Source organism: Nymphalis io, chromosome 9 (genome assembly GCF_905147045.1).
Source record: "Nymphalis io chromosome 9, ilAglIoxx1.1, whole genome shotgun sequence".
Classification (NCBI taxonomy): domain Eukaryota; kingdom Metazoa; phylum Arthropoda; class Insecta; order Lepidoptera; family Nymphalidae; genus Nymphalis; species Nymphalis io.
The window spans coordinates 7,937,555-8,009,643 of record NC_065896.1 but is presented as its reverse complement, the minus strand read 5'-3'; the positions used below and the strand labels follow the sequence as shown (position 1 = coordinate 8,009,643).

At 31.0% G+C, this 72,089-nt stretch overlaps 1 protein-coding gene across 2 annotated transcripts; it reads left to right on the top strand.

The window, feature by feature from the left end:
* The first annotated feature begins 37,100 nt into the window (after positions 1–37,100).
* LOC126770523 (sodium-independent sulfate anion transporter-like) lies at positions 37,101–71,248 on the top strand. Of its 2 annotated transcripts, none has more exons than XM_050489947.1 (13): positions 37,101–37,303; positions 47,604–47,817; positions 50,670–50,865; positions 53,436–53,575; positions 53,796–53,876; positions 55,785–55,948; positions 60,523–60,677; positions 61,333–61,494; positions 63,204–63,316; positions 64,395–64,568; positions 67,622–67,772; positions 69,150–69,323; positions 70,193–71,248. In XM_050489947.1, the coding sequence occupies exons 2-13, from the start codon at positions 47,617–47,619 to the stop codon at positions 70,387–70,389; spliced, it is 1,908 nt and encodes a 635-aa protein (XP_050345904.1). In that variant the 5' UTR covers positions 37,101–37,303; positions 47,604–47,616; the 3' UTR covers positions 70,390–71,248. The 2 variants fall into 2 exon arrangements, with proteins under 2 accessions (XP_050345904.1, XP_050345905.1); XM_050489948.1 differs by lacking the exon at positions 37,101–37,303 and adding an exon at positions 39,588–39,614.
* Positions 71,249–72,089: the final 841 nt, after the last annotated feature.

Genomic DNA, 72,089 nt, shown 5'->3' with positions numbered 1-72,089 from the left:
CAGATCATCTGATGATGACTCTTTTATATTCATATATATAACCAATATAAGAAATAATTTAAAATGAACTATCATTTTTTGTTTTTTTTTCGAATGATAGACGATCTAGACGCACGAGTAATGTAAATTAAATACGAATCCATAAAATTACTTTATATTGACAATTATAATGAAAAAATCAATTATAAATGCAAGAGTTAATCGTCAATTATGTTTTTATCTTATATTTAATTGAATATTCAGTAGTTTTTTTTTACTTATAAAGCTAAACTAAAACACTTCATGTACCTAGCATTACTTCTAATATATTTTCTATATGAGAACGAAAATTAGACAGAACACGTAAATTTTAACTGAATCAAATTAAATTAAAATGTAATTTATTATATTATAAATCTACAACAAGGTTCAATCTCGCATGTGAGAAAATCATCAACTGAAACGCATCACTTATTTAATTTAATTCCACAAAAATAACAATTTATCAATTCAGAGTAAGTTATCGCGAGATGAAACTCTGTCAAGCATCTCTGAGAAGTTCGATTACAAGATCTGTATTTACAATTCATCTCGTGTTTTGGGAAGACCAAACATCTTAAAGTTACCTGAGTCTATTGGATTGAATACTAAATCTATTTTCAATGAATTTAATTGATATTTACCCAATAGTGGGGTATGTATATATTTAATAAACGAGCATATATAAACATATTTCGAAGAACATGATAAGTATATAAAGATGAGTCATAACCTACGAGTATATTTAGTCTTCAGAATCACGAGTACATATTACGTAAGCAATTCCAACTTAAAAATTAGAAAATGATTATCCTAAATTATTCAGACTTCAGGATATTCCCCAAAGTTTATATGACTTTTAAAGCGGTTACCCCACTTCTCAACTTTGTGTTTGTATACGGGTGGCAAAGTTATTATAAATATCGGACGCAGTGTGTTTAACTTAAAACATATGGAACGGATTGTTGATATTAGAGTTAAAGTAGTTTAGTCAGTTTTACTTGGTTGTTGGGTGCTCTGCTACCCTGTGTGAATAATAAACCCCCACCACCTACCAGTTATTGTATCTAAGCAGAAGTATTTTGTATCGCAATTTTAAGGCTGAATGAGATAGTATAATAGTGTAATAGGATTTGTTATTAGTATTTTACATCCATGCTTTTGATTAATTATTATAACAAAAAATAAGTAGGCAAAATATTAACCCAAACAACAACTTATATCAAGTAGCTAGCTTATGTGATGCAAGTAAGTACGACATCGAGACGGTAGTCAGGACGATAACTATATTCGTAACTTTAATAAAACAAATTTATAAAAAATACAAAAGTAAGTAATAAAGTATATACCAAAAACTTATTATTACTTTAAGAACACAATAAATGAATGAAACAATAATACCGTTTTTTAATTAACTTCTAAACTCGATTAAAAGGATATTTTAAACAGAAACTAATACTAATTTAACAATATCACTTTTCAGCATTAACATTAAAATCAGTAATACAATTAAGATGCAAATTAAGCCAAAGCGATAAAATTAAATTCATTCGATATTTATACTTGAAGTACTCTTCTCAGTCTTCAAAATAATTCAATTGAAATAGCATTTACGAAAATTTAAAATGTAAGTTATTTTTATTCAAGACCAATTCTATTACGAGTGCATTGCTTTATGAACAAACTAATGATCGTTACACAAATTTGTCGTTCGCATTTCAAATTCTCTACATTATATTATGTTGATAGCAAAATGTCAAGTTTCAGCGACATCAGACAATCCAAAGCGCTGGGAATTCACGTTCAATTGATTTACAATCATTTTCACAATGAATTAATGTTGACGAATGTAAACTAGTTTCAGCCAGTTTAGTAATCAGACCATTATACGGTTTTTAACTGTGACACATGAACACGATTAAGTTCACAATGATGAATTTTTTTGAGCCAAATTAGCGGCAGTTCTCAGCAGAGTCGAATAAATGCGAGTAATTTGAGTGAACTATGCGCTCTTAGCTAAAGAAAAGGTTAGGCGACGCGACCTCAAAACTACTATCATTTAAGCTGGCATTTTAGCGATAATTATGGCAGTTATTCACATGAGGTAATTTACAATATGTATTTAATGTTTTAACCGTTCTATATTCTTTTAACTTCTTTTTTTAAATATACTACACGAGTATATTTTTATTCAAGTTTCCATCAATAGATGTATATAGTTATATTAAACTAGACACAGTAGTTTTAGTATTAAGAACAAAAAATAATCTGATTTTATGTTGTTTATAAGTTAAAGTTCGACATTTAATTTTATTGTAGAAAGACAATGGTCCCATTCGTATGAACGGGTGGAAATCACGAATCGTCGTGTCGCGACGTGACCTGTCGACCATTCAATAATTATTAACGTACGTGAAACCAGAACGCCCAACAATGATTTAAAAAAAACTAGCTTTATATTATTTCGCGTCGATGCTGTTGGTCATTGAGGACTTAATTCATCTGAAGCCAATCCTGCTTATAGAATCAGGCTGTACATACCATAAAAATATATTGTCATCGTAACCGAACCAATATATTTCAACTAACCACGTTTACCGAAATAAATTATACATGTTCAAAGTTTTCAAGTTATTGTTTTAGGGAGGTCAGATTAGCTAAAACATCCAAGATTAAAACTGTGATTGGAATGTTCATTGTTGGAATGTGTTTCATTTTCAATTTCACTGGTATATATAAACCACTATACTGATGTTGTAAGGGTAATAACTAATAACGACGCTGTCAAAAATTATAGAAACACAACTGTCTTGCAATGGAACGAATTGAGAAGTAAAAAAATTATAGCCAGTGTCACTCGGGATGATGTAATGATTCTAAGTTATGGTGGAATAAAGAAACTCACATATATGTTTACATGAGCCCTGAAAACAATACATCTTCTTTTTTTTTAGTTAGTCGTGTAAAAAAATACAGAAAACACCGACTTTGTACTATAAAACAGGAGACATCGCATAATTTAGATGTATATAAAAGTATGTGTGTTTTTAACCTACTAATAAATATAACTAATAATATGTACCATAATTTTTAATGTTTTTATTTGATTTGTAATTAATTACGTTCATTTGATTCGGTAAATATAGCGTGGGCGTCACCGTGAAATTTAATTGTAGCGAATGCAACATTGATGAGCATACAAAAACGCTAGCGTACATTTATTATCAGTATGTCAGTTATGTGATTAATATGCGATGATTTATGTCGTTTCGTTACATGACAAAATTTTTATGTACATTTTTTATAATATGGCTTACAGATGTGTTGCTGATCACTGCACGAAATTTTGGTAATAAATCATGGAGAAACTGTACGTGTTCGGTAATAATATTTATATACGCGAAAATCAATGATAAATGAGAAAAGTCATTAGAATATTTTTCAAGAGTAATTTAATGTGCAAACACGTTTGCTGTTGCGACGATTTACAAACTTGATGCCGCATAGATAGATATCAACAATAATTATTCTAGTTTTTGGTGGGGCTTTGTACAAGGCCATCTGGGCAGATATCACCCACTCATCAGATATTTTACCGCTAAACATAAATATTTACTATTATTGTGTTCCGATTGGGATCCCCAGGCACAATGGACATAATATCTTAGTCTCAAGGTTTTTAAGCGATGTATGGTTGATATTTCTTACACCATTGTCTATGGGTGGTTGTGTCTTATTTCGTATTCGTTTTTGAGGAAAGATTGCCCATTTGTCAGTCTGCCAACCAATTTTTAATTTTAAAATAGTTAACTCTGTAAATTAATAAAATATTAAGTTCCTAAAAATGTTGTTAAGAATATTTATAAGAAGATATATTTTGTTAAATTCAACTTTGTCGAATTTCGATATTGTAAAGAAACCACTTGAGACATCTTTAAAATACTTTGAATTTGTAAGGGAAACTGCCCAAAAGTTGAATTTGGAAGGACCGAAACCCTCTGGGAGTCTCGTTACGGAGATGTCAGTAAACTGAACTTTGGCTACAGTATCGGAATTCCAACTGGTATTTTATGCGTTAACTTCTAAAAGTTATTTGAGCAAGTATTTTAATTTCAACAATTTTGCTCTAAAAATTTAACTATTATATTTATGACTGTTACTTTATAAATAACTAACTATTTATAGCTACTTTATAAATAGCTAGGCTTAGCTCCATTTTCAAAAAAAAAGGCTTTTCATACAAACCCCCCCTCTTATCACTACTTACTTACTTACTACTATTAATAATTACTTTTTAATTTCATATGGTTATACATCCACCATATTCAACTAAATTATTTATATATATAAATTAAATAGAACCAGATCAATAAATAAAAGCTGTAAGAAAGACACGCATACTCGTAGTTCACAAGTATCACAAATCCTATTAAAATGAAAATTCGGACATGAAATACAGGTGTTGCGGCAGTGATTGGCGTGCCGCAGGTCAGAGGCACTGATTACTGAAATCGAACATGCCTCTCTCGCAGGGTGTACATAAATTCTACAATGACGCCTGTAAATAACAGATAATTAATTTTTCTACGAACTGACTATGAAATTCTCATTTCTTGATTATAATAATTCATCTCGTTCATATTTCGTGTAAAAATCTTTAAACTCAAAATCTTCTCCTCCAAATGAGAGCTTAGTTAAGCAGTTGAACATTCACTGACTTTACTATTTTTTTAAGTTCGTCGTATTTCGTCATAGTCATATTTCGTATTCGTTTTGACAAAATAATTTGTCTACCGAAGTCGACAGGATAAAAAAAGAATAACGAATAAAAGAAAAATAAATAAAATAATATTAAATGGAAACTATTTTTTTTATTTGTAAGTATTTTAGTATTTTTTATAAAAACTTATAATTGACATAAACATATATGAACGATGCTAAGTTAATTTTTTAATTAGGTGAGTCCATTTTCGCCAATCTCCTTTGATTTTCATTTTATTAGATACAGTGACAAGTTTTAAAGCTATCGACACATGCTCACTATTCAGCCGGTTTAAATTTTAATGAGTCTTTGCGAACGCATAACTATTACGGTCTAAAATGAAAATTAAGTCATGAAACGTTGAGTGGTGAAGAGGTGATTGCATGCCGCAGGTCAGAGACGTTAATTACTGAATTTGAAACATGTTTTGCTTGTATACCGCGTACTAATTATGAAATGAAGTTTTAACAAACTTGAATAATACAATTTGTAGTGAGTTAAATATGAAGTATGTTTTTTACTTGTGTGATAAAATGTATGTTTTTTTGTATATAATATGTCGAATTGTTACTTAAAACAAACGTTAAAAAATGTGATAATAACTGTGAATGAAGTAGATACATCTGCTAGGTTATTCCATTTTTTATTCGAAAAATTACTCAAACACTAATATATAGAGATTCTGTTTTGGTAATAACAAGACTGATTAAAAAAGTAATAAAGTAAATCTTTCACTTAAACCAAACGGTTATTTTGCCACTTAAAAGTTGTTGTATAATAAACAGTTTGAATTTACAGGAAGTAGCTCGCAAAACGATGGTAGTATTAAGCTCGTTAGTAAAATGTTTGAAACTTCCTCATAGATACATTACTGATATTATATAATTATATATTATTATAAAACGTTTGTTGGGTCTTTGATTACGTGCAACATAGAATACATATTAAAAGAAAGTTATAGAATACATATTATAATTAGAAGAGCCGCAAAGAATCTTCTGATACCTAAGCAATCAAATCTGCCACAGAGTCAGTTAACGCAAGGTCACTCAGCAATTTATTTTTGGTCAAATTCACTTACTTATATACTTTAATTTCCTTATATATATTATCAGGTAATAAAAATTGTTTGTTGAAGACAATTTCATAAATTTTAAAATAAAGAGATGACATTAATATATGACGTTGGTAATGCTTGCTTTGAAATAATGCAGTGGTTTAACGTTAATTGGTTATATAATTCGTAAGAAAATTCAGTACACGTAACGTGAACACGTCACGCAAGATGAATGATGTTAAGAAACGTAATTAAACTATTAAATGTTATACAACAGAATTCGTTGAAAATCAAAAACAATTATTATCATACTATTACTTCTCAATATAAATTTGACAATATGAAGTAAAAGATTTAAAAAGAAATAATAGCTTTCCCAGAAATAGACATAAGCGTGTAACTCTGTCACCGGATCGCAAGAGGCACTAAATCTTTAAATATGTTCAACTGTTAAACTTAAAAAAAAAGTTAAGGGTCAATTATCTGCACGAGGATATTATAAAACAATGGACGATTTGTCGATGAAATCGGGCAGTGAAATGATAACCTCAAGGCCACTTAAAAAAATCGAATCACGTTACTTTAAACAACAATTGTTTAAAAAAAATATAATTCAGTTGAATTATTACTTAGATTTTTTTTTTCGAACGGTGGTAGGTTTACAACGCGATTTATGTTTATTACAATTTTACATTTTATTGGTAAATGTTACGATTTTATTTGTTGCGAATCATAATGTCTCAGGTTCAAATCCAAATTAAGTCAGGTTGGGATCAGATGACATTACATGAGAATATTTTTTTAGCATATCCCATTATGTACAATACCACAACTAGTATATTTATATTATATAATATATTATAATTATTTATAGCAAATAAAATATATTTCCTAATACAGATACAAAATAAGATTACAAATAAAATATATATAGATAATCTGTTTCTTTCATAGTTCAAAATTTATTGACAGTACATACAAAGCGATTGCTGTTTAAAATCATTGAACGTGTGCTTTGGATGGGCAAAATCCTCTCGAGGGCCTCGTTATCGAAGTGTCAGAGGAATAAACTTCCCTCCGATATCGGAGTTCAAACTCCTGGAATATGGTAACGAAGTCCTCTGAGATCGTATCGTTTATTAGAATTTATATAATAATGGCAGGCGACTTCAGAATATTATAATTCACGTACAAATAATAATTAAAGCATACACCCACTTACATTATGTACAGTAGCACATCACACAATGAAAACTAATATTATTACACTGCAATTAAATTAATATGCCCTTACAAACAAAATATTACGAAAAAGAGAGCTTTTATATATTTTAATACAATTAAGTATAAAGACTAATGTCATATAATAATATTAGGTCCTTACATATGAAATTGGCGTTTTGTACGGGAGGAATATAATGTCAATTTTTTTTTGTAAAATATATTTAATTAATCAAAGTATGTACCATTGTTATCTATGCACTTTTGCCATCTCATAGTTAGTTCATTGATCCCTTTACTAAAAAAACCATGGGGCGAGAATCAATAAACTCTCTGAAGGCGGTTTGGACTGCCGCATCGGAGTTGAATTTCCTTGTAAGAAGTTGTCCAAATTCCGGAAAAAATGGTAATCTGTTGGAACAAGGTCCGGGGAGTACGGTGGATGTCACAGACATTCCAATTGCAGCTTCTCTAACTTAGTGGTTGTTTTTTGCGCAGTGTGTGGTCTTGCGTTGTCGTGAAGCAGCAGTGGCCTAGAGCGATTGACCAATCTCGGTTGTGTAGCAGCTTGTTCTTCCTTCATGGCTAGCAGTTGCTGACAATAGAAATTTGCCGTAACCGTTTGGTCAGATTTTATAAAGCTGTAGCGAACGACACCGGCGCTAGTCCACCAAACACTCACTTTTTCTGAATCAATTTTCGTATATATATTTCGGATTTTGCTAGATCTCCTGGGTTCAGCCATTGCGATGAGCGCTTTCGGCTATCGTACAGTATCCACTTTTCATCACAATTAATGATTCGATTCAAAATCCCTTCATTATTGTGTCGGTTGAGCAAAGAAACACAGCAGTCGACGCGTATTTGCAAGTTCGATTCACTCAATTCATAAGGTACCTATCGATCAAGTTTTATTTAATTTCCTGATTCGCTTCAAGTGGATTAATACAGTTTTATTACTTATCCTAAGTCTGCAGCTATCTCTGAAGTGCTTTGTGATGGATCCGCTTCCACTATAGCCTTTAAATCTTCATTATCCACTTTGGTCTCCGGCTGTCCACAGGGTTGGTTCTGAAGGTCGAAATTTCCAGAATGAAAATGTTGAGGCCAAAAACGTACCATGCTTTCTTTTGCGACACCAGCGCGGTACACCTCATTAATCCTTCGAGCTGTTTCTGCAGCATTGGTACCACGGTAGAACTCGTACTCGTAAATATACCGATATTTCATGTTTTCCATAGTGCGGTAATAAGCGACGCCAAAGAAAAAAATAATGAGGAAAAAACAAATGAATGGCTGTTTTAAAACTCAAATGTAGCAGCTAAATGAATTTATAAATTTGAATTTGGAATTCTTAACTAAAGAGGAGATATTTCAGATCAAAGTGGTCAGTACGACAAAACACTAATTTCATATGTCCTAATATTACCTAATATTTCAAATTTTTTACTGAACGTTTTAAATTTAACAACGATGACATAATTATATATTAAAAATATATGCGTATTATTTGCATTAGCGAATCGGTTAAGCTATTGAGCAGAAAATTTGTGGTGCTGCGCGAGTTTTATCAGATAATTGTTTATCCATCGTGCATAGGTCAACGCACTAAAAATTAATTTAAAAAATTATGATTATTTGAGGAGTTATTTTGCGTAATTTTCCACTTCAACTGATTTACTTTCATGGCTTACTCAACAAAAATTATTTTTATATTTCGTTAATCGTGATCTTTCCTATAATCTATCTTCATAGAACTCAATTACCTGCAATTTGCAAATCGAAATATTCGCGTGTTACCAAAATTGCATACAATTTAAATGCGATTTTGCTACTCGTTGCTTACATGTAATATTTGATTTTATTAAATATATAAAATATTAAATATTTATTCATATATAAACAAAAAGCGTAATGACATTTGTAGCAAATAATTCATGTTTGTACTCATATACTTTGATTAACAAAATATATAAAAGATAAAAAATTTGTTTATTTATTTAAGTAAACTAGTCCTTTTTTAGGCTTTACTATATTAAAAAAACATTAGCATTATCGTATTTACACTAAATTAATTTAAAAAAAAAAACAGTTAGCTAAAAGAAAAGTGACCTAATGCTCTTTTCGGAACAAATCTTAAACGGGCTTGATGGAGGACACTTGAAGCCGTTCGCTTGGATACCACACATTCAAGACCTCTCTACAAGAAAGAGGACGGAATTACTGACCATTAGGTAAGACTTGGAAGGATTATTTAATTTCAGGGTTATTTTTTTTTTCAAAAGGTCTCAGAATTGTCTATTTTAGTTAAGCTCGAGACTAATAAGTAAAAAGTTGTATGCCACACGAATGTCTGGCTATTACAATTCTCTGCCTTTTTACTCCTTATAGGAATTGAAGGTTGATTTTATCAAAAAAATATTATGAAGGTATACATACAAATTGTCTGTAATTGCAAAGAGAATTAATATTTCAATATACATTTTACTTGCGTATCCATTTAAGCAAATGAAAGTCGTGCAACGTCACGATTTTAATGATGCCTTCCAAATTTAAATACATAATTGTAATAATGATGACAATGAATATTTTTTTCCCTTTAATTTTTTGCCATAAAAGTATGAGCTGAGATGGCTCAGTGGCAAACTGTGGCTTCAAGCCCGGTCAAGCACCATTGAATTTTCACGTGCTGAATTTGTGTCTATAATTTTTCCCATGCTCAGTGATAGAAAAACATCTTTAAAAAATCTACGTGTTGGATGAAAATCTGCATGTATATTCCCACGTGCCCATTAATTCTCATTGGAGCCTATCTTTCTCCTTAAACGACCACTTTTACTTTAATTTAAAAAAAAACACTTAGAATAAACTTCATCAAACTCATTGATGAATAATAAAAACGGAATGGTAAAATATATCCTAAATTGACTTCAACTTAAGTCAGTCCGAGGCAATAATATTGAAGTTTAGCAGTTTGGTTTCGGATAAGATCATCCAATCCATTATTCGTCGCCGCCATATCTCCAATAGGATTAGCGCGCTCGTCCATTAGGTACTGTTTTACTGTTCTTTTGTTTTATGGTCACACTTTCCCGATAATGTATTAAAAGTGGCCACGGAATGTCGCTATTTATTCCGATAAAATGTTTTTTTTTCGATCCGGAATTATCGTGTTTTTCGATATTTAGCTATCACATATTATATGTTAGCTCGTAGTTTCTTTTTAGTTTTTGAAAAGAAAAACAAATTTGTGTTACTTTGGCGTCCTTCTGTGTACCGTATATGTTTTTTTATTCATTTTATTAAGTCAACAAAGCAAAAGCTTTCATTAGCACGTATAGTAAGCGAGTGTTTGAAAGATGAGAGAAAAAGTGTAATTAGAGGTACAAGAGACATTGACGGTAAAAAAGTGGTATATGCTTAACGAATGGTTGACGAAGTTAGTCAAACTATAACTACACTTGCTCACTCACCTTTCAAACCAGAACACATAAATACAAACTATTATTTTGCGGTGAAATAATCAGTGAGTGACCGGCACTCATACCCTGTAACTACCACCGATAGTAACGACATTCGATATAAATTTTAAATTCTACATTTCTTATATTAAAACTTTTTTATTCTTTTAACGTATTATGTAAATAAAAATTGAGATATTCACCAAATCCTTGAGACACAAAGCAATAATTTTTTTTTATTTATGGATACAACATTACACTAAACATTACAATTCATTTGTTAAATAAAAAAAGTTTCAATACATGTATGTATATTTATTTGGTTTCTTATAATTAATTACAATTTTTGTATACAACTAGTCTCCTTATCATTCAATTTATAAAATGTGATTGTATTTTAATATCAATTATTTCGTGATTTTTTTTTGAACAAACAGAAATTTAATCAAAGCTTAAGTATTTGCCGTTGCTTCGGATCGTTTGTGGACAAATGACGGAGCATTTATATTGGTTTAGAGGCCTTGAAAAACAGATTTAAGCCTAGCTTAAGGATATTTTATCCCTTTTAGACAATACGATTAATAACAAAGACACCATATTATTTATGTCTTTAGATACATAATCAAAGTATAGAATAGTTTTGCTGTTTTGAATAATTAGAATTGAATAATTTCCCTCACCAATGAGATTCCAAGATTTTATATTTTTCAATGTATATAATATACATTTTATTATTGAAATAAAAAAAAACTATATTTGTTTTTAATTTTATAGAAAAAAAACACAGAAAGCGATGCTGTCTTTCCTAAACTCAATCAAAATAATAGAAAGATATACCAAAGGCAATGTACAACCCTTTTGTAGAGATATGATAACTTTAAATAACAACTTAATATAAATATACAATATTTTATACACGTTTATATAAAATGTTGCTCTCAAATTTTCAAATAATGAAGCAATTGATTAACAAAAAATTACAAAAAAATCTTCAAATTCAAATCACGTCACAATCACTATAACCCATTTTGCAACATACATGTAACATTAAACAAAAAGAATAATTCAAGAGATGAAGAGAGGATAAAACGATACGTAAAAAGAAATAAAAATAAGATTTACACCTAATAGAGAAATTACACGTTTCTTGTATTCTTCGCCCTGAATACCTAAACGTTGAGACTCGGTCCCCAATGTCTTTCTACTTTTATTTTCAGTAGAGAATGATACGCTCAAGACAATTAGATTGCACTTCGAGATAATTCGATTCAGAATTCAATACATTTGTAATTTATCAAGCCTTTTAGTGTTCATTTTAGTTGAACATTTAATTTTAATGATATAAATAATTATATGTTCACTATTTAGTACAAAATAATAAGCTATGTTTATATATGTATCTAAAAGATTGATTTAAGAAATGAAATTTATGTTTAAGGTGCAAGCTATGTATATAAATATTATATCGAATGTTATCTACATCTTAAACTTTTGTTAGACAGCATTTCTATTCAAAATAAAGACTAAGACTAATACAAAACCGACTGAGTGTGTCAAATACATTGAAGCGGGACATTTTAAGGTTAAAAATATATAATTTACAATTGATTCGTTAAGAAATCAATAAATTTTATATATGACTACAACGTGAAAAACTTATCATTTTTCAAAGGTTAATGTGGAGATGAAAATTCGTGTGCAGTAAATATATTTCATAGCCGATCCCAAGCGAGCAAAGAATCATTTCTAGGCGTTCGTGTCTGCGCACACCCTTTTTATGGCCTGAGTGAATTATGACATAAAATATTTATCTCCTTTTGGGGATATGTAATACGCCTGTTCTTGTTAGATGATAATATAGTCAATTTCCGTTTTATAACACAAGAAAATTAATTGATTATTGTAAAACAATTCTAATATCTGAATACGATAAAAAATATTCATTAATATTCGCATATAAATAGTAATTTATAATTTTTCCGAAATTACGAATCAACTACGTAGAATATAGATGAAGCCCCAAATATTAATCTAGAAAATAAGTTTAACTCAAGTTTAGGACGGTTATTCTAATAAAGTTACTGGTAAAGATTTTTTACTATATCGATGATATCGTCCCGACAGACTTTAGTCACGGCAGCCACGGCAGCAATTACTCAGGAAATATTATAGTACACAAGTATGAACAAACAAGTTTTCTACTCCACTTTCTTAATAAGACACGACTACTGAGACCAGACCGACAGGTCAGTGACTAACGGCTTCCCAGGGAGTATAAACAGAAACATGCCATCTTCTGAAAAATTCTCGCAGAAAAACCCGATAACTTTTTACTGGCCAGGATTTGTATCCAGGACTTCGGGGTCAACATCCTAATAAGCTAGACAACGAGCCATTCACATATACAGAATTATTATATTATCCACTTACGGACGGTTCATAATCGCATTAGTTTAATTATAATATAATATAATAATGTAGAAACTGTTAATTATGTTATTTATTTTTTCGGGTCTTTTGATGTCTATAATTGATATAACTAGAAAAAAAAAAAACGATTTTATGTACACTCATATGAAAGCTGCACTGCATGCATAATTCACGTGTACCTATTCCATAGATGTTAAGAATTTTAGCAACACGCTGGCAAAACAAAAGCATATTAAACCTAATTCATAATAGATACATACGTCTAGACAGAAAAGGAGACTGATTTATAAGAGGTATAAATACCATATGCGGAGAGCGATATTGTGCAAATTTTCAAGTCAATGTAACGGAGTGCAAGATTAAGTTCGAAACTTGTGAATTAAGTGCACTTGTAGTTGTTGTTATTAGTTAACGAAGTCGTTTTGTCTTTAGTCCACATCTTATCCGAAGCGTATCACTATTAAGCGAAACATATATTGATTTTTTACTATGTTAAAGTAATACTTTTTTATTGTGTTAGGTAGGACTAGCAAGTGAACCACGTGATATTAAGCTGTCACCACCGCATATAGACTTTGGCATTTTAAGAAATATTAACCATCGCCAGCAACTTTGAGAACGATGTTATGTTCCTTGTGTTTAGATATACTGGCTCACTCGCTCTCCAAATCGGAACAAAATACTAAGCATTGCTGTTTGACGGCGGCAGCGAATATATGATGAGTGGGTGGTACCTACCCAGATGGGCTTGCACAAAGCCCTACCACCAAGTAACTCGAATTTTGATTAACGCTAAACAGCAACATAGAGCTATATTTATAAATTTACTGGTGGTAGGGCTTTGTGCAAGCTCGTCTGGGTAGGTACCACCCACTCATCAGATATTCTACCGCAAAACAACAATACTTGATATTGTTGTGTTCCGGTTTGAAGGGTGAGTGAGCCAGTGTAATTACAGGCACAAGGGACATAAAATCTTAGTTCCCAAGGTTGGTGGCGCATTGGCTATAAGCGATGGTTGACATTTCTTACAATGCCAATGTCTAAGGGCGTTTGGTGACCACTTACCATCAGGTGGCCCATATGCTCCTCCACCTTCGTATTCTATAAAAAAAAAAAAAAAACGTACAGCATAATATAACAAATAAACATTTGATTGACTGCCTCGTTGGTCTAGTAGCTTGATATAAGGCCGCAGACCCGGAAGTCCTGGGTTCAATTCCCAGGTCGGGCCAATAAAAAGTTATTGGGTTTTTCTGTCAGAAAATTCTCAGTAGCAGACCGGAGTCTGGAAGTTGGAATTGTGAACACTCCCGTGCCTCGGAAAGCACGTAAATCCGTTGGTCCTGCGCCTGAACTCTTTCCGGTCGTGTCGGATTGCCGTCCCATCAGATTATGAGAGTTAAGGAATATAGAGTGCACCTGTGTTTGCGCACACACTTGTGCACTATAATATCTACTGCGTAGTTGGCTAATCTCTCTTGAGATTGGCCGCCGTAGCCGAAATCGGTCTGGAGGACATTATAAACATTTGATAACAAAATAAGTCTCACATAAGCCAACAAAGTTTCCACTTTAACATTGAAACATGGACTAAACCTAACAAGAACAAGTTATTTAGCAAGTAGTAAAGCATATAAAATAAAGTATTAACAAGTAATTTAAAAAGCATGACAAATACAGTTTTTTAAGGCTTCTATGAACTTAAATAAATTTACGTTAAAGATATCTATATTAGTGTAACGTTTATAATAATTGTCAGTTGCTCTTACCAAAAAGTGATTTTTAGCATGGTTCGGTCTACACATAGGAACATAAAAGGTATGTTTAGAATGGGCAATGGAATGTGGACACTTGATATTAATATTGTTGACAAGTAAATTGAATCGGCAAAATTATTTACAATTTTGTAAAGAAAAACCTGATCTTTGCATTCCCTGCGTTTCTCAAGGCGACAAAATATTAAGCTTATCAATAGGGCGTAAGTTTGGGTCAAATTGACCCAAACTAATAAAGTTTTTCTAATAAATTTATTCTGTACGTTTTCGATAGCCATAATATACTTTGAGTAGTGTGGATTCCAAGCCGTTGAAGCGAATTAGATCTTACATACGAGTTATACAGGTATTGATATTTTTAAAGTCTCTTCCCTGGCGAAATATGAAACCCAACATACTGTAAGCTTTTGCGATAATTTTATTCACATGCCTGTCAAATATTAAATTAGAATCTAGGAGCACTCCTAGGTCACTAACCCCTAAATGATTGAAAATTGTGTAATCAAATAAAATTGGGTTTTTTTTCTAGAAAATGTTATTATATAGTACTTATCAAAATGAAGATGTAGTCCGTTAGATGAACAATATTGCTCTAAAAAATCTAAATCATTTTGCAAATTTGAGCAGTTATCACTTTTTTTATGATTTTAAATAGTTATAAGAAATAGTATCATTAGCATATAGAAGTATGTTAGGATATATATTTTACGAATTTAGAGTCGAAATCGTCTATTAGAAGCCAATATGCATGTGTTGGATGAAATTTTGGCACATTTGTATCCAGCAACTTGCAATGATGACGCGTGATTGAATAATCTCTAAAATTTCTCCCTAAAATAGGAGTACACATTCGCTTATCTTTAGGACATTTATGAGGATGTAAAGAAAAAGCTTTATAAGATTTAATATATCATATTATGTTAGAGCATTAGTATTACAAATTTATTGAAAGCATAACTTCAGAAAGAATATTATACAAAACGGATTAATATTGAAATAATAGATCAAATTGATAAAACTTAGTGTAAACATCTTGAACAATTTCCGAGAAATATTATTAAACTTTTACCATTAATGTATACCAAGCTATCAATATAATGAATAAAAAATTCTGGCAACCATGAAAATGAAAATAATATAATTTAACTGAAAAAGCGTTTATTCAGTGATAAAGGGACGCTTAATAATAATTACATTTATTACTCGTTTTAATTGAGATTGTTATCATCACTATTGAAAAGGTTATAAAAAATTGTAATTTAATTTCAGTATTATTTCTGACTAGCTTTTGGAAGTTCATATTTTGAAATGACAAATCGAGACAGCGAATATTAACTCTATATACTTTTAGGTATTCGATGAATTTTATTATTTATATTTTTTTTATTTTCATATTTTTTTACTATGTACAGTCATTTTTATAAAATACAAAATTAAAATAAAAAGAACAAAATACACATTACAAATTTAAAGCAAAAACACGCCGTCTATAAGATTGTCCTGTGGCATTGTATAGACTCTTTGTACCGCTAGACTTGCCTTTGGGCTAAATAAGCGCCAGCTCTTGGGTCACCAGAAGTGTGGAAATGAAAAAATTTATTCATTGCCTCAAATGTAACTATTTTCATAATAATATACATTTAATTTAAACATACTTATCCTCTTAGTGATTATTACATAAAAATGAGTTTAAAGGAAGGCTTAATCTTCTCATATTTCTTATATGATAAGAAATAAAATCCCAACATTAAAAGAACGTGTGTCGCTTATACTCTAGCTTAACAATTATCCTTTTATTTTACGAATTTATTTCTTGTGTTTTATTTTGTAATAACTTTATATCTTCTGAATTACTTTGACTGAGACATTGCTCTAAGACTGTTCACTCTTACCGATTTTTATTTTAGTATATTATGTATTTGTGAGTTTAAATAAAACGAAATTGGTGCTCAGATTTCACCTCAATATTTCTGTTTAAAGGATTGTACTCATTTATGCACCATATCCTCTGCGCTGTGGGCTATTCCTTGAGATTGGTTTCCGCGACTCGGTATAACTTTAAATTGTAATACCTAATTAATTAATTAGGTTGATGGCGCATTGGCTATAAGCGATGGTTGACATTTCTTACAATGCCAATGTCTAAGAGCGTTTGGTGACCACTTACCATCAGGTGGCCCATATGCTCGTCCACCTTCCTATTCTATAAAAAAAAACCCTGAAACATAATACTAATAGAATAATATTAATTTTTATTAATTCAATTGTTTTTTCGTCAGTTTTAAATTTTAACTGTTATTACATTTTTTTATATAATGTTAATACTCTTATTATATTTAAGTGTACATAAAGATCACACAAAATCACAGATCACAGTACAAAATGGCTAGACTTTAGAAACTCTGTCCTAAGAAACAAGTAATCACATTGTTTATTTATCTGAAACAAATATATTTGATACTTTAAACGAACCAACAAATGAAACAGATGAAAATTACAAAAGAAAACTAAGCACAAAAGGCAAGCTTATCCCTCAAAGAGATTTCTTGCTACTGGGTGTGCAGAAAAAAAAAGAATTCGAAAGAGAATTAGACAATATAAGAGCTAAACACAATAAGAAAGTGAGTTTTTTATGCCATATATAAGTGGATGGGCAAATGCTACCCGTTGTGAAGTGGTCACCACAACCCATAGACATTGGCGATGCGGTTACATTACCAATGCGCCACCAACCTTGGGAACTAAGATAACTAGTTTCTCTTATCCCTGTACTTACACTAGCTTACTCACACCCTTTAAACCAGAACACAACGACACTAAATATTGCTGTTTGGCGTTAGAAAATATGATGAGTGCGTGGTACCTACTCACGCGGTTACAAAGCCCTACCACCAAGACATACACTTTTACATATACACATAACAAGCACATATAGTATTACTATATAATCTTCATAACGAAAAGTAACGACACAAATATAATACTTTTAGTTTTATTAACAAAGCTAAACTTTAAATTGTTAAAATGGACAACAACAACGACACTTAAGATACTCATACTATATTATTTACGTCCGCTGTGGGAAGTCTGGATATACTTTGTTTCGGAATCAAAATTATCCATAAGTGAAACTTAAAACACTTTCTTTAAAAAATTTAAAACGTATATAACACATAATATATGTATATATGTTATACAATTTAAAATTTTATAATACTGCCATTTATTTTCTATGCTTATTTACAAGTATTACGAAAATTATTATTTACATTTATTAATTCAAATTCATTGACAGTGTTTTTGAAAAATCTATTAGTATTTAACAGACACATTATTGATAGTGTAAATGTTTCGATGTTTGGCTAAGCTTTCTTCTCCTTTTGAGTTTGGGTTTGGAATTTATTTCACCACGCTATTCCAATGTAGGGTTAGTGGAACGCCATGGTGTCATCTAACGCATGAAGATTTCCTCACGATGGTTCACCACCGAAATTAATTAAAAAAACTAACTACACGTTTGAATACTCTATAATAATTGCCCGGGCTTACACCCAAAATCTTTACCTTTACGAGTTCTAACCACGTAACCATATCGGCTCATAAATATATTCTATTCATACATTGCGTACACAGTGATCGTTTTATTAGTTCATATAAATAAAGAATTCGAAGCTTAACTTTAGTATTTTATTAGATAATTTTAAGTCTAGTACAAATATTTTATTACACAAATGAAGGCGTGAAGTGGATACGAAAATGTTATCATATCGCCAACTTTGCCGAGTTCGAGCGCCCCAACGTTTACAACTCGTGCTCGGCTGAATGTCACTTTGACACAGTTCTATTTTCCGAGAACTGCACTATACATAACTATAAGTAAAGCCAACGTAGAAACTTTGCAAAGTAACGAGTTGATGTTTTAGCTATAGACGGTACTCGTCGGGCTTTTATTGCCTTTCCCTTATAAAGTGCGGAGAATAAATAAGATTTCATACTCCTTCGCGTACATCGAAATACAACATTTTTCCTGTTTTATTTCTATCGTCAATTTTTAGTACCGTATAAAATATTCATGTTACTTAAATTTTAAAATCGTAATGTTATTTTCATAATATTATCTGAAGTTAAAGTAATATATAAAAATCGGGTACATTTCTGTGCCAGTTACATATAATGGTATCTAAGCAATAACAATTGCGTTCAGGAATCTATTATCCCACACTGTATATAATAATGATTATCCATAATGATTAAAACATAGATTAACATAGCCCGGCGTCCGACCCAAGTCCATGTACCTACAGAACGACACAACGCTATTACACCAGGCGATAATTAGTGCACGATATTTATACTATCTTGCGAGTACATTTATTCGTTCTCAATTGACTAAGACAGGCTTAGTGTTAAACTAATTTTAATCAAAGATACGACAGTCTGAATATCGTCTGGTATAAAAGGCTTTTGTAAATAAAATGTCACAATTATTTAACTTCAAACAAAGAAAATAACCCTTACAAAAGAAATTGTACAATACTTAAAACAAACCATTCGATTCTTAATAAACTTCGTTTCTTTTTAACTTCCGAGAAGAATTCTAGAAATAAACAATGGATATTTATAAGCAATGTCATTTATCTCAACAACAAGTTGCACAAAAGCTAATATTAAAGCGATATTTTCAACTACTTATCAAGAAAAACTAATACGGATTTTTCGAACTTCAAACTCTTTGTTTGTCACCAGCATTTTCGTATGTCGAGATAAAATTGTCAAAGTATCTTTTCAAGCAGGATTTGTGGAACGATGACAATGTTAGATGAAATATATCGTTTTCTCTACTCGATTGTCATGTGATTTTCTAGACAAATACAAATCCTCTTCAATGTGTTTTTGATATAACCATGATACTTTTAGTGAGTAAATCTGAAATATCTAGCATGTACCAGAGATGGGACGGAATTTTATATTCAAAATCGAACTTATTAAATATCCAAAATACAAAATTCAATATAATAAATGAATTGAATATGAATGAATGAATGATAATGATCATGAGACCATAGTGATTTTAGAGTGGTGCATTCGCGACAAACGTTGTTTTCGAATCAAAATTATATTTTTTATGTAACGTTCCGATATAAAAAATGTCTGACGCAAAGTATCAATTTTGTCTCGCATAATGAAAGTTTTTATAATTGTAAAAGGGCTTATATTTTATTTTGAAACATAAAAATCTTTATAATATACTTAGTTACGTAAATGCCGTCGTGGGCTGTTCTGAAACCCTTATTAAGTGTTAATTAAGTACCTAGTAGTGTGTGATGCATTATTTATTATTAAGTGCTCTAAAATCATCTTTAATAATTTGTTTAGGAATCATCGAAATTTAGCTACTACTGATTTTTATAGATGAATTTATTGTACATTAGAACCTTGCGGATTTTTTTTTTAAAGATGATTTAGAATTATAATGCTTGCACCGCATTCTTCAGCTTATACCTGTAGCTTATGCTTTTACCTCAACTTTTCCAGCGTATTTTATAGACTTTTCTCAATATGAGTTCTTATGTATAATTTCAAATTGTTTTGCGTCTTTTTGTGGAATAAAGGAAAAAGCAGACATATTGGATTCATCAGAAATAAGAAAGCTTAAGCTGTGACAGCTGTTTTGTATTGATAAAAACAGTAGACTTTTTCTGATCTTTCAACATCTTCTGCCTTTGGCTTTCCAAAATATTGGTACTGTTTACATAGCCTGAAATCATGTATGATTATTACAATCATATAAAAACACTATACCTACAACTCTTTATTATTAAAACTCCGTATGCATTCATGCCATAATTTCACGCGATCTTTATTCGTACAGTATTATTTTTTAGTTGTTTTTTATTTTAGTCCCTAATGATAATTATGACAAATAACTTTCCTATAAATTAATAATATTCAGAAGAAAACATCCGTGTTCAAAACCTAAAATCAAAAAATAAAGATTGATAGATAAATTGGTAGATGTATATTTAACGGAACATTCTCGTGCCAAACTGAAACGAGGTTGATTATGCATAAAATGTCGCAAAAGAAAAACGTACTGATGCGAAATTGACCGACAAATCCTCTACACAATCCGGATTCACGACAAGAATACGTTTCAGGGACACGCGTATCCTTTACCCCTTCTCTTTGTTATGTAAATATCTGTGTCTGGCTAAACTTTTCCAACAAATATCCCCTTAGAGCCGATCCATTAGAAAATGAAAGAAGGTTTGCTTTAAGCAAAACAAGAGCTCACTACGCGCTTCCCACGCCCTTTGATATTTATTAGAAGCCACAAATTGTGTTTGTACAACAACTGTTAATATTAGACTAGGCCAAATGATTCATTATCCCCGTCTCGGATTACACCAACAATTCTAATTGCAACTTCATGCCTTTCTCTTTCCTTTTCTTTTTGATGCCGGTTTTGTTTAATTCATAAGTACTCTTAACTTTTATATATTTGCCATCATATTATAAGTGTTTTTTTTTTCGTATTAATGGCACAAAATAGGTGATATTATTCTGTTTTAATAATTTGCCGAGTTAAACAAATATATTTTTTGACAAGTAGATTATCAAATAAGTGAGAACCATTTTTTTACGTAAAATAAACTAATGACTCTAACTATAACTCTGCAAAATTAAATTATCAACGTCAAATGGGAATCGATATTGTCACTGGTCAAAACATACGGAAACGGAATACGTCCACTGCTGGTCAAAGACCTCCCCTAAAGATTTCCATGATGGCCAGTTCGCATATTTAAACTATATTTTCAAATTAACAGTGAATAAGTCAACACTGTTTTTCTTCAAGTTTTGTATTCGTCAACTGTCACGTCTGGAACGGTTGCTTAATCATGAATGACACGTTTACGTATTCAGGAGGCTCGCTAGCCGCTAACGAGAACACGAGATAAGTTTACGAACGTCGCCTCGAATTCACGAAGACGAAGCCCGGCTTTGATTATCTGGGATTTGAATTAACATAGAAACTAGATGACATTCGCGACTCCTTCAGCGTTTTGTCTTAAATATATCTAAAACACTATTTAAAAACTAATACTAAATTATTGTTATGTTTTGTATTCTATTTTACTAGTTGGTTAGGTTTTGTGGAAAACCCGACTGGGTAGGTACCACTTTCTCAATAAAAATTCTACCGCTAAACAGCCATACTTAATATTTTTGCGTTTCGGTTTGAAAGGTGTGTGAGCCAGTAACTACAAACGCAAGGGATAATATCTAGATTATGTAAGAAGTTTTTAATGGTTACATCGCCAATGCCTATAGGCGTTGGTGACTACAGGTGGTCCATTTGCCTGCGTACCTTTAAAATTAAATATGAAATTTATTCGAAATAATGAAAAAGGTTGAAAATTGTTTCGTTATTTACTGCAAAATATGACTTTAGCATAAATACTATTCAAACAGCCGATTGAGGTCTGTCGTACTCTTACGGCCTCATAAACAATGCGAATGTTTGCTGGAAGCTCTACGTAAATACAGATACTGGTGCGCGTTTAATTAAACGCATGTCTAAACACTATCTGCTTTAAAACTAGACAGTAACAAGTGATATTAACTCTTGATGTTTTAGTAATTATTCCTACCAACCAGTAATTAATTACACAAAACATTATGTTCGTTTTTGTTGTGGCTACCAAAAACTATTAACATATTACAGTTTTTTCATACAAAAATAAAACAGATAAGTTTCTTACTGTCTGATACTAACTTAGATTAAGTGAAGATACTAATATCTTGGGTATAATTAACACATTAGCGAAAATGTAACAAACAAAAACACTGAACTCGTGTTCGTAACTTATTCTCTTATCAAGTTAAGTCAAATCATTCATAAAGTCAAATGTGAGAAAATAATATGAAGCTATTTGTAACATATCGAAAATACGTGAAACAAACGTCAAATGGACATTTCATATAAACCGCCACTAAACTAAAACACAAATTAACTAACAGAAAAAAGTAAATAAAAAGAAACTATCACAAAAAATTATTACAGTAAAAATGAAATTGGTTATAAAAAATGAATTGATAAAGTTATGATATTGATATGATACGTTCTCATAGTTTGTGGATATGTCAATGTTGGCAAATAACAGCTTTTATGAGACGTCCACAAATTGAGATGAAGCGCAGAACTTTGAGAAGCGTATCATTGGCATCCCGGAGCGTGGTAAACGAGGCCGAAAATTGCTTGCAATTTATTTAGTTCAAGGGTGACCCGGAATGAAAGGGAGGCGTTTGTCACTCACTATATTATTTGTCGCGGACATTGAGCTTATTGTGTCTCCGATGCAGGGGATTTTATTGACAGTTATAAATAAATACACTATTTAAATTTATATTACTTTCAACATTTCAAAATGTCGTTATGCTATTGTTATTTATTTTAGAAGTATAAACTACAACAGTGAATAATAACTGAGATTCTATCAATATCTCATAGCTGGGCAAGCCTTTGCTTTTATGTAGATTTCGAGCTTAGTCCACCATTCTATAGAATATATTGGTGATGAAAATTGTATGGAAATGAGATTTGTAGTACCTATATATATATATACATTTTTTTTTGTGAAAAATATATTGGACCGCCTAAATAATAAGCCCGACTAGTGTGATGTAATAGCAATCGGTTCGACGCTTTTTTAAGGCACTGCCTTGGCAGAGTCATGTGCGAGCATGGCGCGTATACTATATACTTCGTTGCTTCTCCGTGTGAGTGTGTAATGTGTAATATTTTAATTAAAAAAAAAAATTATTTTTTTTTTTTCGTATTGCTCTTTTTTTATTATAAATTATTTCAATAATCAACAATTTCCATGTTTTACATCTGCCGGACTTCTTGCTTGAACCCCAGGAAACGACATAATCTACTTTTTTAACCCCCAAAACCAACATTTCCCCCTTACTAAACATGCGAAGCTGCCGGCGAACACTAGTACTCTTATAAATGTTTACAACAGAAGTTCTTTTAAGAAATGTTCATGTCCCTAGAGATCTACAAAATGCTGAAAGTCTATTATTATTCAGAGTTGGTTTTATTTAGTAATTAAGTATGTATTTAAAACTAAAATAATGTTCGCATAAAAACTACTTCTACGTATGTCATTTTAATAATGTAAGTAATGCAGGTCTCTTATTGTTACGCTTAGTATCAATGATAAATAGAATTAAATATGATAAACAGTTTTTTAGTTTCATTTAGATTACAAAACAAGAGACATAAAATCAAAACATTCATTTGAGGATTCTTATTATTTATCTTATTCGCCATAATTTTCATATATCATTAAATTAATAAATTAATATTAACAGTTACCCTGACGAAATATTCTTGGCAAAGCCGAAGTTAGCTTGTAAGCGTTATCAAGAAATTATCAGCAGGCTCGCAGAATCATCTCGTGCTGTTTTCGGCTACCTTTCTGTAGGTGCCCATTTCAGGTATCTTGTTGACAGATAACACGAAGCCAAGGCGAATATCACAGCGTAATTCAACGGCTTTGCGCAGTGCGTGCCTACAGTCGGGCCCTGATAAACCTTTGTTGTTTTCTTATCTTGTGTCGCCACTGGGCCTTGACTGTAGCACCGAAATTAAAAAACACTTCTTTTGTAATTTGAGATATGTCTCCGTTACATTTGTTGTCTTCAACCGTGTCAGGTCAAGATAAAATTACAAAAGAGATGTTGCTTTCAAAATAAATACTTTTTAAGCTGCACAGTTTTGTTACTGTTACAAAGATAATGATGAAGAAATCAATTTAATATGTTATAAGTATAAAGAATATAGAAACAGTGAGTAAATCGAAACATATTGTTCAGGACATATTGATCAGCTGTCTTATGCTGCTACTAATTGTTCTTATATATAATTCAAACAATTCTTAAGCTAACATGATTATTTATTGAGTTAATTTAATATTTTCTTTCTATATATTTTATAATTTATTTTAAAGAAAATTTAACGTTATTGACATTACTATTCTTAAAATTTATCTAAAAAAATCCAACTGGAATTTTCATATTAGACTAGAATAACTTAGCACTTCAAGTGATTTCTTCCAGAACAACTTTACATACTAAACATCATTGACAGAGAAATGATCAGTTGGTAATACGTAAACAGATCTTAATTATAGTATTTAATATCCATTACAAAATAACTTAAGTTTATATAAACACACGAGTCATTTTGGACGGTGTTTTTGCTATACTCGACGGACTTTGAAAGAAAAAACAAATCATTTGAGATCATAGACCTACTTTTATGAATGATTAAAAATAAAATATTATGCTTAAGTATTGTTTTAATACACCTTTATTGAAACACAATGAGTCTACAGTTATAATTGGGATTATTTTGTTTTAGGATTACTTTGTACTAGATACATCTAAAACCATTCTTACTATCGCACAGTTACCGCATATGGAGCAGTAAAATTAGATCCTTTTCAAGACTTAGAATTAAAATAAAAAGAAATTATAATTAGAAGTCATCTTAAAAAACTGATTAATCCCAAATTCAGTTTTAGCATGAAAGGTACCATGATTGAATACAAAGGCATCAAATACATTTAAGTAAATATATAAAATCAAATATTACGAAATACCAAAGACACGGATGTTGCTCAAAAGGTTTGATGTTATTAGCAATAAAAAAATTGATACAATTGGAAACAAAACAAACGCGACCTTTAGTCTGCATAAACAAGTTTGTCGAGGCCGAAACAGGAATTAAAATTAGACATACGCATCATAATCTTCAAACGACTCGTGTCGTGTGTGTCAAAGATGAAACATATAGTTATAATTGCTACACTTTGCTTAATATTCATAAATATTGCTAACAGTTTCCAATTCAAAGACGATGTAAACTACGACTACGATGAAGACGAAGAGACATCGGTGGATGAAAAATCACCGATTTACGAATTGAAAGATGCCCCGATGTTGTTCGAAAAATTTATAAATGATTTTAACAAAGAATACAAAGATAAGGAAGAACGCGATAAGCATTACAAAAACTTTCTCTCTAACTTGAAATATATAAATGAAGTTAATGCTGAAAGTGGATCTTTTACGTCTGATATAAACATGTTTTCGGATTTGGGTGATGACGAACTTAGCATCTTAGGATAGATGCCCTATGTACAAATAAGGTAAGGCAAATATGAAAATATTCTTTTAAATTCAGTAACCATAACTTTTTGGTACATTTACTAAAAACTTTGTTCCAATTTTAAAATTATGGATATCAATATGACTCATAATGTTATAAGAAAGATGATTCTGTGGCTTATATGTAAATAATATACATTCTTAGCATACAGAGTTTAAAATATTATAATGGTTAGCTTAACGGTAGTTAAAGAACAATTTTAGCGAACTCTCTAGTACCTTAACTAAGATATATAAACTGAGAAATACCTAATCTGCCATGCATTATGCCCGTTGTACTACTACACGTTAACAACTTCTAACCACTATTTCTACTATTTTTCTATGGGTACAATAAATTAAAGATAAATAAATAAAATAACTTAATATCCAATATATACAATAGAAAATTGGGTCGGTAATAAACAATGTTTCTGAATGAACTGAATTCGGTAACAAATAAGTCAGAGCACCGACCGTCTTTATCTTGTGGTCGCTATATTGGAATCCTTACTTCCGCAATACGTAAAAGATAATTAATACTAAATTCATCTATATGAATTATCTATAATTATAAGTCAAACTCCTAAATAATTCCATTTAAAAATCATATTCAAATGAATATCTAAGCGTAACATTAATGTTACTGGCTAAAAAACAAAAATATTTATTTTTACAGAGGTTGCCTGGAAGAGATCACTGTAAGTGATAAGGCCGCCTTTGCATACTTTATGTACTACTTGTTCATTTATATATTTGTAAATGTTGTGCAATAGGATTAATAAATAACTATGGAAAATTATGTAACATAAAAATTGTGCATATTTTACTAATAATGTAGGTTAACTGTAAATCTCTACAATTAATTTGGACAAAAGTACTTAGACTTAGGTACTAAAAGTTATTTTATTGACAGATTAAAACAAATAAATAATTTTTTTTATATTCAGTTTGAACATGACAAAACCTATAGATTTGGTAACAAAAGTTCAATGACCATCCCATGATCAATTTCTTGGAATAGAAAGCGTTTTAAATTTTATTTTGTGAAAAAATTAATCGTTAATAAAGTTTAATTAAAGCCTAGCAAACCGGACGGATAATAATATAATATCATTACATTTTATAACTACAACGTAATTTATATTTTGAAGTTTAAAAAAAAAATCTAATGTTTAAATTTGAACTTTGGAATGTAACAACAGATGTTAATACAGAATAAATGTACATAAACTCCAAATTAAGAAAATTCAAGTGCTTGTTCTAAAGTTCCATTGAAAGCATCAAGCAAGTAAATATGAAATATCAGATTATTAAATATCTAATCAACATTTCAAGGGCAAAACAACACTATGTAGGATGAATTACCCACTTAACACTAATGACTATGATCAGGTGCTGCCGATGACAACAATTATGGCCGAAGCTCATTATGCTCATCAATATAAGAGCACTGAATATATTTTACTAATAATTGTATATTTGTGATGTTTATTTCATGTTAATAAAATGGATTTAAAAATAAAATAACAATACGGCTCATAATAATAACTTAACAATATGCAATGAAATTAAATTGGCATCCAACGCAAAAATAATCACTAACATCGATTCATAAACAAAAACTTATACTAGAACAAAAAATAACATATATACATATGTGTCTTAAACATTGAGAACTATAATAGAAATTAAAAACGAAAGCTCAATTCAATTTCAATATAAGCAAAATAAAAATAATAATTGATATACATACTTATCATGATGGCATAGAACGATGGAGAAATATTATAAGCATTATTGTCTAGTTCAATCATAATTTCTTTTCTCAAACACAACATGAATTAAATTCTTGCCATCTTTATTTAGATAATTATTAAATAAAGGCAATCATAAAGTTTATTACGATGAATACTAAAAGAAAACTCTTCTTGTCATTAGTAGAGACATTATAAATTTACGGCCTTTTTTATAAACTTAGTTTGGTGGTGGTTTATCTAAGCATTGGTTCTCTCTCTTTCTTTTATCACTGATTCGACATTTTTTTTAACTCAACATCTCTAAAATAAAAACAAAGTAAAGCTACCCATTAATTATAAAGAGATATAAAACTCCTTTATTAATATGTAATTATTATCGATTATAACCATAGACAAATGATAACCGCACAATTGTTAGTTTAAAGCTGCATACACATCACGCGCGGCAAACCCTCGAACATTGACTTACTTTAAGTGTTATACGAGTAGGTACGCACCTACTCTTTACTTAGATTCGTAAGGTTCTGTTTATTTACAAATTAAAATACAATAAATATTTAATATTTTTTTAGAAGACAAATAAATATTCAATTATATTTTCAAAGAATATAGAAGGTTGTGTTATTTATAAAGTATAGCTTAAAGAAATATAAACTTTTTTCACTTATCGTATATCTTTATACAGCCAATATTCAGGATATTCAAGGGCCTTGGCGTTAAGCCTTAAGAAAGTAGATCTTGACATAATAATGGAAAAGCTTTTTACCCGTCCGTTAGTATGCATAAACATCAATAACCTTCTATAAATGGACCAGTTCAGGAGGCCCTCCACTTCAGTTATGGCTCGTTCCATTTACATTTTGGGTGTTTTTCTTATAATATATTAAGTATATTAAAAATTTCTTAGATACTAAGCATAATTTTTGTCAAGATTACATAATCAAATTAAAAGGTTACTGGGAAGGGAATACAATATCGTTGTATAAATAATCAATATGTTTTGCTTTTGAAATACATATTTGTTTGTTAAATATTATATGGCTTTGAAATAATAATGGGTATGTCCGCAAAAATAAATGAAAACATGAATAAATAAAAAAACCTTAACTCGTTTATAGAATTTTTTATTGTTATTTGTTATGTTAATTTATAAAAAAATAATAATTTTACATATTTCATGTTTTGTCGTACAAAATGAATAAATTATAAAAAGTATTCCATTTAAATATGTTAATCGAGAGATTTTAATAAAATCTCAATAAATTAAGAAGACTCAACAAACACGTTTTAATATAATAAACAAAAAATGTCGAGTCGATTATTTCTACTCAACTCTCAACTTCATTTCATTATTCAACGTTGAATTCTTTGAGCTATGGTTATTCATATTCTTTGATTTCCTTTGACAATAAGCTATAGGAAACAGTAAAAATCCTTTCTTTTCTTAACTTATTTGACCCGAATAAGAAATAATACATCGAGAAATAAGAATAAATAATACATTGAATTTTAAGGTTCCTTTCCGTATTGAATAAAGTCACTCATGTTTCCTGTTTCTATTATTTTAGATGTATCTTGAATACGAAATTTATTATCTATATTTGCTTAAAATACTCATTTAATCACTATGTCTTTCATCACTAAATTAACAGATTGGAGTTTTATTTTCAATCGAGTATTAACATTTCAAAATATAATCAATTAACAACTTTAATGTCTCTTTCATTGTATTTTTTTAATATTTGTAGAATAATAGAAAGTATTATCTTATGAACAAATTGTTCTTTCCAAGATTATTTAAGATAAAAATAAATTAAACTCGTGTATTCAATGAATACAAAAAAATTCTAACCTTGTTCTTTCATCTTACAAGTCCGATGAAAACAAAAGGTTTAGAAGCTACATTCTCATTACTCTTTCATTCTGCTTACATAATAGGCCAGCGTAAGGAATAATTAACTTGTTATATGTAAATGAAAAACCTAATAAGCGAAAAATATAAGAAAATGAACGGCTTTTCAGCGGATCCCATTAATATGCGCAGTTAAAGATTTTTGCATAGGGTCGTTTACGCTTTGTCGGTAAGGGTCGACAAGGCGGGGACAATGAATTAAATTAGGTCCTTCTGATAACCTCTTGCAATCTCTGATTCGGGTTTGAAACTCCCAAAGGCTTAGTATTAACTGAAAATGATAACACGTGAGGCACATTATCTTTTTTAAATGAGATTAAAAAAAGTGAGGACTTATAAATGCGGCCATTTTAAGTATTTCTTTATTTATGAAAATATGATTATGTATTTTTTATGTCACATTTACATTTATAGTGGTAAATTATGGTTATAATTCATCTTGTTCTTGACGATGAAGGAAAACATCGTGAGGAAAACTGCATGTGTCTAATTTTCGCATTGGAGCAGCGTGGTGGAATAAACTCCATATCTTCTCCTCAAAAAGGGAGAGGAGGCCTTAACCCAGCAGTGGGACATTCACAGGCTATCTACTACTGTCTGTGGTAAATTGAAATATTTTATTATATATTATAATGTTCATATCACCTTTTCGTTTTACTTTAAAGGTGCACGCGTTATTTACAAAGCAATCTAAAGTTTAGAATATTCTATAAATATGATAAATTAAACTTATGTATTTATTCAACTCATCGTCAGCATTATTCATATGACACGTTGCATTTAAATACTTTTATATAGTCACTGTAAAAGTTCCTATAGTTTTAAAGCCTTAAATATATACAAATGAAAATTAAAAATGGCTGCTGTACAAATAGTGACCACGTGTAATGGTGGCAAGAATGCCCAGGAGGGCTGGTTCATTTTCACAGGAGTGACCAGTTTTATAGTTGATGATTATTGAAATAGAATTATGTTTTTCTAAAACCTATGTCTAATAATTAACTGTCAATATTTAAAAATCAGACATATTATTATAATCATTAACAACTTAGATGTTTAAACAATGCAATATTATGTAATGTAAAACTATTTTCCTTGCTTAACATTATTTTAAACTTTAATACGTAAAACGGAACAGACTTAGTCCGCATTTTTTTACATTTTCTTCAAGAGAGGAAATAAGCATGTTCAGAAAAATACGACGTGTAAAAGACAATTTTATCCGCTAACCTGAGTTACCGTCAACTTTCTTTTATGTTTCATCACGTACGCCATGTTGTAGTCTGAACAAGTATACACACATTACATTGAATTTATTTATACTACTCACCATATTCCTGAATACTCTTAGTGATTGCACAAATCATGAATGAAACATAGAATACAAAGATTGAAATCTATTATCTATATTTCTGTTTGTATTTAAGAGATTTCTGTAGATGTATAAGTTGATGATATTTTTTTTATTGAGATTAACAAACAATAAAAGATAATCGGTCAATGTCAGCTTATTTGTTTTTTTTAATTGCTTAAGATAAAAAAATTACAATGATTTTTAACATAATTGATATTTCAGTATAACTAATTGATAATTGATTTTCGTAATAATGGTGTTCGTGTAACAAATGGACGGGTACTAAATTTTTAATTCAGATTTAATTTTTAATTAATATACGTATTATGCACCATATATTATATATATGAAGGTAAAAAATATTATATACTATAATACTATTATAATAATATTAGTTAAGATCACGTGATACGTGTTCCAAAATCTTTATTTTAATCGAATACGAAAAAGAAATATAATCACGCTAGATATATTTTCGATCAATACATATCTAGCGTGGTTGTAATTTAATTCATATTTTGTCAAATGCTTATATACAGACGACAATACTCTAAATAAAGGCAGTAAGTTTCCATAATGATGAATAATATGATTCTTCCAGTAGCTAATGGTCCGTGTTAGGGCAAGACCTTGCTAATGTCAAGTGGTCCGAAGCCGAAGAGTTATGTGCATAAACGCCTGCTCTGTGATTTATCTCGTTTGAGATTCTGACCGCATACATATGTATTGTACTGGCCACATATATTTTAACTAACGGTTTTTGACCAACACTCTAAATTTATGAAATTTGTTTAATATATTATTTATTTTGTTGCAGATACTATGTTCGAAGTGATGTTGAAACAACGAATCTCTACGCGAGTTATCATTCAAAATTTTTGAATTTCTTGATATTGACCTAATTAAATAGTATTTTTTATCAATAATATTTATTATTTACACTTCAGAATATATTATAAATATTGAGTTACATATTCATATATTGATAGTACGTTTAAGAAAATTGTGACTTTCTAATGTAAAAAATATCAAGCCTTAGACTTCCCAAATACTAAATACTTATATTAAGAGATTGTATCATAACAATGTATTAGTATAGGTATGTTATTGATTAAGTATTATAAGCGTTTAATTCAAATAAAATGCGTTTGATAATTTTATCATAGATATTTTTAACTTCGCTTAAATCGACAGGAAAACTATTGAGTTTCAATATTTCGAAGTCGCTTGACAAAATGGTCATAATTTAAACCTGTACTATGATCCTTGGGAAATAATATCGAACAGCAGTCTTATTCTGTAAGACCTCACTTCGTATTTCACTCTTAAAATGTTGAAAACAGATTTACGCTAATACTTTGCTAATAATTTGAATTTTATATTATAAGTAATAAAGTCAATTTCACGTATCAATAATAATAACGATATTAAGAATTATAACAGCTTATTTTTATGATATATAAATCAAATCAAACTATTAGCATTCAATTGGACTTTTACGGTAAATTTCAATCAAATAGTCCACTCTAAAAACGGTTTCATAGATCCATTGTACCAAGAAACCAATTTAATATACCTACATAGAAATTATTTTAAATAACACCATTAATTTCTAAGCCAAATTGATAGTACTGTTACATATTAAGTACATATTCTTTAAACTATGACAAATTAAGATAATTTAAAAGAGAATTATACGCGAAACAATGAATCCTAAATTATATAGAGGCAGTACGAGTAATGCATATTGTCTAGAATGTGCTTGTGAGTTAATGATTTCGTACAGAGCAATCCAGCCACGAAATATGGTAGCATCTGTCTTCACACAACAGAGAGCATTTATATTATGTACTAAACGTTACATAGTTAATTTTCACTATTCATGATGCTCCGCGTATAAGTTTGTACATTCAACAACAGCTACGTTATTATGTTAGTAATGAATTACATTTTAAATCTTATTATTATTATTCGTAATTGAAATATGCTATAAAATTGTTACAAACGCATAAAACGAAATAATACTTTTATAAATGCAGTTAGAATAAAATTAGACGAATATTTCATGATATTGTGGAACATTGAACTTTTATTTTCGACAATAAGAATATTAAATTTAGTATCAAGACACACAATATGTCTTGACTAAACAGATTATTTACTAAGTATTATAAAAAGGTTACATTTAGTTAGATCTTAAATTGTTATAAAGATATTGTAATCGGGGGCTTACAGGTTATATTTAATATAAACATTATTATTATTATTATACACAACAATACAAAGTAAAGAGTCGTAAATTAATACTGTTATTTTTTTATTTAAAATACCAGCATGTTGGCTATACCGTCGAGTAATACTTTTTGTTGTATAACCACATTAGATACCTTTGTTGTAAAATATAAATAAACATAGATTTATAATGAGGCCATGTTTCCTCTAAGCTTTGCTCTATATAAAGCAGAGATTATTAATATTTAAATTATTAAGTATATAAATGAGCAAAAACATAACGGTTATTATTTGAGTTCACATTTTACTTCCTTTTAGATTTAGATTGATTGATATTGCAATTTATTAAAGTACATAGAACAAGAATCTACAAAAAAGAAACAGATAATTGAAAACAAACTTTGTGCGCCCCAATATCCACACAGAATTGCAATCAAATGTAAGAAGTTAATAATAAAAGTCTAGAATAACAGACAAGGAAAGCGCCCAGCTTATACTGCGCGGAATTTTATGAGCTATCGCGTATGAGGATAAATCACGGATGTGCGTAATAGGACGAACGAACGATGTAGCCCAGTTTCATATTTCGTCTAACGCCAGCTCATCGGTTAAATACAAACAAAATAAAGCGTGGAACACAAGGACAGCCAATAACGAATATTGAGCAAATAGGAGCATATATAGCAAATTTCTTGGACCGTGAATTGGTTGGAATCATTCCGCCAATCCTCTAGTAAGAATATTCAAAAGGAACGATCATGCGTGAATATTGACATTGCCCTTATAAATACATTGAGGCAAATTTATACATGAAATGTGTTTCAGGATAGAACAAAAGCGGGAACGCATGATTACCTGAAATTTACACTTTTATACTTTACTTCTTATCAGATATTTAATGTCAGCAACATTCTGGGTCATTTTAAGTTAGTTACTTATTAATTAAATCATGGCAAAATTAACTTTTAATAATAAAATTATATGCTCAAATTAAAAAGAGCTACACTAGCACTGAGCTAGCATTACTAAGCGAGGAAGGTGAATTGTACCTTCCTTGAACATGTAACATTAGTCACATATATTAATGGCAACACATAGCCACATTAAGTGGCAATAGAAATCTAATTATGAGGTATTCATTGCGCAGACATCTTACTGTATGTTAAGTTAATAGAATAGTATTTCAATACCTAATTAAGATAAAAATAATGCATTATTCCTTATTACGAATAAACATTTAGATTTTCATAGATAAATTAGTATTGTAAAATATAAGTCAAAACAAAAATATCAAATACCGTAATTTATACATGCGCGTACTAAAACAAAATAAGCTACATTCCAAATTGGTTCTTTCAAACAAAGTTGCATCTAGTACAAAGTAGTGTCACTCGGCAATATCGTTCGCTTAAATTTTCACTGCAGTATGTAAGTACGCTGCTTTAGGTGAAAACGTGAGTCGCGTTTCAATTTTCGACTGATATCAGGTAAATACATAAGCGTTAGAAGAAAGATACGAAAACGTGAGCGTTACGTGCAAGAAATTTTGGAAATTATTAGCTTATATTTTCTGAATATGGTTACTTGCCATTTTATTACATCTATTTAACCTTGTTTAGAATAATAATGATTATTTTTTAACATACCAGAAAATGTACGCTGTTTAAATATCTGAGTTTTTCGTTATGATTCAAATTCGAATGTGCTTGTCAAACAGCTTAAAACCTACAGTTCCAGTTTTGTTATATACCTATGCTACCATACCATTATATACCTATGCTAACTGCATTCAATTGTATATATTCCATGTGTGAGCTTCATAATATCAAGAGTATATATAAACAAACAATAGGTAACAGGCTGACCGATAAGCTCAAGAGAATAAATACCTTTTCTCATGCAAACGTCGATTTTTAGTATAGCGCGTGTTTTGAAATCAAATAAAAATGCTTATTGAAATTGTACATCGGTTTTCCCTTAGGTACATTGTCCAGAAATAAAATAGAGCAAAAATTAAAGTATATTATTATATTTTATATTATAGTAAAATAAGAATTATAAGTTTGTGAATGTTGGCAATAATAACAACTGATAGTAAACTAATTTAGGTAAGTTTAACACACTTGAAATAAAAGACTTACATGTCTAGAAAATATCAATTTATTACGTGCAACACACCGGACATTACCGCTACATAATCATAGCATGAAGCGTTCGTACCGTCTAACCAAATAATTGGGACCTGTCAATGTCAAAGTCAGTCAGTTACATCCTATAAACATTGGCAGTCTGGAAAATATTAACTATACTTTACATTCTATATTACATAATGTGCTGTCAACGATATGGTAAATAAATAATGCTTAAGTAAGCAAATATAAACAGATCTTATATTTTGTTATAGCAATGCCTTAAATACAAAATTTTAAAACATAAGCCGTATATTGACTTACACCCTCAAAAAATGATAACATATTATTATTAGAAACTTGTGCGTGAACTCATGAACAAATCATTTCATTTCTAACTGCAGCAACTATTGCTAAACAATGAGAAACAATAGACTGAGTAGAAAATTTGTAGAGCATAGTATTGATATTTTGTTTATTTCATTTCTACTGTTAAACATATACGAATAATATAACTCATTACCATCATTCTGTAATATAGGTTGTAGGTATATCATATTAACTTTACTTTATAAAATACGTTAAAAAAACTAGTTAAAAAATTATGTAATGCACACGTCTTTTGATTTTAATCGGCTATTGGCGCTCATTGGGGGTATGCCGTGACGTCAAACGTCTAAGACAGCCGCTACCGTTTGCTAACGGTCTCTACTTCCTTGTGTGTACGTGGCGCGTATAGACGTATTAATTTAAACATATAACGACTAATATGATATAAATGCAAAAATTATAAATGTAAAACCGTAACAAATAAACTCATTCTTTGTCTGTTACGCTTTTACGTCTTGAGGGTCGAATATAAACCGAAATGACTGTTTGATGCAGCATAACGATTAATTTTTTTAATTAATTAATAATACGCATTAAAGTTAGGGTTATATACATATATCACAATGGTGTGAAATCACAATTCCTACTTTTTTTTCCACAAAAAAAATCACAAATTTTAATTGACAAATTTTTTCATTCAGCAAATACTTTAAACTAAAAATTCAATATACACTAAATTTAATTCGACTAAGCTATTAGAGTGCTCATTATTTGCTTTATATTTTTTAAAATGCTTTTAATTAATTGTTAGAAATTAAACTCTGGAAAAATACATATACCGACGCTCAATTCTTTATATATTCTCCCGGCACGCACCAACCAACCAATTCATTAGCGCCCCAGGCTTGGAACTGGGAGCTTGTGTCACTTGTACAAACGCACATTTATACATATTGCTACTAAACGAAATTAGTATTTTTATAATAATAAGAAAAATATTATTATTTTTTATCGAAACATTATGTTTTTATTTATTTTTCACCATTAAAGTAAACCAACCGAGTAAATAAATACACTTATTAGTTTACCATGATTATATTTTATTTTAATAACAATCAATTTCGATGTTTCACATCTGCCGGGTGTCCTTTGATTGTTGTGATAATTAAATTAGTTTTAATTGATAATTTCTTAGTTAAATTAATTTGACATTTTTAATGTTAAATATATTTCACTTAATATTTCAATTTTGAAATCAATAAATCACCTATATATCATTTTATTTGTGTAATTTAACTGAAGACTGTAGCTGTATACTGCAATACTTTTGTCTTTTCCATTTAAAAAATACAATATGTAGAAACACTAATAAATGTCAGTGTCACATCAAAATTGACAACTGACGTTACAACTTCTGAAGTTGATGTTCGACGTTGAACTTTGAGCGAAAACTAAACAGCTTAGATTTGAAAAAGCTAAACATTCGATTAATTTAATCATTAGTATGACTGGTATGTGCATGGTATCAAATCTGTTTATTACATTTGTAAAAAATGAACGTTGAATTAAAACTGCAAGATTATTGAAATTTGACTTCAGTGTTTTTAGTTTACGTGGATTGTGGAGCTGTGATTTGGTAAGAATTCCATTAATAATATTTACCTTACTTAACTGCTGTATTAAACTTAACAATTTTGTCCAAATAAAATACCTATCAAAATAAAACCTACATATCTAGTATAAAGTATTATATTTGTCAACGGTTTACGATAAAAGCATTAAATATTGCCCCTTTTACTGTAAATATCTATTTATAATATACCCGACAAACATTTTTTTAACAATAATAATATACGTAAAAAATACTTTATTATTTACTTATATTTTGTGGCTTTGGCAATGTATATTTTTGTAGAAAAGTTTACAGTGGTTAAATTTTTAAATAAATCGCTTAAAATGAAATCAAATTAATTGAACATATAATTTACTATAAATTCTTGAAATATTGTTGAGGTAAGGTTGCGGATTAGTAATTGTATTTATTCTGCAGAGCCAAAGAGAAAGAGCCCTCTAAGCTATAATCTTAGCTTAGTTAGCTCTAAGACATAATTATGTGAAAAAAATTAAGAAATACTTTTATTGATATAAAATTTATGAGAAATACTTATATTGGTAGCCTAACAATATATTTAACTTACTATAATATGCTCTGTATATAGAAGAATATATAAGAGGATTTCATAAAAACTGATTACATACTGTTATACTACAAATAAAAATAAACTTATAATCCCTGTTTTCTGTAAGGTATAAAGAATGTTTTTGGGCAAATATAATAAAATTCTGGAAAATATAATATACAATTATAATTTACCATTAAACAAATTTAAAAACTTTATTAAGTCACTACTGCATTAAAAGAATGCTTTTTGGATAAAGATGGTTTTAATTTCGGGTTTCATTGCAGAATGATCATGAACAATAATTGTGAATACTGTGGTTAGTTTGTAAATCTGATTTATTTTAAAAAGGACCACTATGTGAGTTTCTTACAGTTTCTTCTTTACATACCACGGGCTATATTCCAAAACAGCGGTAGAAAATTGTGACAGTTCAAAAATGCCTTTATTGTGAAACTTACTTGAATAATAAATTTTTATTATTGTCACAACTGTTTCAATATTGAAAACTATACATTCATGAATTATATGTAAATATTCATTAATGATACTTATTGATATATTAACTAACACATGTTGTACCTAATACAAATTTTTCACTAGCAAAATAATACAAGTGAAAATAAAGTATTTTGAAATCTTGTTCATTGTACCTTTTCCTGTGTTACCTTATGTTTTTAAGTTATTTAATATTTTAACTATATGAAATTATATTTCATTAAAAATTCTTTGCTTATGAGATTAATTATATATTTTATCGCAATCATTTCATGAGTCATAATTATTATCTTCAATTTGTATTATAATATTATAATTCTATTGATTGTTAAGCTACATTTTTTTTTATAAATTTATATCTTTGCTTATTATATAATTATATTTAAATATTTGTAATAATGATGATATCTTGACCGCAGCGGCCATCCTCAATAGAGACTAGTGAACTACACAGAATGTATTATATTGCACAAGTGTGTACTCAAACACAGACACCACACGCCCATAATAGGAACCAACGGCTTTACAAGCATTCACACACATTTCCACTACCCAGATTCCGGATTGCTACTAAAAATTTTCCGATAGAAAAATTCATTAATATTACTCAGATATTATTATTTATTAGATTTGAACTCAGGACCTCGGGATCTACGGCTTTATATATTAGTTAATAAAAAAAAATAGAAAAAACTTCTACCAAATACGGGACCTTTATTTACTTCTGGTACATCTTTCAGATGAAGTTATACTTAAGCCAACGAAAACAATCACAAACATTATTTACGTGAACAAAGTGATCGAAGCGCCTTTTTCTCGTTTCGGTTTTTCACAGTTTGAAAATATACGAAGTAACGTGCAATGAAACGAAATTGACGTGTTGCATATCAAACATTATATGTATGTATTATTCTAAAATCAGATTAAAATCAATTATTGTTTAAAAGAATGTTTGAGGCAAATTAAAGTTGATCGCTCTAATAAGTGGGAAAATCTAGACAATTTACTAAAATACGCAGAAGGCACCTGAAGGCATATGTATTTTGCAATTTTTGCGATACAATTACTTCGTCGTGCATTGCTAATAAAACTATTAATGTTTAATAGTTCTTTACACGAAAGTACAATTTATTCGAGTCAGTTGAATAGTGAACGCGTAACGACTCGGGTGTTTTGTTTATAAAAACATCCTATTTAGACCTTGGGCTGTTGCCTTTTGGATAAACAATTTTAAAACAAAAATTAACATTATTTTAAAAATTCATTCTGGTGAGTAGGTAAATATAGTTATTGTTACATTTTACTGATTTTTGACTATTTAAAGGAAATAAAGATAAAACAAATTCATTCTTATAATATTATAATGTCTATAACACATTTAGAAAAATGTATGGATTATATTTGTTTGTAGTCGTGTAAAACGAGTGCATGCGTGCGGCTTGTGGTCATTCGTGCGTAAGATGTATGAAAAGTGAGAGAACAAGATTATATACAAGGTTTTGCAAGTCGATTTGTTTATTACTTTGTGGTAATTTGAAATAAATTGCATCCTATTATATTATACATTTTTGCAATTGTCATTAAGGCAGAGCATATCCGGCAGTTTGTGTAGAGACGTTCAAGATCTATTTATCTATTATGTAATTTGAATAAAACTAAAATGTCTATTTGTTCTCATAAAAACTACTGGACCGATTTTGATGAAAATTATTCCGATTGATAGATTATTATTTGACAAACTTTTAAACTTTTTTTAATTTTATCACTGTACAATGATTTTATATTTAACAACAAAACAAATCATTAAAAATACCTAATAGATATATAATGAGGATTCCGTAATAAACTAAAATTTTAGCTGGCAAAGTGGAACTGGTGTGTACTAGTCAATATTCAAATAATACAAATTGAATTTTATAATTTTAATCACAATCGTTCATCACAATTGTATCTTATTATCTTAAACAGTGCTTAATTAATTCACTGAGCTACAATTAATAGTTTTATTACTCGAAGAAATTTAAAGATAGCTTAATTTATTATTTTTAATCGTCGTGAACTTGACTTACAGATACCTAGTGCAATAACCTTTAAAAAAAAAAACAAGTTTTTTTTTCAATTTTTGTTACCTCTTTTGGTATCGTTTTAAATATTTACCTCTTTTTTAGTCTCGGTATATGATATATTATAAGTGAACGAAGAAATATACAAGGAGCAACATGCAGAAGAGAAATCTTAACGGAAAAGAGTATTCAACCAAATCTATCAAGACATTTCCGATAATTCGGTGAACACGAATAAAAATACATTTACATTATAACGGACTCATTTTCAAGTAACTTTTGATGCAGATACTCATTTCTTGGTATTATTATAAATATGTATGAGATACGAAACAATTTGGGACACGTAAAATTAATACTTTACACTATTACACAAAGTATTCACTAATTCTCTCCCAGACTCTCTGCCTTTATATTTTTAAAATATTTTTTTAGCTACATCAAAGAAACTTTATAGTATTCGTTTTAAGGAACACTTAAAGTGTAAGGTTCGTTACTAGATACCAACATTACTTTCCTCACTTAATAGATTTCTGGTATTAGATTTCTCTCCCAACTGATTGCTATTGAAGTTATTATATAGTAGAGATGGCCTAGTGGTAAGAACGCGTGAATTAACCGATGATCGTGTGTTCAAACCCGGGCAAGCACCACTGAATTTTCATGTGCTTAATTTGTGTTTATAATTCATCTCGTGCTTAACGGTGAAGGAAAACATCGTGAGGAAACCTGCATGTGTCTAATTTCATTGAAATTCTGCCACATATGTATTCTACCAACCCGCATTGGAGCAGCGTGGTGGAATAAGCTCCAAACCTTCTCCTCAAAAGGGAGAGGAGGCCTTAGCCCAGCAGTGGGACATTAACAGGCTGTTACTGTATATAGTAGAGACGTACTTACACTTACTCGTGTCCTTCAACAACGATCTTCGTGATTTTGTTTTTACTTTACTAATAAAACCCTTTTTACAAATAGTAAAATATATCCTATCTCATTTCAATATAAAAATGGTTTTTTTTTTATTCCAAGTAAATGTTAAAATACAATTTTGTATTTCCGGAAAAAATAGAAAGTTGTAATTAAAAATCAACTTAACACGGTTTTGTAGAACTTACATAATATAAAAAATATTTTTATTATTAGATTGCTTAGTGCGTCGCGAGATAGCAGCACTGAGCGCTTTCTATCGACTGTATCACGGCGAGTGCTCTGAGGAATTATTCTCTCTAATTCCTGCTTCCCCCTCCCTTCTTAAATCCACGCGAGCTGGTTCTCGATGTCACCGCCTAACTGTGACATCAATTCCATCGCGCACAAACAAATTTGGCAACTCCTTTCTTTGTCGCACTACCAAAAAATGGAATTCCTTACCAGCTCACGTGTTCCCCTCCTCTTACAACCCGGGTTCCTTTAAACGAGGCGTGAAGAGGCATCTTGCGGGCCGGCAAGGCGGGGACGGCTAGTACAGAACATTCTTCCCGACTGTACTGGCCGTCGTCGCGTTTGGACTCTACTACCACTTACCATCAGATGGAGTAGAGTCATTTGCCATCCCGGCGCATATAAAAAAAAAATAGTAACAGATTTTCGTTCAAATTCTATTATCTCAATTACAAAATGATGAACTAGCTACTACTACTACAAATAGGTACCTCGATTGAGCCACAATTATAATATTAGGACGGCCTGGAGTATGAACTGTATATTGTATTATGAACGTTGTAGCTAAATGTTACACCAGTCAAATGAAGAAACTCATTACATTGCTCCACTTCTGACACTTTGCTACACGTAATAATAAATTGTTACTATATACTTTAATTTACATTATAACTACCGTATGTCTTAAGACAACGGTTTAAAAAATGATATAGATCAATGGCTTCTTCCAACCACAAGAGGAATAAAACCCATAAACAACTTTGACACCGATATCAATTGATGCGATATCATTGGTCGAGATCTTGAATAATCTATGATATTCACTATGGATTCGCGAAAAGAAGGCGTTTTCAAAGTCCGCAATGTAATCGGAACTTCGAAAGTTTAACCACATCAATGTTTGTGATTATAACTAGTTAAGTGGAATAGTGTTTTATTATAAATAAAGGTAAATTAATCAAGAACTGTTTATTGTGCGTAATACAGCAGAAGAATTACGGTTTGTGTACCTTTATTCTTACTCCGATTGGAATATACATATATAGATCTGAGATGACACAATGTTTAGAAAGCGTTAATCGAAACCAATAATTTCGCGCTCAAATCTGGAGAAGCACCATTGAGTTTTTTTAAATTAAACACAGTGCGGTGGAGTAAACTACAAATCTTCTGCTGCTAGATTTTGACAGTTAAAAACCATATATGAATATGGATAAAAATATATTTACCGAATTATATAATATTTTTAAATTATATAACTAAAATCTTGTTAATTTAAATATTCTGAAAAATGATATATCATAAGTGAACGAAGAAATATACAAGGAGCAACCTGGAGAAGAGAAATCTTAAAGGAAAAGAGTATTTAACAAAATCTATCAAGACATTTCCGATAATTCGGTGAACACGAATAAAAATATATTTATAATATAACGCTCATTTTCATGTAGCTTTAAATACAGATACTTATTTCTAAGTAAACACTGGTATAATTTGACAGAACGAAACGAATTTAAATGGATGTCTTCAGATATTGTATGTAGACAATAATATATTAATGGCTTCTGAATTATTTGCCATCTAGCTCATTTCCTGTGTGTCGCTAAATTAATTGTATTCAACACATAGTAATTATATGGTTGTAACCACTTTATCGCTAGGTAAGACGATGGAGCTATGGATCTACGCTTAAACCTCATTGAGAATTAATGTTCATGACTGTTTAAGACATTGTCTGGCCATGAGCCAGTAAAGTTATATGCTAAGCCAAGATTAGTGCCTAGGTATCCCATATTAGTGTGAAGGACGAGAATTAATTATGGAATAATCGCTACATAAGCATTAAGACCATCTTATCTAGGCATCCGCAGCGAAATCACATACGTACCAATATGATCTGCTTAAAACAGCTGATTCCGATTCCTGTCAGTTATTTCATCGCTAATCACCTAGTTCCATGAGTAACATTACAAAAGTCCATTACTCGTATGTATGTATGTATGTACATAGACATAAGAACCACAACGACTCGCCATAATATGAAAGGTTTCAATGAATAAACATTTATTCTTTGTTCGAAGAATAATGTAACAATTGTATTGACAATAATTGATGACTGCCTAGCGGAGTCAGTGAATTGGTTTCCTGTAATATTAGCTTCTCTAATCATCGTTCGCCCAATCAGGGATGATTGAAATGTCAATTTGCTTTCAAATGAGAACTTGTATTGAGAACGATCGATCCATGAAATGAAATGGTATTGGTCATTTTTGTAAAATAAATTGACAAATGATCATCCAAACAAGAAAGTTTATTGTGGTTGTAATAGTCTAATGATATCGTTGTTTTATTGATAGTTATTTGAAAATATTTTAAAGTGATACTAGAATTTCTGAAATTGAAATTGAGTCATATGAAATTGTGCTTTACGCAATTTACTAAAATGATTAAATTTATACAAAGGTCTTGCTAAAAGCGATAAATTAATTTTGTTGTTCATTTAAAGCTAAGAGTCCTTCCCGATAGCGTTGACGGATCGAGGATCGGACAGGACGGGATTGATGACCGTAGTACGTGCTGTACCGTTCGACGCCTGCGTGATGAATCGATGACTTGTAATCGGTGGACTAACACGGATTCCGTAATTTGTTAGAGTAAAAGTTCAACCCTTGCAGATGTGCACCATCATCGTCCTTGACATGCTCAACATCTCATATAGGCTGGATGAAGCCAATTTCTCATTGCCTGAAAAAAGTAACGTACGTAACTACATTTCCCACTGCTCGTGAAATATCTCATCATAGCCTATTAGCTTAGCTTATTCCACCACGTTGCTCCAATTTTTTTTTTTTTATAGAATAGGAAGCTGGACGAGCATATGGGCCACCTGATGGTAAGTGGTCACCAAACGCCCTTAGACATTGGCATTGTAAGAAATGTCAACCATCGCTTATAGCCAATGCGCCACCAACCTTGGGAACTAAGATTTTATGTCCCTTGTGCCTGTAATTACACTGGCTCACTCACCCTTCAAACCGAAACACAACAATATCAAGTATTGATGTTTTACGGTAGAATATCTGATGAGTGGGTGGTACCTACCCAGGCGAGCTTGCACAAAGCCCTACCACCAGTAAATGTAGATACATATGTAGCAGATTTACATGTTTCGGATCGATGTTTTTCTTCACCACCGAATAAGAATCAATTATTATAAGCGTAAATTATTAAGCACTTAAAACTCGTTTGTGCTTTCCCTGGTTTTAACCAGCAATCTTCGGTTAAGACGCTTTCCCATCTGGGAGAATATGAAACTCATCATGTAAGAAACATTATCCAACTATAAAATGAGACTTTTTTTAGTGAGAGATTAGACTATTTTCTATACGACCATTAATGAAATTTTTTCCGCAAATTTTATACTTTACTGTTTAATAATGGTTCTCGTGCTTATCGCTCGCTGCATAAATATAAAAGTTGTAACAAACGGTAAAAAATGAGAGAATTCTTTCGTATTAATGACTAATACGTGTCAAGCTTGCACTTGGCGCGTAACAAATCGAAGCCTCGTAATCGACGGGCGCGCGTTCCCAGCAATTTGTTAGAGAATAAATATTTTTTGTTCGTCACTTATTTGTTACTGAAGCTTATTAGTAGAATTAATTGGATATTTCTTTCTCGATTTTCCATATATACTTGGCACTCGGTAAATTTTTCTTCAACAAGAAAAATTAGTTATTAAAAATAGTTACATTTTGCCTTCTTTAATAAATTAATTTTTATGCATTTTCAAAGTAATCATATTTTTGAAGTGAATCTATTTTCGATGGAAGTAAATTGTCAAGTTGAAATTAATTTCAACGTTTCTGTTTTAAGCATTTCTTAGGCAAGTCAAGTTATCTTTACTGGCCGCAGATCTACTGAGTTGCGGCCATTAAAAAGTTATGTTTTTCTATATTTTATAAACATAAGAATGGTGATTGTGAATTCAAAACATAAAACACGAAGATTATTGACGATTAGGGAATCATGTAATTTCAATTACTTGTTTCAATCACAAATCGAAATTCAGTCCAATTGAGAATTGAATTTTGATAAGCTTAGTATTAGGATAAACTAATCAGGAATCCGAAGTTACCATAATTTACTAAATAGTGCAATTCAGAAAAATAACATGTATGCTTTCAAATAGTACGCAAATGAAATTATTACCTATAGTTTAATTCGGTAATAAGTTGTAATAAGATAATTCTTAGTGGTTAAATAGTAAATAAATAAGTACTTCCGCTCGATTGCATAATCGTTTTGCTACCACAAAATTTCATGTACATTAACTAGATAACATGTTGTATTGGCCACATGCAATTGCTTTAGCTCTGTATTGTGGACTAACTGACAATTCAACAAACACAGAGTTAATGAAAATCCTCAATCCAATAGTGCATAATTGGCCCGGCAACCTGCCTGGCGGAACAAAGAGCCGTGCGACATTGTCTGCTATAGGTTTATTAGCTCGATGTACCATCAGAGTCAACAAAGCGAAACGCAATGTTATATAGCCAGTTCGCTGATCAGTACCGCAATGATAAAAACACTGGCGTTCTGTTAATTTTCACTGACTTTTTTCTTTCTTAAGAGGGCCATTGACGTTAATTGAATCGAACCCTTCGAATCCCTCTCCACTAATCTCCTTTGTGAAACACTGAATACTTTCATTTGTACCCTTTACAAAGTGAGATCGTTTTCCTCTTTAACTAGAGCTCTAGTAATTTGAATTTTGTACCTAATTTCATTATCTATATTAACAATCGTCTCACAAATATTTTATTAGCTGTACGAACAGATGTATCGCTTTAAAAGGACCGACTCTATCCAAAATATGGTAATAAAACGGAAATAGAAGATATTATCGTCCACACAACCCTTTGTGCCCGTTCATTATTCCCTTCACGTTTGCAAATGGAAAACTTTGCGTACTGTTGAACACGGACTGTTACTCAAACAATAATACCTATAAGATCATCAGTTATTTTATCTCCGTTACGTAAGAACTATTTTCGACGTTTTGTTTTTCGCTAGCAATGCTTAGAAATGGAATATTTATTGGAAAATGGGAAGTGTATAGCACAAAGGGTCTTAAATTAAATTAAACCCCCCGATATTCCCTACAGAGAAGCTTTGTAGGTTATTAAGGAAAAGGCTTACATCCGTCGCCTTCGCTGACGGCCTTTCAAGTCCATATTGACTCAACTCATGAATCCTTTATTAAGTGAATTATATAGAAGACAATGATATGCTCTATGTCATACTGTTTTAATTGCTTAAACATATTGCGTGGAAATACCCTATACCTGAAATAGAAAATGAAATTTGTAAATAATTGAAAAGAACGGCTACGTTGAACATGATTGGATCAAAGATTTTTTTTCTATAAATCAAATCGTAAAGAGATACACGTTACTCCACAACTTTCTAGTAGAGCTAATAGAATTCCCTACCTTACATGTTCAAGCATTCCAACATTCATTAAATTTAAAAAGTTTCTTTGTATGTACACATACTAACTACTGCTGTATAAATTAAGAGTAACTTCGAAAGTTACTTCCTACTTGTTCATATTACTTAAAAATAAAAGTTACCTCGCAAACTAAAACAGAAATATGTAACCTATGAAACTTATATCGTGCACTTTGTCGCCAATTAACGTAGAGTTCGTTATATGTATTTATCTCCAGTAGTTTCGTTTGTAAATATTTATACATAAACGGCATTCTTATTTCGAAAATAAAATCATTACTATATAAAACGTGTTCCTATAAAGCTACGTATTTTTTCGTTATCGAACAAAATATTTAAATTTAATTGTAATTTGTAAATTAAATGCATTGCCTAGTTTCTTGCCGGTTTTTATCAGTAGAACACAGCCAAATTCAAACCTGTAGTGACTTCACATTGAACCAAAATATTTTCTTAAATCGTGTCAAGTGTACGTTTCAAAACCTGGTGTTTTAATATTTAATTTCTCATTTAACAGGTGAATAACAATCATGTCTTCGCCATCAAAGAAACGTTACAAGAAACAAACATGGTGTTCAAGATTAATGCATAAAAGATTGCCTATTATACAATGGCTTCCTGAATACAATTCGGAAAAAGCTTTAGCAGACTTTATAGCTGGTGTTACAGTTGGGCTTACTGTTATCCCGCAGGCGCTGGCTTATGCCACACTAGCTGGACTGCCGCCTCAGGTAAGTGAAATGAGTTCCATTACCTTATTATATTCAGCGCTCAAGTTTTGCATAGAATTCACATATATTACGTAGAATATACCAGTAGCTAAGCTTCAAACAAAGTACGTACACTAAAAGCATTGCTTTTCCAATCTCTTAAATAACATTACCCAAACTTACAACCATGTAAAAACGTCTCCTGAAAGGAAAACATGCTGATTTCAATATGGGATATACTTATAGTGAAAAAGGAATTTTGTTTTGTTTTACTGTAGTGGATTTTTGTACTTGTGTGTCAAGTCGTAAAAGTGAAACCCTTAATTCAGTTGGTTCGTCCCGCAGCTTTCTTTTCCCTAGAGTTTACAACCTATCACGATGAAATTTCTGAGACAGATGTGTCTTGAGAATCGAAAACAGCCGTAAGTAAAAAAATATTTACGGCCACCCATTAAATAGATAAAAAAGATTTCCCTTCGGAAAAATTATTGTACAACATAAAACTGGTATAAATGTAATAAAAATGTGGAACTTAAACTGACATAGATAACAATTATTGGTGATACATAAATTTTTTAAAGATATAATTTTTAACGTAAAAAATTTATTATATATATAATTATATGTAATAAAAGATTGTATAAATTCGGTGCACAAACCCTTGGTTAATTTTGTATATTAACGGCTTTCCTTATTATCGTTGCTTATTGACTGTTCTGTTAAACACCCATTTTGCTCTTTCTGACATTATTGATTTGACATTCGAGTGAAGAAGACATTCATCATTGTTTAACTGACCAACGCCTAAACAACGTTTATAAGACCGTTAAGTACTAAAGTAACAACTTCAATAGACTAAAGCTGTTTTCGAGTGATTTTTGTGTGATACAATGTTCTTATGCTGCAGTTAAAAATAACAGCATCGCAGGTTTAATGTCGAAGTGATAATATTATTGCAGTTTTAACGTAAATAGTATAACGTTTGTTTCGGATTTAATTAATAAATTTTATGCTTCAACGAATATTTTCATATTCATTTATCAGTCAAGTTCATATATGATCAAATTTTATATAGATTATATGACATGATACTATTATCTTTAATATAAACTTTACTGTCCCCTAACAATTATATGGTAAAAAGCAGACTTAACGCCATCACTTCATTCTCTCGTCTCATATTTACGATTATTAATCATCGGTCATGAAAAATACTGATCACTGAACTGAGGATGATGATGTAGATCACTACCTACAAAATGTAGCTGGTGGACACTGAACTAAACTAGCACTGAATTGACAACGGGGAAGACCTATTTGGTATAGGTCTTCTCTTACGTTATATATTTATATATAAGGGACCGTGTCTTAGTTTCAAATCTGGTGAACAGGAACATCGTGAGACAACCTTCATTTTTCGTAGAATAAGCATCAAAACTTTTCCTTAAAAGAAGACGTCTTTGCCTAGTAGTGTCATATTTACTAAAGCTATTACGTATATTTACTTCATATAAATTAAATTACTACTGTTTCTATCATATTGAATCAGTAGTAATTGATCACTAATGTACCTGAATCAAAGTTCATTAAGCATTGTTAAAGTAAATGAGGCTTCATTGGCACCGTTCACAATCGTTGATAGAAACACAGCTGAGCTAATTTTATTCCAAACGAACTCTCTATATTGCTGCATTGTTCAAATATCATTCAATTTCGATAACAATACACGTGTAACAAAACCATTTATAAAAATCCTCTTGGGAAATTATTTCTTTCCTTTTTTTCTGATGCTCGTAATTTTTAAATAATACATATTTTTCTATATCCAAAGTTGACATTTTGTATTTAATCCCAGAATATGAAAGTAACATAGCAATACACAGTATTACTACTTTGTATTGCTATGTTCCAGTTTGTAACGTGTTTTATCCAGTAATTAGAGGCACAGGGGTCATCACATCTTAGATCTCGTAATTGGCGGCGCATTGACTCTGTAAGAAGCGATTCATACCTAAGCGGTTCTAACAGCGTCAGTGTTTATGAGTGAAGGGAGAAAGTGTTGAATAGCGTTTCAAAGCCATTTGTAGTTCTTTATAACTTTGATCACTAAGTATATAGTTACTATTTACTTTATAAATTCAAAACTTCCTGAACAGCTCTGGCGAATATTGTCATAGATTTTTAGAGATTTGCAAATTGTATGACGTCACCAAAATTTTAATAAAATTAACTCTATTTGTCGTTGGTTTTAGCGCGTAATATAAAGTAGTTAATTTATTTGATAATAATTAACAACATATTTACTATATTTCGCTTCTAGTAAATATGACACAATTGTATATACCGTACCGTAACAGCCTGTGAATGTCCCACTGCTGGGCTAAAGGCCTCCACACCTCTTTTTGAGGAGAAGGTTTGGAGCTTATTCCACCACGCTGCTCCAATGCGGGTTGGTGGAATTGTATATCAATGTTTAATATAAACACTTTATTTTCATTTAAAAATTTTCATCATTAACGAATGAATCATGAAGTCGGCAAAAATGATCGCTGTTAAGATTACCACTCATTACAGTGGAATGAAGAGAAATGAATATGTTTTATGAGACCGATATTTTGCGCTATTTTGCGTTTGTCCTACCAATTAACAGTTATGAGTGTGGACATTACAATTAACGAATTATTTATTGTTGAAATATCCGCACTGTGGGTAATGAAAAACGCATATTATTCTGATAGTAATTATTTTGAAATCATGGTTCATCAAAAGATTGCCAAATATATTAATACAATAATTTAAAATTGTTTTTATTTGTATTGATTTCCTATGAGGTGACTTTGTGCTTTAGTGTTGAGTGGATTGTTTTGTTTCAGTACGGCCTTTACTCTTCTTTCATGGGATGCTTTGTCTACTTGATCCTTGGTTCGTGCAAAGATATTACCTTAGGCCCGACCGCTCTGCTAGCTCTCATGACATACGAACAAATACAAGGGAGAAACTTCGACTATGCAATACTATTGTGCTTCCTAACCGGTGTAGTTCAACTCATAATGGGAATATTACATTTAGGTATGTAAAATGTTATATGCATTATTTTATTTACTAGCTGACCCGTGCCCACTTCGTGGGCCGGTAAACATTTTTACTTGTGATGAAATTATGAGTGTGGTTTGGTTAGTAATGAGTGCTATGATTTATTTCCTGACTGCCAAAAATTGCGTTGGCCGAACATTAATAAAATTGTCTTGCGTATTTGATATTTTAAATTATCTCTTAAATTATGCATCTAAAAATATACTGGAAAAAACTAATTTTATCTAAATAAAATTTCCTTGGTGATAAAGCAATTTCTTCCTAAATAGATTAACGTGTTGTATATGAAAAAAAAACCGACTAATAGAAATATCACTCAATAGTCGTATATGTCGTATTATCTCTTTAACCATTCGTCCAAATTATATGCACTTAAAGGGAAAAGTATTTTTTTTAAACAATTGAGACAATAAGTTTTCTAATTTTGATAAAATTTCATAGTTGTTGATAATATATGACCAATAAAAATGACGATTTAAATTATTTTTGTAAAAAAAAACTTTTGTGACTTAAATATAAAAGTTAGACATATGCTGTCGCTGACTTTTTTGTAAGCATTATCAAGCTCTACAACTTTTCCCTAGAACTCAATAATATATCTCTCATCGTTAAGGCAGCGTTGGTAAGAAACGATTTCGTTCGACCGTTTTTTCTCCGACTTACTTTGCAAATCCGACTACCACGAAAAAGTCTTCATTTTTTGGGTTATTATATAGCCTATGACACTCACAAATAATGTGGCTTTCTATTGGTAAAAAAATCATCAAAATCGGTTAAGTAGATCCAGAGATTACCCTCTACAACCTCACAAACTTTACATCTTTATGATATTAGTATGGATATTAACATTTACTGGTGGTGGGGCTTTGTGCAAGCTCGTCTGGGTAGGTACCACCCAGTCATCAGATATTCTACCGCAAAACAGCAGTGTTGTGTTCCGGTTTGAAGGATGAGTGAGCCAGTGTAATTACAGGCACAAGGGACATAAAATCTTAGTTCCCAAGGTTGGTGGCGCATTGGTTATAAGCGATGGTTGACATTTCTTACAATGCCAACGTCTAAGGGCGTTTGGTGACCACTTACCATCAGGTGGCCCATTTGCTCGTCCACCTTCCTATTCTATAAAAAAAAAAAAATTAAAAACTATATAAATAGGCATAAACAAAATAATATGTATCTTTTTTCTTGTGTTTATCAACCGATTTGTTTTTTTTTGTAGCTTTCGACAAACTTCAGTGTTATCAATTAAAAAAAACAAATAATAATAGAAAAATATATAATATTTTCCACAAATTTTCAATAATGCTTAGGGTCGAATTTAAAAAAAACTAGATGAAACATAACTGTATGTTAACCAAGCACTGAAAATATTATATTTTTCCCCGAATAAAGGTTTGTTTGCAACACTTAGACGTGTAGCTAATAATTTGGAATGGCTAGGGATTGGCCAAAATATATTCGCATAGCAAATTCATTGGTCTAACATATTTAGCACTTCGACTAAATGCTGAAATAGTGCGAACAACTCATAATATTCATAGCAGCATCATATTAGAACACATGGAAAGTATATAACATTTCAAAAATAATTACTCTAATAGTAATATAATAATATAATATAATATAATATCCTGGGACATTTTTCACACACGGCCATCTGATCTCAAATTAAGCTTGTACAAAGCTTGTGCTATAAAAACCAGACTACTGATATACTACATATACTACTTTTCTTTTGTAAATACATACTTAAATAGATAATTACACCCAGACTCAGGACAAACAGCCATGTTCATGCACACAAATGTCTGTCCTGGGTGGGAATCGAACCCACAACCTTCGGCGTGAAAGGCAAGTTTTCTACCAACCACGCCAACCGGCTCGTCAATATAATAAGCGGTTTAAGTAAATTGTAGAATATATTAATAACTATGATAGTTATCTGTAATACCTAATCTAGATATATCTTTTCAAGCATGTTTAACAATATAAAATAGTAGTTTGTTATCGAAATTTTAATCATAGGAGCTGCATTTTTTAAAATTTGTTTCTCGTGTGGAACTTGATAGTAACTTTTCAAGGAAACTAATAATTCTAAGAAAAAATATTAGTCTACGTCAACATTTACCAAAATAGACAGCTATCTATAGAGCTTACAGCTTTTTTTTCTTGCAGTGGAAACCTTCAGAAAGGTACCCAGCACCCATGGGGGGGGTGAACTGGGTTATGTGGGAGTCTTACCCACTAAAACCACTGTGATATGTTGATAAAACGCATCCGCGGCCTCTCGCGTGCTATGCTCCGCTCGTGGCTCGACGGAGCTATCGGAGCAGGCCCTCACCTCACAAATACACAGCCCCTCCTAAGAGCTTCCTAGCTTCAGGGTGTAAAATATATGATAATTATATAGGAACCAGTTACGGCTTAGGTTAGGTTATGTAAACACAGTTACAATCGGGTGGCTCATATTCCTGTTTCCTTTACTATATTAAATTTAAAAAAATCGAACTTATGATTTGAGTGTTACAAAGTTCTTCTCTCAACAGGTGTCCTCATCGATTTTATATCTGTACCGGTCACTGTAGGTTTTACATCAGCGACGTCCGTCATAATCGCCGTGTCTCAGCTCAAGGGATTACTGGGAATCCAGTTCAAATCAAAGGGTTTTATCGATACCTTGAAACAGGTAAAATATTCTGTATTACTTAAATTTAAGAATATATGATTTTCAATCAGAACAAATTCGTTATAAGTAACCTTAAGTAAGTCAGCGTTTTATTTGTCTGTTATTATATTAATTACAAGTACCACAAAGTCATGAAAAATTTCTAAATGTATTAATTCAATAAATTCTCTGTGTCCGTACTCGATTTTGTTTTGTTTTGTAACATAATGATTTTTTTTAGGTTTTCATCAACATACCTAACGCTAGATTGGCTGACAGTACGTTGGGAATATCGTGCATAATTATACTTCTTTTAATGAGGGTAAGTCATAAATGATTCATTTAAAAGTGTGGATAGTATTGAAAACTGACACTAATATAGAAATACACTTTAAATAGTCGTTTTACGGTTATAGTCTACGAAATTCTATCCAAAACAATTTTATGAGGGTTTTTATATTGAACATTTATTTAAAAGTAATGGATTACCCCACACTTTATGACCGAAAGCTTTGTGTAATACAGACCTTATGTACATCGTAAAACGCACAATTAATTAATCGCCGTATCGCGTGCATTGCGTGATATTGCCTATCTTGAGATTATATATTTTAACAATACATGTTTGTACTCTTTACTTTATATAAAATATAATAAAGCTAAAGTACCCGAAGTAATAATATTTTATAAAGTAATTTTTTAAATCAGTCTCGAGATATGAATCAAATATGAAAAAGTAAACATTTTTCTTTAAACAATATGCTTTTGTATAATTAAAAACTGTGCTTTATTAATTTAGTGTAGTCAACAACAATGTAGTTTACAACAAACATTTTTTTTTTATTAATTTTTAAATATGTTATATAAGAACTCATCAATAAAATTACAAGAATTTACAGGACGAATAGACGCAACTTAAGAAATAGAAACATTTAGGCATTAAAAAAAAGCTTTTATTATTCGATCGAATTAATATCAATGTTTTTTTTTTTTAATTCATTTATTTTAAAGAGGGTTTTTTCTTTAAGAAAATGCCACCCTCATAGTGCTTACAGAACATTAAACTTTTCACATTGCTTAATTACATCATTCATGTCATAGCGTTTACATCATTCTTAATAAGATCATTCACTAGCTTGTACAAAACTTTCGCTGGTTCTGATGTAGGGTCAGCGAGGACACTGTTACATGCCCCCACCTCTCCGCAATAATTAATTAAACGTAAAAAATATATTCTATCTGTTTCGTTTCGAGCACACTCCATTTACTGGTGGTAGGGCTTTGTGCAAGCTCGTCTGGGTAGGTACCACCCACTCATCAGATATTCTACCGCAAAACAGCAATACTTGATATTGTTGTGTTCCGGTTTGAAGGGTGAGTGAGCCAGTGTAATTACAGGCACAAGGGACATAAAATCTTAGTTCCCAAGGTTGGTGGCGCATTGGATATGTAAGCGATGGTTGACATTTCTTACAATGCTAATGTCTAAGAGCGTTGGTGACCACTTACCATCAGGTGGCCCATATGCTCGTCCGCCTTCCTATTCTATAAAAAAAAAAAATTAATATCAATGTTATGAAAATTTAATCTAAAATATTATATTAATTTCTAGTTATAATTTATTTTAATTGAATGTTAAACACAATTACTGCGTATTCACATTCCTTTCACCTACCAGAGTATGTCAAGTGATATTACATCGCCAAACAGAATCCTTTGACAACGCTATTAGCGATTGTATCAACGTAAGGTACGTAACCTAAGGTAGACACGGTAACAGCGTTACAGTCGCGATACTATTGCGCGTTTTCATATCACCTTACTAACGCGACTGTATTAGTACGATTACTTTTTGCTATTCAATCTGATATCACGCCTTCTATGCGCGTGGCTTTCATCATTTTATAGATGTAAAGGTTTTTTGGATTGTTTTTCGGGATGGTTGGCGTTCTATGGGGGAGGCTTTCGTCCAGCAGTGGACGGGAAAAGGCTGAAAAAAATAAAAAAAATAAAGGTTTTTTAATTAGTATGAATAGATTCGTAGTAACTTCATCGATATCAAAAATGAAACAAAAAATCGTTCCATTTTAAATATATTTCTCTTCACAAAAAACCATAACGGAACAAAGCGATGTTACATAAAATATATGAATTTAAATATGGAAATATTCCATACCTTATTTCCTGTCTTATTCTTCATCACAAACTGTATGAATACTTTTGTTTGCAGAAAATGAAAGATACGAATGTAGAGGCGAATAAAAAAAGCTTAAAGAAGATATTATGGCTGTTATCAACTTCGAGAAACGCTATAATCGTTGTTGTATGTTCTATAATGGCTTTCACATGGGAATCGCATTCAGTATCGCCGTTCAAACTCACTGGGACTGTGAAGTAGGTTATTACTTTTTTATTATTAATGCCATTATTTATAGTACTTTCGGATTTTCGTTCGTGATAATACCATTTTTATGAAGGTAAGTGTTTAATACTTACGAATAACGTATAGTAAAATTGTCTAATTGTCGTTTACATTTTTTTATTGAATTTGTATCTTGATACATTTACCTCCTAAGATAAGCCTTCAGATCTGTAGGTAACAAGACAGTGACAGCTTCTGAAGTACTCCTCGTAAACAGTTACTTTTTATTATAATTAGTTAGTAAAAAGAATTGTTACTTATATATATTAACCGGGCACACATAATGAGTAATAATTTTGATAAAATTTATTTTAAATATTTATATTATTTTATTTCAAAAGTTATCTAAAATATGTTTATGTGTGGTAGAGCAACTAGTCTGTTTGTTGAAGGACTCATTAGTTTTATATTCTGCCACCAAATAGTTTTATGATGAAGTTCTGAGCGATTTTGGTCCCAGCAACCAGGGAATCACTCTCATAAATCAAATGGTATGGCAGTCTGACTTAACCGGTGAGAGAGGTGCAGGACCCGGGACTTTACTTGGTTTCTGACACGTGGGAGTATTTATAACGCCAACTTTTAAACTTCAAGATTCCTCTGACAAATTCATGACGGAAACATTCAAAAACGCCAAAAGAAACACTAAATTTCTGTTTTGTGTGTGCGTGTAATTCATAAGGCAACGCATTAACTGTGCAAGGAATAGTTAATTTTTCACAGCGCCCCTGCTTGGGCGGTGGTGACGACTTACCTTACCGCGTAGTCAATTCGCTCGCTTACCATTCAATTATAAATTAAAAAGTAAATTAGATTATAGTTGTTATTTATGTATTTTATGCACGAATACTATTTAAACAATTATAACTTTATAACCCATTTATCATTAATTATAATGTACTTAAATAAATAAATAAAAAACAATACAATATCTTAATTAACGACAAGCATTTCTGCGAACTGTAAACCACGACGCTTGTTATACAAGAATTAATAATAATATTCTTTAATTATTTTCTCCCTCAAAATACACGTATTACGTTTAAAATAAAATTGAATTTGGCAGGGAATAGTTGCCTGTAGTTACACTGTTTCACTCGCCCTTCAAACTGAAACAGAACAATACCAAGTATTGCCGTTTTAGATTTAGATTTTGATTTGGTGGAATATCTGATGAGTGGGTGGTACTTACTGAGACTTACTCAATGTTTCAGAATATACATATACCTTTCTTTTAATACTCTTCTTACTACATAATGATGATTTTCTCGACAGACAAACTCTTAATTTTTTTTATTGCCCGACCTGGTGTTTGATTCCAGTAACTCGGATCTGTGGCCTTATAAGTTGGCCACTAGACAAACAGAGAAGTTCTTATAAAAACTCTATAAGTATCTATTTAGTGCTATGTCATATAATTAATTTAACACTTAATAAATTTCAAATTTTTATAAAGACACAATCAATAAATCTCATTACTCATTAAAATATTACTTGTTCGATAATGATGCTTGGATTTAATCTCGGGTTCAATAAATCATTGTGAATAGGTACTAACTTCATTGTATATATGATTTATTTTAAAAGATAAACTACACGAGCTTTTTTCCTCTTTCTAGCAGCGTTCGGTATAGTTAAAATATTGACCATTCAAAAACGTTTTATTGTTAAATTTACTTGAACAAAATACTATAATATTTGACTTTATATGTATTTATAAAAGCACTCAGCGCTAGTAGCCACTTAATTGTGTTAACCAAATACGCGCGCGCAACGCGTACACAAACGCAATTTTGCTCAAATCACGCACGTGAATATTTGTTTGATGCCAATTTCTTTGTTTTAATGAAATCCTTTCTATACCATTTCGATTACGTTTTTTAATTATTTACATAATATAACATTTTTATATATTTCATTCGTTCATTGTGATAACTCTGCTAGATAACCAATACGATGTGTATTGGTACACCAAGGTTTAGTGGTATTGGTATTGGTACATCAAGCGTTTAGTGGATATTTATAATCTTCTTAAAAGGTCATAGGGGCCTGTATGGTTTCCGCATCACATTCTCAAGGTGCGAAGTTGCTAATTTTAATAACAATAAAAAACATACTTATTGCTATTTTTTTAAATGGAACATCAATCGACGTGCCTTGGGGATAGAACTCGTTTGTCGTGACGGCAAACGGTATGACGCTCTCTTATACCTCACCTCTCTCCACCGTTGCTCTCTATGACCTTTTGTGTATTTAATACTTATTTATTAGGTATATATATTGAAAGGATTGGCAAAAAATAAATGACTGACATATCAACGCCCAAATTTCTGGGGCTAGCACCATGAAAATTTGCACACTCCTTTTACATAGTAGATTTTAGTAAAGAGGATGACAGTTTGTATGAGAATCCTTCATTTTTAAAGAACAATGCAATTGGCATTTAGTAATGCTGAATTATGACGCAAACGAAGCCGCGCGAACGAAGTATATAGTCCTAGCGCTTGGTTAGTACTATACATTTTGTTGCTATGTATTATTATAATAATAATAAAATAAAATGCTTATGTATTAACGAAACTCTTTTTATGTATTTTGCTTTACATTTATTGAGATTTCTTTAATTGACGAATTGACAAGTGAGTGTAGTGCTCACGGCTACCTTTGTTTTTTTTTTTAATTTCATTTTAATACTCTGAGCAATGATCTTTTCTAATGTTTTGATAACGGATCTGACACCATCAAGCTATTCAATTAATAAGCGGATGTACATGTATCAGTCGTTTTTGACGGGCGGGTTTGGTAAATACTTGCTTTTCACGCCGAAGGTTGTAGATCCGATTCCCTGAATGCAGGGCAGACATTTGTGTGCTTAAACATGTCTCTTTGTACTGAGTATGGGTGTAATTATCTATATAAGTATGTATTTACAAAAGAAACGTAGTATATGTAGTATATCAATTGTCTGGTTTCCATAATACAAGCTCTGCTTAGTTTAGGATCAGATGGCCGCGTGTGAATGTGTGTGAAGATTTTCCAGGATTGTACATAATTTTCAAACATAAGACGATTAGCAAACAATATTGTTTTAATTAAAGGCAATGCTTAGCCGGACTTAATACCTGCGACAAACCTTTGATTAAGGTCAACGCGTTGTCAACGATTTAATAAAATCTGATATATATTTATGATTAAAATAGGATATGAGATTCTATGTGGAATGCGAATATTCATTACATTATTTATATTTTTTATTATTATTTGTTTTGGAATATAGTTATACAAAGTCCTTAGTTATTTTACATCTTATAATATGTGATGTCGATACGACGAAGACCGGCATACTTTGTTAAAAAATTAGTTTATTGATCATAATAGGCTACCTTTACGACATTTCAGAAACATAACATTTAAATAAATCATTTGTGGCGTCCACCACATGTGCATCCCACTAACATACATACTTACACACATATTATAAACATACATAAACACACATCCAAACAGACATACTACACAACACATTCCAACTCAACATAGAATATTGTTAAATAACACTCAAATAGACGGACTTTTCTGACACGTCGGATAAGACCGAATAATGTAAAAAAAAATATAAATAGACGGTTTACATGAAAAACACGATCTATGTGTGCGTATTTAAACATTTGTCGAAAATGTTCCGTCAATTTTTTTAATAAATCGTTCCTGGCGTCTTTTACCTCAAAATGAAGCGTTTGTCGGATAAGTCCGGCACACATCGCCATTCAGAGGTAAAAAACACTTTCATTAATCAAAAATTAAAAAGTTTATTCACGAGATCAGCTTTTAATATTTCTTAAGTAATTAACACAACAATAAATAATCAAACAAATTAAAAAAAACAACATTCATATTTTGATTTAAAAAGATAATGTATTGATTTAAAAGTATATCGAATTCTTATTACAATTCACAAAAAAGTAGTGTTCCTCTGTTGGATTTTCTGTTATAATTTCCCAGTGTGGACTAACTAAATCAATTACCTAAAAATAATATTTACTATATTTACATTAAAATTCAATCAATGGAAATTTAATTTTATTCATAATAGTATTTATTTAACAGTAATCAAACAAAAATAAAAAAATTATTTCAAGTAAACCACATGGCCTTATTTCGACAAATTAAATAAATTGAATACCTAATGGTGATATACGGTAAGAGTTCGCAGGACCCATGGCTTTACGTGCTTTCTGAGGCACGGGAGTGTTTGCGAGTGGAGTTCTAGACTCCGGGCTGCTACTGACAATCTTCGACAGAAAAGCCCAATAACTTGTTTTATTTGCCCGACCTGGGATTTTAACCCAGAACCTTAAGATCTACGGCCTTATATAGAGCCGTTAGAAGAAACAGACAATAAAGCATACTATTCTCAATCTCAAACAGATAAATCAACATCAATTTTTTTATATAAGATTAAGTTTATTGTTCGAGTAAGTCGATTAATTTCGAAAAAAAAAATTATAGTTTTGTCTTTTATCCTACAATAAGCGATTTGTTCTAGAGAAGGGCTACCATCGTGGTCCTTACCACCATTTGGCACTGAGCACGATGGGAGGAATGTGACGTTTATCGAAATGTGTTCAGAATTGGGTTCGTCAATAGTACTTGTTCCAATTATCGGAGTACTGGGAAATGTCGCTATTGCGAAAGCCTTTGGTATGTATACTGTTATATTAAGTGATCTATTTCTAGTACATGCTTTGGTTGCGTAAATTCATATTGAGGTTGGTGCTGTGCATTGTTCTTAATTATTATTTATATGATTCGTTTTAATCACACTTAATAATTTTAAAGCCTTAATAAAAAAAACATTAATAAATAGTGCATATTATGCTTTATAAGATTATATAGATGATAATGAATTTGAAGTTTTCGTTGATTTTCACACAGGATACATTAATTTAATTGTTTATGATTCATTCATATTCAGCCCACATTAATCCACTGCTGGACATAGGCCTCCTCACAGGCGCGCCAGTTATCCCGGTCCTGTGCTAGTCGCATGTTTATGATTATTAAGTCAATATTTTTTTACCCTATATACTTTGGCGCTGTATGAAATTATAGTATTATAAATGAATAAAGCCTTATTCCTTACATCGCCAATACGCTACCAACATTGGGGACCATGACCCTTGAGCCTTTATATTATAAGATGGATAACAATCATAAGTTTTGATATTATATTTACATTTATCTTACAAGATTAAATGCTAACCGAACTAAGTTAGATCAAGTAAACTACTTAATTACAGAAATATAATGTCTTAAGATACAGAAAACACTTGTCCAATTAATATTTTTATTTCAGCTAGCGGCGAGTCTGTCGATGCCACGCAGGAACTATTAACCTTATCACTTTCGAATGTCTTGGGCTCGTTTGTAAGCGCAATGCCGATAACTGGCTCCTTTTCACGCAGCGCGGTGAACCATGCCAGCGGGGTCGCAACACAATTTGGAAGCATTTATACAGGTATACTAAACATTATATTACTTCGTACATTTAACATTTATAACGCTTCGACAATTATTATCCATTATCCAATTTTCTTCTTTTAACCTTTTAACCTGATGTTAAATGGCACCGCCGCCCATACCGCCCATAGACATTGGCGATATAAAAAGTATTATTTATTCCTTTCATCGCCATTGCACCACCAACCTTGGGAACGAAGATGTTATGTCCTTTGTGCCTGTAGTTACACTAGCTCATTCACCCTTCAAACCTGTGTGGCGGTAGAATATCTGATGAGTGGGTGGTACCTAACCAGACGGATTTGCACAAAGCCCTACCACCAACCGCCCATCACGAGATGAATTATAAACACCAATTAGGCACGTGGAAATTTAGTGACGCTTGACCTCGTCTGAACCCGCAATCTTGTGATCATTTAAACTTTATATAAAGATTTAAAACAATGTTGCATACATCACGAAGCGCTCGGTAATTGTTTAACCTCGAATGTATGGAACAAATGAATAAAAACAAAAACTTTCGTTAATATAATAAAAATATATTGTCTTATATATTATAATAATATATAGCATTGACATATATAGCTTACACACAATTTCCACATTTTATTGCAATACTAATTTCCACCAGCGGCTTCGGCTCCATATATATATTTGTTATTATTATATTATTAGTATCTTTTAAAAAAGCCGAGATGGCCTACTGGTAAGAACGCGTGAATCTTAACCGATGATCGTGGGTTCAAACCCGGGCAAGCACCACTGAATTTTCATGTGCTTAATTTGTGTTTATAATTCATCTCGTGCTTAACGGTGAAGGAAAACATCGTGAGGAAACCTGCATGTGTCTAATTTCATTGCAATTCTGCCACATGTGTATTCTACCAACCCGCATTGGAGCAGCGTGGTGGAATAAGCTCCAAACCTTCTCCTCAAAAAGGGAGAGGAGGCCTTAGCCCAGCAGTGGGACATTAACAGGCTGTTACTGTAGTATCTTTAAAGGTTATATTAAATTGCTATGGCTAAGGTACAATGGTACTTAATGATTATGTATAATAAATAATAATAAAGATAATTGCTCATTTTTATTACACGCATAAATCGAATTTGCTTACATCACAATTATAGAATATATTATATATACGAGTTTATGCTGTAGAATGTTTAGGCCTTGATAGTTCGATTGGATGACTGTTTTTTAAATTAAAACAATCGCTTCCGGATATTTTTTTAGCTGTTGATATACAAATATTATTATAAATATATATGTTTTTTTTTTAACAAACTTTAATGTGATTTCAATAACGTACGATATTAGTTTTTATTTCTTTATCATTTGAATCTTCAAACACATATAGAGATAAAAAGTTGTATTACGTCATAATATTATCGTTATTTTTGTATTGTAATAAGAAAAACGTTTAAAAGTGATGAACGAACTAATATTGGAAGCACTAATAGCGTAATGATTTACGGGCCGTCTACCAATGTAAAATGTCGCAGGTTCGATCTTGACCCTTGGGCTATTGTCGTCCACACTCCCAACCCAAGTTGTACGCTTTATTGAAGGGGGAATAGTTATAACCTAGCTACTACGCCAATGAGGCAGACATTATACTTACATAAATTATTATTGAAGGTGTAAAAAATTTATTGAAAATGAATGTTTGATATTTTTTTTTTTATATTAAAATTACTTCGTTTCAGGTATATTGGTTCTCTTATCTTTAAGTCTTCTAACGCCGTACTTCTATTTTATACCGAAAGCCTCGCTTGCCGCTGTTGTGATATGCGCCGTTATATTTATGATTGAATATGAGGTTTGTATAATATATATTTTGTTTACATTTAAAACTGTCGTATTTTCTTTTGTGTTTTTAATGAACATTCGCGCACGGCTTAGATCGCGTCTAAGGGGGGCAGATGCTGACCCTTTGTCCTCTTTATATTCTTATTATATATATATATATATATATATATATATCAACGTTAATGCAAAATGTCATGATAATCAGTTGAGTAATTCAGCATTTATAATATTATGGATGAGTTGAATTAAAGTGTAATTCGAAAGACACGTTCCGGAAAATCTGCAAAAAAAAATGTGCAATTTAAAACGATACTAATATTAACAATTTAATATTTTAACAATATTTAATATGTAATAATTTATTATTGTTATTTATAATTTACTTATATCTTTATGTAATAATTGAATATAAGATTTGTTGGATTAATAAATATGCAAATACATTAACGTACCGAAATGTATACATTTTGGACTGTAATGTGTTTTTTTTATTTTTTTATCGATAAAAATTTTACTGGTGGTAGAGCTTTGTGCAAGCTCGTCTGGGTAGGTACCACCCACTTATCAGATATTCTACCGCAAAACAGCAGTACTTGTTATTGTTGTGTTCCGGTTTGAAGGATGAGTGAGCCAGTGTAATTACAGGCACAAGGGACATAAAATCTTAGCTCCCAAGGTTGGTGGCGCATTGGCTATGTAAGCAATGGTTGACATTTCTTACAATGCCAATGTCTAAGGGCGTTTGGTGACCACTTACCATAAGGTGGCCCATATGCTCGTCCGCCTTCCTATTCTATAAAAAAAAAAAAAACTACCATAAATATTTACTTTAGCTGTATTAACAATAGTATTTTTCGTGTCATACAATATATAATATTGAAAAATGAATTGGTTTCAGCTTCTGTATAAATAATAATGGCCTTCACTATTGTATAGACCTATATAATTATATGGCCTTGACTATTCTGTATATATTTCTAAATCAAAAAAGGAATGTCGTTCTTTATCTTTTGAAGTCTAAAATTATTTATACTAAAAAAAGCTATATTTAGTTCCTTATTAATAGTAATTTGAAATGAATATTGTAGGTAGTGAAGCCGATGTGGCGCTCGAGACGTGCCGACCTTGTGCCCGCGTTCGCTACCTTTGTTCTCTGCCTTATCGTCGGAGTCGAACTGGGTATAGTCGCTGGAGTCCTACTGAATGTTATATTACTGCTGTATCCGAGTGCTAGGCCAACTATGGAAGCTGAAATTATAACGGTGAATATTCTATTCGTTTATCGTATTCTCTACGTACTCGCGCCAGCTAAGTAAGTATACTTAGTGCCTTATTGTTAAAATTTTGATGCGGCACCAAGCAATCCTGTATAAAGTCAGTAATGGTCTAAAAACCTGCTATTAAATATAAAAAAAGGCTATTTTCTTTTGCTAATATTTGAATTTACTTATGTAATGTATGTTCGTAAAAATATAAACATATTTTTTTTTAGAAATTGCGATGTACATACTATTAGTTACAAGACCAAGCATAAGCTAGTTAATTACCTTCTCACTATTCGCTTATTGAACAGAGTAAATAATTGTTTTATAGCACAATGTATACAATTTTATAACACAATCCCAGAAAGCGTATATTTATAGTTAAATAATAATTTAAAAAAAACCACTAAGGTTAAAATGTACAAAATCGTAGTCAATTTTTGACAATAAACGCTCTGCTTTATATAACGATAAAACGCGTTATACTTATAGTATATAAAGATTTTGACTTTGACTAAACATATTTTGAAGCGAAATCCAACGCAATGACGAATACAATATATATGCCGAGATGGCCCAGTGGTAAGAGCGCGTAAATCTTAACCGATAATCGTGAGATCGAATCCGGGCAAGCACCACTGAATTTTCATGTGCTTAATTTGTGATTATAATTCATCTCGTGCTTGATGGTGAAGGAAAACATCGTGAGGAAACCTGCATGTGTCTAATTTCACTGAAATTCTGCCACATGTGTATTCCACTAATCCGCATTAGAGCAGCGTGGTATACGCTCCAAAACCTTCTCCTCAAAAAAGGAAAGGAAGCCTTAGCCCGGCAATGGGACATTCATAGGCTGTTAATGTAATGAATACAATATACCATTGTATTATACATACACAGTTAGTAACGACGTTTTACTGCACTGTTCAAGATAAATATTATGATCGAAAAATCTGCACACAATAAATACAGCCGATATCCGAGCAAGCAATCAGTATGATTGCATTCTCGGATATGAACTTTGGTTACCTTCCATGTGTTCTTCACTGGGCTTTCCGTGATTAAATACGTTTTTAATACTTTAATATATTACGCCTCCTTAAATTTAATATCCATTCTTTAATATCCTACGCTCGCCATATCTGTTTTAAGTGTAATTGATAAAAAGTATCTGCGAATAATATCTATGTATATCTAATCTGATACTCCTCAAATTTAAGCTGTTTATAGATAATAACTAAAATAAAAGTTATAATAACAGATAAAAAAAAAACATTTTTAGGTTAAATTAAAGTAATTCCATCATCAGTAGTGTAGGTATTTAATATCCTTTTTATAAGAAAAAAAATCAAAGCTTACTCTCAATAGCAGAACCCAATGAATAAGCCGCTGTTTACAGCTAGACGTTGCGAAAAAAAATTCTAACACAGCTCTGTTTAAACTTTTATAAAAGATGAGGGCAGACATCCTCACAATAGAATAGCCGTTTTGATAATTGGATACTGAACTATTTAGAGATGATAGGTTTAAGTGCATAAGGTTGCGTATCGCATTGGAGCAATGTGGTGGGAAAATCTTCGAACTTTCTCTTAAAAGCAGAAGAACGCTTGGCATTAAGACGGTTGTTTACAATTGCTCACTTTTCACTTTTACTAATTCAAACAGATGTTACGCAAAAGTTACACGACTGATTGAAATATGCACATTACATACAATTATTTGCAGCGCATTCGCTTTGCTTATATAAATAATGTCTCTTTAAATTAAAATAGTGTAATAATAGATTGACTGATTTCTTTTCAGGTCGATCTACTCAATTGTTCTTATGTTTTCTTCCCTTTAAATTGAGAAAACCGACAGAGTACCTTTTGTCAACAAATTGCCACCCTTGTTATTGACAGTTTTCATATAAATTAACAACATTAGTACACTTTCATATAAATTAGTAACATTGTGTAATCGTGTCACAAAATGAAACAAGAATAGTTAATACTTACAAGTACCATAATAACATTTAGTACTGAAATTAAAACTGAAGTAACCTTAAATTTATATCATTTATTTATATCTCTTGTATATAAATTTCATTGCGATACAATACAGTTATCAAATTTCTATCGGTAATGCTTATTATACATTTTTGGGCAGTAAATATGTTCAAATCTAGGTCGATTATTTGTTATTACATTGGCAATTTAAACTGCAGTAAAAATTCAAGGCCATCGCAATCACCATATACTTAATAACTGCAATAAACATTTTAGTTACGCTTGTAAAGTTAAAGCTAATTCTAGAATATGACATAAAACTGCCCAATTATTTCTATCATTCATTGCGTTATTGAAAAACATTCGGTTCATATTTTACTAGATGCGTCACGTGATTTTACTGCGTTAATTTTAGGTTTTTATACAAATTTCTATATCCGATTCTATTGGAAGAAAGAATAAAAATAAATATACAACCTTGACCTTAAATTTACATGACACCGTTGGTCGAGATCTAAATAATGTATGAAATTCATTGTGGATTCGTGAAAACATGACGTTAAAAGTGGCGGCGATGTTGTTATCAGAGTTTCGGAAGATTTAAAGTAGATATTTTTATCAATTATGAAAGTGGGTGGGCATTTGCCAATAATGGACCACCTGATGTTAAGTAGTCACCGTTGCCCATAGACATTGGCGACATAAGAAATATTAACTATTACTTACATAGCCAATGCGCTACCAACCTTGGTAACTAAGATGTTACATCCCTTGTGCCTGTTTTTACGCTTGCTCACTCACCCTTCAAACTGTAACAGGACAATATCAAGTACTGCTGTTTAATGGAAGATAAAAATGTAATACATTCATATTTTCCTCTATCATTCTCAATAATCGCAAACATTTTTTTCTCAACATAAATGTCATCGACCGTAATTAAACTAAATATATAAATGAAAATATATATTTAGCATGAATAATATATGTATATAATGTATTTAAAATGGTAATCGCATCCAGATCACTTTATTTGATGGGTAATCCTTCCCTTTTGTCTTTTTACAGAACAGCACAGGCTTTAGTTACTTGCTGATAACAGTAGGAAACAGTCTTTACTTTCCCGGCGTGGAGTACATTCGGCAATATGTCAGCCGAGCCGCGAAAAAGCAGGGCGGCTGTAGCATGCCTGTTGTTATTGACTGCAGATTTGTATTAGGTAAGTATTTTATATACGGTTTAAAATCACTTTATTTCTCAAGATTACAATCACTTCGAGGAGAAATAAATAAACTTAACAAATTAGTTACAATTAATATACAGAGTGCGCAAATAAATAGACGGTATTACAAAAAACTTGATTAACAAAAGCATTTGTGAATATGTAGGTACATTTCAATAATTGTCTTGTTATTGAGAATAGCATAAAGGCCGGTTTACATGTTGTTAGAATTTTTTTTTTTTTTAAAAACATTGTTTTTGAAATTTGATTATTTACTAGCATTACCTTTGAAAATGTGATCTTTAAGTAATTTTTTATAAATATATATTTTTTTTGCGTTTTTTATATAATTTGGCAATGAATTATAAATTCGTGCTCCTTGGTACAAAATACATTTTTTTCCGTAATTAGTTTTAGGTTTATATACTTGAATGTTATATTCCATTAAATATGTTCAAAAGCAATTATTTATAAACGAAACCTAGGAGTATCGGGTATTTTCATTATCGTTCACGTTATAATAGTAGTGTAGTAGAAGTATATTTGTTTGTATACATAATTAAAATAATTTGGATCTAAATCTTTGGAAAGTTAATTCCACCTTAGTCAAAAAAGTTAACGTAAACAACACTTGAAACTTACAATAATAGTTATAGTTTTCCAAACCGTCCGCTAGAGGCGCTGATCCTTACAAATTTTACTAATCTAAAGCAAAAGCGTTAGTGAAGTAAAACCTTGCAAAAACTCAGAATCAGGGCACTGATTATACAGGTGAAGACAATGGTAACTTTCGAATAATGCCCTGTAAACAATTCTGCTATCCGTAATCGTATCTTAAATATAGCGTATTTATTTGCTTAGAGATTACACACAGCTGTTTGCTTTTATCGATACCGTAACAGCTGTAAGTACTAACTATTTACATACTGGGCTAATTATTTCTGCCCTGAATCGTCCCTTAGGCCCACTGGTAATCTAATATTATTAACTCCTATCTTATACTAACTGCCTGTCCTGAATTCGTACGTATAATAATGATTTCATCCCCTATTTTTTAATCAATGAGATATAATCATTCGCAATTCGATCTATACTTCCTTACAGGCTAAAAAATCGTACAACACGCCCTACGTAATTTCCACGTTTATTTAAATATAGGAGATATTTAAATGAACTACTAAATTACTGATTCGTATAGCGAAGTGTCAATGTTAGCATATCTACATAAATACTTTAAAATTAATATGCTATTTAATTTGAGAAGGATTTAGCTTCGTGACGTATTTGTAATTATAAAATGAATTAGTTTCTATTTAGAACACCGGATTTCATGACTCCTACATATATTAAACAATAATATTATACTTTTTTTAGGTGCCGATTTTACTGCAGCCAAAGGCATTTGTGCACTATCAAGCTCGCTATCATCACGTGGTCAGCCTCTAGTCCTATTATCTCCAAGGTCGAACGTTGCATCGGTGTTCAGCGGAGCCGGGTCGAATGTCGTCGTTGTGATGACTGCTGCTGAATTAGACGCAACATTACAGAGTAAGAAAGCTTTCACTTATCAATAAAACTGAATATTTGTATACGTCCTAGGTATACTGTTATTAATATAATATTAAAAATCCTCATCGATTCAACATTACTTAAATATAATAATAATAATGTCCTCCAGACCGATTTCGGCCACGTCGGCTAATCTCAAGAGAGGTTAGTCAACTGCGCAGGACATATTATACGGCTCAATTGTGTGTGTACTAACACGGGAATAGAGAGTGCACCTGTGTTTTCGCACACACTTGTGCACTATAATATCTCCTGCGTAGTTGGCTAATCTCTCTTGAGATTGGCCGCCGTGGCCGAAATCGGTCTGGAGGACATTATTATTATTATTATTATTACTGACACGGGGCACTCACTATTCCTAACTCATAATCCGATGGGACGGCAATCCGACACGACCGGTAAAAGGTTTCAGGCGCAGGACCAATGGTTTTACGTGCTTTCCGAGTCACGGGAGTGTCTCGTAACCTTCCAGACTCCGGGCTGCTATTGAGAATTTGAAAAATTGGAAAAAAACCATTAACTTTTTATAGATCCAACCTAGGATTTCAACCCAGGACCTCCAATTAAAGGAACGAACATACAGTCTGAAGAAACAACTACAAGAACATATATTTATGTATATGTAGTTCATCTTCTGATCGTGAAGGAAAACATCGGGAGTCCATCTATCTGTTGAATCTTAATTTGCCACAATATGTGTATCCAACAAACCACATCAGTGGTATAATCTCCAGGCATTTAGAGACTGTTACTTTATGTTACTTATTAAAATGAAATATAATTGTATATCAATAATAGCACTCATTAAAATATTTTATAATTGACTAAAAATAAAATAAACTTTGCAGATCTCACCGGCCAAGTTGCTTTATCCGAACTAAATGTTAGTGACAAGAAACGGATAACGCCACCACCATCTTACAAATCGTTAAGTCAAATGGACGAAGAATCAATTAAAGTTATTATAACCGAAGACAAAAATACACCTCTACTTACTAGAACAATATCATGCAAATCTTTATCAAGAGAAATAAACGACACATGACATAGTTATAATAAAATCTGATAATATTATTAGAAAGTCAAAATGATGCTACGCTAATGTCAATAACAAGAATATCAGTAAATTTAATTATATTTCTAGTGAGTAGTGTTAGAGAAAGACATGTAATGGCTTCGTTTTTATAATTAAAATTCGTCTATCTTTGGACGGAACAGTATATTGTGTAGGAAAGTGGAAGCATGTTTAATAACTTTTCAAAATATCTTCCGCCATATTCAACATCTGATGACGTAATACCAATGAAATTGACGAAATATGACGGTAGTATTTGTGTGTTTGTGTTACATGTTTTTCGAGAATTGGAATAAAAATAATGGTATGTTTTAGTATATTGTGTCCACATAAATATGGTCAATAATATTTTATTCTTAAACAATATATAACAACAATTATATGAAAACAATGGAAAATTTTAAATATACAAAAAAATACATTTAACAGTCAGCACAAAATGGAAATAGAAATGTTCTTCTCGTATATTAATTTTCTTCAAAATTAAAAAAATAAGGTTTGACATACATTACTTAGTTAGAAAGTTTAGTTTTAAATGCGTTAAAAGAACAATAAGTTCTTAATAAATTGTGTATGGAATTGAAATAAAATGGTTGTTATTACGTTCACATCACAATATATTTACCTGCTAATTCACTTAGTTACCAATTATACCTCACAGATAAAATATAGATATTTTTATTAAGATTAATATGTTTTGAATGATTAATTTTAATCTGTGCATGTCAAGGGGCATCCCCTTCTTGTATTTATTGATAAAATATTGAAATTTGTATGCAGTGTAAAATTTTAAGTGTATTCGGTCCAGTTTTCTTTAAAAGAAAATAAATCGTACTTAACAATTATAAACTTTATTTAATTTCCATTTTTGTTTTTTTTTTCAAACAAACTCCTAAAATGAAATTTGCCAAGAAACTCAGTGGTTAATGTTTTTCGCCAATTAAATGGTATCTATATGTTAATTAATAACAAATCTGTCTTAGTGTCCCCTTGTCGCTTTTTTAGTTACACGTTAAAGGATGACTTCTTATGACTAAAGCAAATATTTGCATTGACCTTTACACTCGGTTTGCTCAAGTATGTTACAACGTTACCGAGTTCAAATGTTTCTGAATAAGCAAATAATCCGGGATCTATTTAACCGTGGATAATTTATTCGAGCTATGCCAAATATTTGGTAAAACAAAGCGATATAACTACGCGAATACGCAAAAGTCAAAGTCAATGAGAAATTCATTCAACTTCGTAGCTTTCGTCGCCTTTAAACATTTTTATTAAAGGTTGAAATATACCAACTCGAAAAAAATACACTAAACAAGCTTTATGGAATTAGACAAAAGAAACCCGATTGCGTGTTCTGCGATTTACAACTGTCGATAAACATCAATAAATTTTGAGACGATCATTTCTAAAGCGTGCTAATTGATGGTCACTATTTTTGTATTAACCTTCATCACACGAACGTTCTTCATTACAATATGTTAACCTTAATTTACCATTGAATCTATTTCTAAGTTTGCTAAAGAAATACTCGTAGAAATGTGTACTTAGAACTAGAATACTAATTCTAGAAATTCATTCCATAAAGCCCTACGGGTTATGAGCTTCCAATACGCATAAAATTAAAAAACATTATTATTTAAAAATTGTATTGTTTCACAATGCTAAGC

What these genes read in the sequence shown, in the direction of transcription:
- LOC126770523 (XM_050489947.1), top strand. Translation starts at nt 47,617, where the DNA reads ATGTCTTCGCCATCAAAGAAACGTTACAAGAAACAAACATGGTGTTCA. An exon ending in TAGCTGGACTGCCGCCTCAG is followed by an intron (nt 47,818 to 50,669) that starts GTAAGTGAAATG and finishes GTTTTGTTTCAG; the next exon opens with TACGGCCTTTACTCTTCTTT. An exon ending in ATTTGGAAGCATTTATACAG is followed by an intron (nt 61,495 to 63,203) that starts GTATACTAAACA and finishes ACTTCGTTTCAG; the next exon opens with GTATATTGGTTCTCTTATCT.